Source organism: Anguilla anguilla, chromosome 2 (genome assembly GCF_013347855.1).
Source record: "Anguilla anguilla isolate fAngAng1 chromosome 2, fAngAng1.pri, whole genome shotgun sequence".
NCBI classification, from domain to species: Eukaryota; Metazoa; Chordata; class Actinopteri; order Anguilliformes; family Anguillidae; genus Anguilla; species Anguilla anguilla.
In genome coordinates, this window is record NC_049202.1 from 31829939 (window position 1) to 31902027 (window position 72089).

The 72089-nt window shown below is 39.9% G+C and overlaps 1 protein-coding gene across 4 annotated transcripts; it reads left to right on the top strand.

Annotated features, from left to right (window-relative positions):
• The first annotated feature begins 11070 nt into the window (after positions 1 to 11070).
• On the top strand, positions 11071 to 59307 carry LOC118221872 (regulator of G-protein signaling 17-like). 4 transcript variants are annotated; one of them, XM_035407300.1, is made up of 6 exons: positions 11082 to 11257; positions 15780 to 16031; positions 33553 to 33683; positions 38466 to 38540; positions 46994 to 47225; positions 56329 to 59307. In XM_035407300.1, the coding sequence occupies exons 3-6, from the start codon at positions 33577 to 33579 to the stop codon at positions 56515 to 56517; spliced, it is 603 nt and encodes a 200-aa protein (XP_035263191.1). In that variant the 5' UTR covers positions 11082 to 11257; positions 15780 to 16031; positions 33553 to 33576; the 3' UTR covers positions 56518 to 59307. The 4 variants fall into 4 exon arrangements, with proteins under 4 accessions (XP_035263189.1, XP_035263191.1, XP_035263190.1 ...); XM_035407299.1 differs by lacking the exons at positions 11082 to 11257; positions 15780 to 16031 and adding an exon at positions 31717 to 32514; XM_035407301.1 differs by lacking the exons at positions 11082 to 11257; positions 15780 to 16031; positions 38466 to 38540 and adding an exon at positions 31717 to 32514.
• Positions 59308 to 72089: the final 12782 nt, after the last annotated feature.

Genomic DNA, 72089 nt, shown 5'->3' on the forward strand with positions numbered 1-72089 from the left:
ACCAATGTGAATTACGCAGAACTACCGCATACCTCACATTACATTACATTACAGGCATTTAGCAGACGCTCTTATCCAGAGCGACGTACAACAAGTGCATTGGTTCATGATGTAGAGGTACAAAAGAAACAAGTGAAGTAAGGATCGTAGTGCCAGAAGTGACCACATCGATCAGGACTCCAACCCTGTAGAGTAATCTGTTCAGCAAACAAGAATCCTACCAAGTACAAACTGGCACTGGAATCACATTTGCCTAATCAGACAAAAACAACAATCCTGCCAAATAAACTAACGTAATCATATTATCCTAACTAGGTACAGTGAGCTAAACTATAGGCTCTGGAGGGGTGGGGAGAGGTGCAGCCTGAAGAGATGAGTCTTCAGTCTGCGTTTGAAGGTGGTAAGATTCTCTGCTGTTCTGACCGCCACGGGGAGGTCATTCCACCAGCGAGGGGCCAGGACAGACAGCAGATGGGAGCGGGAAGTACAGACGCGAAGAGGGGGAGGTGCCAAGCGTCCAGAGGTGGCAGAACGGAGAGGTCTGGCTGGTGTGTAGGGTCTGATGATCCTCTGGATGTACCCTGGTGCTGACCCCTTAGCTGCCTGGTATGCAAGCACCAAGGTCTTAAATTTGATGCGAGCCATAACAGGCAGCCAGTGGAGGTCAGTGAGCAGGGGGGTGACATGGGAATGTCTGGGGAGGTTGTAGACCAGACGTGCTGCAGCATTCTGGATGAGCTGCAGGGGTCTGATGGCGGATGCTGGCAGACCAGCCAGTAGTGAGTTGCAGTAGTCCAGGCGGGACAGGACCATCCCTTGAACCAGGAGCTGGGTTGCGTAGGTGGTGAGGAAGGGGCGGATTCTCCGGATGTTGTACAGGAAGAACCTGCACGTTCGACTCACCGCCGTGATGTTCTGGGAGAGGGACAGTCTGTTGTCCATCACCACTCCAAGGTTTTTTGCGGTGGGTGATGATGACACCACGGTGTCCCCTAGGGAAATAGAAAAGTCAAGAAGGTTAGAGGATGGAGCAGGGATGAAGATCATCTCTGTCTTACCTGGGTTCAGCTTAAGATGGTGGTTATCCATCCAGCTCTGGATGTCCCTCAGGCAAGCAGAGATGCGAGCAGAGACCTGAGTGTCAGAGGGGGGGAAGGAGAGAAAGAGTTGGGTGTCATCGGCATAACAATGATAGGACAACCCATGGGCAGAGATTACAGGACCAAGAGATTGGGTGTACAGGGAGAATAGGAGGGGACCAAGGACAGAGCCCTGGGGAACTCCTGTGGCAAGGGGGTGAGGTGCTGATACTGCACCAGCCCAGGTGACTTGGAAGGAGCGACCGGAGAGGTAGGACTCAATCCAGTCTAGTGCTGTGCCACAGATCCCCATAGCTGCCAGGGAGGACAGGAGGATGGGGTGATTGACTGTGTCAAAGGCAGCAGAAAGGTCTAGGAGGATCAGGACAGATGAATGGGAGGCTGCTTGTGCGGCGTGAAGCGGCTCACTGACCGAGAGGAGTGCGGTCTCTGTCGAGTGGCCAGGTCTGAAGCCGGACTGGTAGGGGTCTAGGAGGTTGTTCAGTGAGAGAGAGGAGAGTTGGTTAGAAGCAGCTCGTTCAATTGTTTTGGATAGGAAAGGGAGAAGGGAGACAGGACGGTAGTTCTGGATGACAGAGGGATCCAGAGTGGGCTTTTTCAGCAGTGGGGTGATGTGGGCCAGCTTGAAAGAAGAGGGGAAACATCCAGAAGACAAGGAGGAGTTCACGAGTATCAAACGTTTTGAGTCAATTACTATGGGCTAACAAAGAAAATCCGGAATAAAATATTCAGTAACCGAATTAATCCGTTTGAATGTTTTGGTATGTAATATGCTGTCCCAGCACGAATGCTTAGCATTTTATAAAACGAATACTAAAGCAAGAAAAGAACAGAAGAGCACACGTTATAATTCCAAGACGTTGGCAGGCTATAACCAAAACTAGGCTACTGCGCCGCATAACATACAAGTTTGATTTTAAGTTATGAAAATAAATCGTTTTGCGGCTGGAGATTTTTAAACATGGCGGCTGAAAGTAAAAAAAAAATAACACTGCAAGTAGTCGACCAATCAGAAATTTTCAGTGCTTGCGCCCCACCCCAAAGGTTCCTGTACTTTTGGAAAGTACTACCCCCCGAGCAGGAACCTTTTTGGGGGTAAAATAAAGCCCCCGGAACTAAATTTAGACCCTAATTCCTGCGGTGGAAACGCACTGAGTTCCTCAAAAGGTTCCTAGTTCCGGGGTAAAGTTCCATCGCTGGAAACGCGGTAATAGTCTAAATAAATCCTCTCCGGTAGTTCGCCTTCAAATTCTAACAATATTGAGCCACTTTCCTGTTCTTTACCCTCCCGATAACTTTTCATTCGCCTCGCCCCGAATACTCCCTCCACCTCCAAGAAACAGTCAGCATCTACCGATACTGGAACCCCACTGATCACCCCTTTCCGCAGCGCTTTCCCTCATTAAAAAACAGACAACTTTTGTCGAACCAAATATTTTAGCTTTAAGCGCTTTATCCCTGAATCCTTTTGACTGGCACTCAATGATTATAATTCCCCCCTGGTTACCCTCACTGCCCTAACTTCCCCAATCTCCTTCTTCACTAATCTCCCTATTTCATGGATGCCATTAAAAACGCCATTTGCTTCCCATCCAGAACAGGGCTTAACATCCACCTTCATTCCTACTACAAATTTCTCATCCTTATTTTCATTTTCTATTCCTTTTTTCCTTTTCTTATTTCCACCTTCTACCACTTCACATTCCATTTCATCCCTCCAAGAAGGAGTGACCGAGTCGGCTGCAACTCTTAAAAATTACCGTTCTAGCAAACTTCTACAGCAAGTAGGCTACAGCCTGAATCACAAACTTCGAACAAGCGCAAACAGCACCTGAGCCAGGGAGACAAAAGACTTAAATAGACTCAAAACCAACAAGACACAGGAGGGCACAATTAACAATCAAGCCAGGACTGGGTGGGAACAACGAGACACAAGCAGAAACAATAATAAAATAATTGAAAGCAATAATACAATTAACCAACAGGGGAACGAGCAGGAACACAAAACAGAAGTGCCGCCATCTGGCGGCCCAACAAGGAAAGACAGAGACAGAAACATGACAATGTCGCCCCCCAGAAAGAGTTACAGTTGAGGCCAAAAGTTTACATACACCTAGGCTAAAGATATTCAAACTCAGTTTTTCACAACTCCGCATATTTCATGTTGCCATACATTTCAAGTCAATTAGGGCATCTACTTTGTTCACATCAGAGGTAATTTTAAAACAATCTATTAGAGACAGATTTATTTCAGCTTTAATTCACTATATCAAAATTCTAATGGGTCAAAAGTCAAAAGTACACCAAGTTGACTGTCTCTTTAAACAGTCTGGAAGATTCCAGAAATTGATGTAATGACTTTTTGAAGCTTCTGACAGGCCAATTGTCATAATTAGGGGTCAATTGGGAGTTAATTGGCACCTGTGTCTGTATTTAAGGGCCTACCTTTAGAGTCACTGCATTTTTGCCCTTGATACCATGGGAAAATCCAATCAACTCAGCCAAGACCTCAGAAAAAAAAAATGTACCTCCACAAGTCGGGTTCCTCCTTAGGAGCAATTTCCAAACAACTGACGGTACCATGAGCATCTGTACAAACAATTGTATGCAAATATAAAAATCTTGGGACCACACAGACACTGCATCGTTCAGGAAGGAGGCATAAATGTGTCATTTCTGTCTTTTTGTTTCTATTTTTTTCCTTTTTGGGCCGCCAGTTGGTGGCACTTCTCAGTTTTTGTATTTCTGTTCATTCCCTCATTGGTTTCCCGTGTTAATTGTATTATTGTTTTCCATTATTTGTCTCGTTATTTAATCATCGTCCCCACCTGCCTCTCGTTATCCCTTCCCTCTTGTTTGATTATGTATTGAGTTCACCGGTGTCTTGTCTATTTAAGTTCTTTGTCCCCTTAACTCGGGTGCTGGTTCCTTGTGTTTGTTTCCGACTGTATGTATGTGCCCGCTTTTGTCCTGCTTGCGTTTCATGTGTGTTTCTGCCTGCATTCCCGCTTGTGTTCTGCTTGTATGTATCTGCTTGCTTGTGTTTATGTTTCTGACTGTTTCTGCTTGTGAGTTTCCACCTGTTTGAGTGTTCCGCCTGCCCGTATTTCTGACCTGCCTGGGTTCCGCTCTGCCTGTGTTCTGTTCTGTGTTTTTTTTTTTTGGTTTTTGAGTTTGTGGTTTTGCCCCTCGTGGCCCCTTTGTTTGTTCCTGAGTTTTGTATTAAATTCTTTGTGTATATTTACCCTTTTAGTTTTGTGAGTTTTTTTCCCACTCTGCATTTGGGTCCATTTCCCAGAAAACCTTGACAAAATGAACTCCCAGGGCTGAAAAAACTTTGGTCAGAGAGGTTAATCGGAACCCCAAGACAACAACAAATGAACTGGTGAAGGAGTTGGAGGCATCAGGTACCAAAGTATCTACATCCATCATTAAAAGAATCCTACATCTCCATGGCCTGAAAGGCTGTCATGCATGAAAGAAGCCTCTACAACAGGAACAGCATAAAAAACCAGAATGACGTTTGCAGGTGATCACCAAGATGTAGACCTAGCCTTTTGGAGGAGTGTTCTCTGGTCAGATGAAACAAAAATTGAACTGCTTGGCCAAAATGATCAGTGCTATGTATGGAGGGGAAAGGGTGAGGTTTTTAATCTGAAGAACACCATCCCAACTGTGAAGCATTGGGGTGGCAGCATCATGCTGTGGGGGTGTTTTTCTGGAAAAGGGACTGGTGCACTTCAGAAAATAGATGGCATCATGAGGAAGGAGGATTATCCAGAAATACTGAAGCAACACCTCAAGACATCAGCTAGAATGTTGGTCGCAAACTTGGTCGCAACTGGATCTTCCAGCTGGACAATGATCCTAAGCATACCTCCAAAGTTGTAACAAAATGGCTTGAAGACATTGGAAAGTATTGGAGTGGCTATCACAAAGCCCTGACTTGAATTCCATAGAAAATCTGTGGACTGAACTGAAAAAAACTCAAAAGGAGGCCCACACCTGAGTTACACCAGTTCTGTCAGGACGAATGGGAAAAATTCCAGCAAAGTATTGTGAAGCTTGTGGAAGACTACCACAAGTGTTTGACTCAAGTTGAGCAATTAAAAGGCAATGCCACCAAATACTAAAAGTGTATGGAAACATTTGACCCACTGAAAATCCAATGTGGTGTAAGGGTGGGGAAGTGTTAATGACCACACGCAGTGAATTCAAAAGGGGGTTTCTTGAAGTTAACCACCAAAGTGGAAACCACTAGATTTCAGTAAGAGACTTAAGCAGCGGGTAACGAAAATAAATGACTCAACTCCTAAGGGAGAATATCCCAACACAAAGTTTTGTTCTCCTGCTGAGACATTTACTAAGGCATAAGGAGTGAGTAGAATTTTAGTAAAGACTGCAGTGCACTCTGGAGAAAAGCAAAAGAAAAGATGCCTCGTAACGAGGAAGGCAAAAAAGGCATATTAAGGAAAATAAGGAATACAGCTAAGTGACTAGTAGGACCGAAGTCTTACTACTAGTCAAATCAAAAAGCTATATTCAAAATCCGATACCTTTTTCCTTAACACACTTTACTCTGAGAGCTTTTCACTGTTACCGGCTTTCGTGTAACGTGAGTAGACACTAAAGCGAAAAACAGATCTCACGTGAGCGTATATACGCTCTCTCAATCAGGTGTAAACAATCGGTCGTAATCAAAAGCAATCACGGAGCGCCCTCAGGCAGTCCTAAAGACTACCACACTCAGTTCCCTAAATAAGCACTCAGTTTCCTCATCAGGGATACTGAGTAGCCGATTAGCACCAAAAGGTGTCGATTAGCACAAACCAGGATGCCGAGTCGCAAGTGGAATATGGAACCATGACATACAGTACATAAAAGCTGAAATGAATCTGTCTCTAAGCTATTCTTTTGAAATGACGTCTTATGGAAATAAAGTAGATACCCTAATTGACTTAACACAGGAAATGTATGGTAACATTAAATGTGTGGAGTTGTGAAAAATTGAGTTTGAATGTTTTAGCCTAGGTGTATGTAAAATTTTGGCCTCAACTGTATCGGTCTCTTGCCAGGTTACATTGAACCTGGGCCAATGTGCAGCAGCCTGCCCCTTCTCTCCAAACTACAGACATATTCAAAGAACTATAGTCTCTTTAACTTCTCAACTTTCCCTCCCAAATGTGAACATGACGCAAATTAAGAACTCTATATCCATGCCATTACTGGCATGTGTATTATATACGTTCAATACAACAAACATATCAGCTTCATTGTCACACACTTTTTAAATCAAATCAAATTTTAATAGAAGTAAAATTTATGAAGCGAATCAATATGCTTATGAGTACAAAAGTGGATCTCAAGAGAAAAATCTCCAGCAGAAAAAGTAACCAAGTTGTCAAAGTTGGATGGCTTTATAAAAAGCAGTCACCAACATGTCACTCAACTGTGGCAAAAGATCTGAGTGACCACTAACTACAGTTGGCTACTACTGTCAGTGGGGATATTCAATAACATTCCCAGCTCAACTGCTGTCATTCTGGAGACATTTCAGAGCTGAGATCTCTCAACACACCCCAGTCTCCCAATGTTTATACGCAGTGGAACACCTTCCGGTAGCTGTCGTCTACCTTCGGTGATGAGGTGTGTACTACAATGCAGTTGTTCATGACATTTTCACATTTGTAACAATGGAGCGCTCATTTTCTAAATTAAAATTAATCAAGAACCATGTGAGGAGCAATAGGGCAGGAGAGACTCAATGAACTAGCTATACCCAGATAGCACACATACGTCTTGCCGATGTCGGCCCAATGGCAAGTAGGTTATAGCTGTGGCTATTCGAACTCCTAGGGATTCAAAATCCAAAGACGGCGCATGTCTCCTATTCACCGTAATTACAAAAAAACACCCATTCGTAAAACTGAAATACAAATACCACACTGTAGATAAGACCTTGGCAAAGATATACATGTAAGAATCTTGTTGTTCAAACAAGTTTTCCAGGTGACTTGGCCACCAGAAATAATACAATAGCAGCACGTTATAGCTGGCCATGGAATTCTATCTGCAGGGGATTTGGATTCCAGAAGGTTGCGCATGTCTCCTTTTCACTGTAATTACAAAAAACACCCATTCGTAAAACTCAAATGCTTTATACTACAATGTAGATACGACCTTGACGAAGAAATACATATTAAAACATCATTGTTCAATCAAGGTTTAGCTGTCTAGACATGCCAGAAAACATTTTATAGGGCCTCTTCATCGGCATTATTTGGACGAATCGGAATTGAACAGTCAGGATGATGTCAAGACAGGGATTGGATACAATTTGAATGACATTTCATTTCAGCAAAACAAAATCCTTTCTGGGGTTATTTTGAATAAGATAGCGACCGCTGTTTTTTTTTTTTTTTTGGTGCCACTTCGCTTCTGAAATGGCTGTAGAAGTTTCTCAGGACGCTGGCAGTTGTAATGTTTTTAGGACACCTAAATATACGAACGTATCAATAACTAATAACCAATTAATATTTTGAACATTTCACAGTTTTTCTTGTGGTGAAATGATTAATAATGCCTTCAATGTGATTAGATTTATATAATGACCCCATTCATTTTGGTGAAGCGTTAAGTGCAGGCACAAATGCTCAAACAGAATCCAGTTTGCATAAAAATTTCACCTTACTTTAAGGCCTAGGGAAAAATCGGCACTTGGTGCATTCTATTTGCTTATAATAGTGTCCTCTCCTTCATGAGCACTGGACTCAAAAAAAAAAAAAAAGACTGGGTAGGTGAAAGCAAGTAAAGTAGTATCGCTACCATGTTGCATTGAACTATCCAGTCTCTTTTCAGGTCAGTGCTCATAGAGGAGAGGACATAAGCAAATGTGTTACTGACTATTTGGCTAGCTAGCTAAGTTAGCTAAATGACCACGTTGTTGTGCACATCAATGTCATCAAGCTAACGTTATTAATAAACAAGTGAAGTCGTTATTCAATGGCGATTAATAAGTCATGTGACGTTACAATGTATCGAACGTTACATTCATGCTACTAGTTTAACGTTACCTACACACTGCTTAAGTTAATATAAAAAGAATGTACTTACCGACGAGATGAAGTGATAACGCAGTTTGTAATGAGGTTAGTTAGCCTACTAAATAAGAAATGGTGGCTTGCTAGGTAACGTTAGCTTGTGATAGTTGGAAGCGTCAAGTGTCGAACGTCACTCTATGCACAATGAGGGTAAAGAACACTGATCTCAGACCTGCTGTTTTCCTATAGTGCGTTCACGTTTTAACCAACAGTCGCAGGTGAGCTTTCCAACCGAGCCGCCCCACTGTAACTGCAGTTAAAAAACAGCCGGGCTGTAATACACTGGCGGAAACCCTGGTAAAGGGTTGGTTGATCTAGTGGGACATAATTCCCTGATCTACAGGAAAATATTAAAAACCCCACACAATAAAAATAGTTTTATTAGTTACACATAAAAAGAAAATGCATGTTTAACCAGTTGTATTCAACTGAGATTTTATTTGGGTGTTTTTGTCATCCTGAAAGCAACAAAGTTCTTATGCTGTCCACCTTATGACCAAACAGTGTGCCTATCAAAGTACTGTCAATTACAGGTGACTATCCATTACAGGCATTTGGCAGATGCTCTTATCCAGAGCGACGTATCCATTAAAGAAAAGACACATTGTGTTAGAAATGACAAACTGTTTTATCAAATTTGTTCGCAATTTGGCAAAAATTGACAACTTTATCCAGTGTTTTAATGCACACTTAAAATGTTAACTGTTTAAATGTTTTCCTCAGAATTCTTACCTCACTGATTACATCTTGTGTGTCCAATTTCTCTCTGAGACCTTTCTATCACTCTCAAAGCCCTAACTTTGTATAAAGCAAAAAATACATTCAGTGATCCCACACCTGTATCAAGATTCATAGATGCTTCACAACACCTAATGTTTTGGTCTAATATTCATGATATATGCATTTTAAATGCATATAAATTTTCCATCCATTTAGATTTTGTCATTTTTATGTAAGCCAAACAATAGACTTAATGTGATGCGTATTTATAAATAAAACATGAATGAAATAAATAATAATCAAATTTGCAAAATCATTATAAATAAAGCCAGTGTGTTTTAAATACATTCTTTCTATGCAATTATTATGAATAAATTATGTGTTTTAAATACATAATTATAATATAATTGTTTCAGAATTAGCCATATACAAACCATTCTCATATTTAACTTAATGAATCTAGTTTGTTTGAGGTTATTTAAAATAAAGCCAAGTTGATGTGCTTTTTAATTCCAATGAATGCCTTGAATAATTTTTCTGAGTGAATGTTACTTCATAATTTGGTCATTTTCTGGATAAGTACTTTTGACATCTCTATTCCAATGTTTTTTATTTTGCAATTTTGCAATCCTACTTCATCAAAAATAGTGATGGAGGGCCACTCATCACTATTTTTTAATCAAACTGAGGCAGTACCTAACATGCATGTCCTTTTAAACAACCACAGCCAGGATGTTTCCTATCTACATTCTATAATTTAGATAATTTAATATAAATGAGCTGATTTGACGTTTAGAATACACTACAATAGCTTCAGTCTGCTATATTAACATGCGCAGAACACATCTATATTTGTGTTTGTTATCTGATTAGTTACCTAGCTAGCTAATCCTTTATCTTTTGGCAATTTGAGAAAAACCTACCCATGCACTGGCTAAATATTGCACAACCCTAACACTGGGTAATTAAAACCTGTCCAACTGGGTAATAGGACCATGTGTTTTTTCCTGCATTTGTGAACCTGACCTGGGGTGCACTCTAATTGCAGTAATTGGTGGAAGACAGTTCAATGAACATGACCAATTATAAAATTAAGGACCATACGAATAGCTTTTTGGCCCAGGTGCTAATTTCTAAACCAGGTGGTAAATCGTATCTGAAATTGGCCAGCAATAAACACCTGATTCACCTAATCAAAGTCTAGGTCTTGGGACATCCATGTGGTAGCCAGTTAAGCCAACATTTTCTGAAGTACTGAAAACACGCGTACTCTGCTAGTTAGACTTCCAATATTGTTAGGACTAGCTAATTTAATGTCTTTCCTTATTTGTGTCCTTCACTGGGAAATACAGCAAAATTGAAAGATATTAGCCTTTATGATCACAGCAACTATTGGTAGAACAGTATAAAATAAAACAATACCAGAATTCATTTGAAATATAACACAAATTGAGGCCCCAAACTGAATTCCGTGTTCTATAGTTTAAATAGTTTCTTGACCTTGCTGTACGTATTTTATTGCTATAATGGTGTAGCATGGCATGTGTTAATTAATTTGTCTGTGTTTGTCACATAAAGATGTAGTAGAGGATAACGGACGTTTCATCCGGGACTTTTGTTTGCATTAAACTACATAAAATACAGACGACAATATGTTAATAAATGTTGACCTTCGTGGTCCTGTTATGTAATTCATAACACAAAGTCCATCAATTAGCCTAATTACATAATCTAGACTGAAAAAACATACTAGGCCTATATGTATTCGTTAAAATGTATTTCTGCGTCAGAGTAGGCCTCATAGCTATATACTTCGATATATATATCACTCATTGCGGAAGGAAGGCGTATTTTTTCAAATTCATCCCATCCTTTTAAATCCCAAGACAGCGATCCATCATGCATTGTAAGGAGTCTGGTGTTAAATTTAATCCGTTTATGATTTATCACGTCAATGCCGACTATAAGGGGATAATTTATTTGACAGAGCACTACAAAGTTGCTAGTCAGGAATATCATGCGTAAAAACTGTTATAACCTTCGTAGCAAATACTGCTCTGTGTTTTGGGTTGTTGTATTTAGAACACGTTATGTTAAAAAAAAAATACTGCAATCCCCATATTTAACCTCGGTCTTCTGGCAAGCGTGAGCAACGCTGACAGCACGCCTGCGCAGTGCGTCTCCACTGGCTCGGTGCTGAAGTTGGGCGGATGGAGGAAAAAGCACCGCTGATGGAAAAGAAGCGGCGGCATGCCATTTTACTGTTATGAAACAAATGGAAACTCAAACACTTTTAAATTAACCACAGTTTCAGATTTTCTTCTAAAATAAAAAAGGGTAAGACAATATGCATTTCTGTGATTTGCATGCGATGATGTCCCACTTGCTCTCCGTCGTCAAGGAAGATATTTAAATACAGAATAAAGTCGTTTTGCTTCACGATTCTTGTCCTAAGTCAGGTGCTTTCTTTGGATTTTGAATGGATGGTTCACGTAATATGTATGTGTCGTTTTCTAGCGGATTTATTGTCATACCGGTGATAGTGATTTTGCCAGTTAGAAATCTTGATATCTTGCTAACTGAGCTACTTATGATTATTCGAATTTCGTTGTTGAGACCGTTGAAAATTTAAGGGAGTGCGAAGTGCTAAAAGAAAAAAAGACATATTTGTCTGAAAGGCAACACTTCCTCCAGTATAACCTACTGGTTGAAGAGCCGGCCCACTTGCTTGCTGCTAAGTTCTTTTCTAAACCACAATGTGCAATCAGACAGCCTCCTAATATTTTAAATTATGTGCACAACCGGTCAGAGGCGAAAAATCTACAACAGGCTACTCCAAAGATTCACCTTCATTCACCATCCCTGTTTGCTTATATATCATTATTTTTTAATCAGTAGGACAGTACAAATTGCAAATGAGGATTTGTCTCCTCCTGACCATGTGTTGAAGACAGCAGTTCATGATAATATGTGCATTTAATAAAGATGGCTGTTTTTTTTTCTTCCCGATTTTGAAGCATCAGGGCAGTTGTTACTTGTGTTGTCACATACAAACTGGTTGTCACTGAATTGTCACCTGTGTGGTTTTTTTTGTATGTTGAAATTTAAGTCAGCCTTGCAATAATTTCATGAGCCCTAAAATGATTTATTAAGAAAGTGCTCACACCCTAGTCACAATATAGCATTTAATCTTTCACATTCTAATTACTGTATTTACACTACTGGACTGACTGTATTTGCATATTTGTTATTACAGAGATACGACTTTATTAGCTGTTAAGCTATATCCTCAACCATTTCCCCCAATATCTATTTATTCAGTTATCCTACTCTGTGTTAAAACAGTCATGCCACTTTTGTAGTGAACTGGATTGCATATAATGCATTCATGGAATTATTTTCTTTATTTTCAATTTCACTATTAGACTAACAACTATTTGCTGCTGTGTCCAGAATGATCTTAAAGTGTGATTTTAAAGCTGGTATTTTATGCATAATCCTATTGATTATGCCGTTTTTCCCCCAACTGTAAAATGCTAATAATGACTGTAATTAATGATGTCAGAAATGATCCCGGAAAGCTTAATCAGATATAAGCTGAAAAGCTGCATATGATATAGTTAAATAAGCAGTGAAAACAACTGGGCCAGTGTCAAAATATGGGGAAGCGGCAAACTGAAATAAATCCTGATTTAATCATTTCAAAATTTAATTTTGATTGTAAGGTTTGCATGCAATTGAAGCAAATAATTTTTTTTAAAAACTCCATAAAGATTCTATTTTTAAAAAATCAATTCATATATATGAAGATTGAATGAGGCTGCCCTTTGGCAGTAGGCCAAAACAAAAACATTGGTTTAAATCACAGTCGCTTTACTGTAAGACACATTCACATGATGCCAAAACTATTGCTGGCATATGTTCACATTTTTCTGTGGCCAATAATGACTGCTGATGATCAATGGTACAGTAGCTGGACGCTACCTGTCAGACCATTATAACATTCATAAATTTACACAAATTAAAATATACAATACAGAAGATTTGACTGCCCAAATCAAGCAATCATTGACTTTTGGAACCACGTCAGTTACATACATCCCCTGTACAGACCTACATTTTGGTTGGTGTTCAAAGGAGTGTTTAAATGAGTTCAGTTATAAGTCCACTGTAGTAGCACTGTTCATCTGAGCTCATATTTCTGTACTAATACAAGGAATGAGTACACCATCTTTTCAGAATTCTTTTCAAGGAAATGGGCCATCCAGGCATTACATATACTCATATACTATAGCAATGTCTATCTGCTGCCATAATCCACATCCAGGTTCATATATTGTATCAAAGCAAGTAATAATGATAATGCCTTGCATTTATATAATGCTTTTCTCACACTCAAGGCACTTTACAGTGATGAGAGGGAGCTCAATCACCACCAATGTGTAACCTCAGTGTTTTTTAGCCAATTCAACTGGAGGATGATTAGGTGGTAGGTTGAGAGAGCAAGGTTAGGAATTAAGCCAGGACATTTGGTAACCCCTTACTCTTTGCGATAAATGTCATGCAGTTGTTAAAGACCACAGTGAAGACTGCGTCTACACTTTGGTTTAATGTCCCATCCCATAAACAGGAAATTACAATTCTGCTATGGCAATGTTTTGGTCTGTGCATGTGAGTAAGAAAATCAGCTGCTATAGAGTATGGTGTAGGTGTCACAATTAACCATTTTGAACCTGTTACTTTATTGTTCACTCTTTCCATCTAATTAGGCATGAAACAATTGAGAAACTGCTAGCTAGTTAAGTAAGTCCTCAAATTTTGATCAATTCATATTTTCTATTCTGTACATAGTATAAAATACTGTATTATCTTCTAGAAGCCATGTTTTTATCCATCCATTCTTAATACCCCCTAGTGTTTTTGTTTTTCAGTTCCATATAATCTCTAGTCAACAACATGACTCATACAGTGATGTGAAAAAAGTACACCCTCTAAACTAAACTTCACCTAGTTCTAACAGTACAAAATAATAAATCAAATTTCATGTGACAAAGAACACATATCAAATTTTAATTTTGAGTTATTTTCAACCAAATCAAGCCAACATGCAGAAGTTTTCTATGAGAAAATAAGTATACCACATGATTCAGTGGCTCGTAGAACACCCTTTCGCAGCAATAACCTGAAGTAATGCTTCTTATAATCTGTTACAGGCCTAAATGTTATCACCCAAAAGGGTGTAGTGTAACATAAAACGAAATATAATCTTTTTTACTAATGCAGTAGTATGTCTTCACTGTATTAGTGCTGTTTATACAACTAAGCATTTATCTTAGCCAGGAAAAATGACTAACAGTTTCATCAAACCCAGCAACAAAAAGCATGTCTCAGCGATGTAATTTGATATCAGCGTTCAAAAATGCCAAGTTACTCACACATACAAAGCACTATATATTAGTCATTAATTCAAACTGGCAAAATCTGCCAGTTTGCCATTAAAAGTATTGATATCACAATTACTAGTTACAAGAAGCAATATTGGCTATCTTACCTCATACAACTTATACAAACTGTTTGCAAAAGCAATGTGACCTAATGTTTCCGAAATTGTTTCAAGTAACTTGGCCCGGTGTGTACAAGCATACAGTACATTAATGAGGTAAACTCATTAACAGTTTAAATGTTTTATTTTTAGTTAGCCAGAAAGCCAAAGTAATGAGTTAAAGGTTTGCTTGAGTCCGAGGAGGGATTTTTAAACCAGGGTCTGTCAGTCGTCTAAAAAGTTCAAAAGGCAAACACGCTACTCAGAGAGCTACAAGGAAAGTATATGTTGGGGCCACAAGGTTTTGTTCCTTTAAACATGTGCACTTGTATATATGTCCATTTTGTGTAACGTTTTTATTGGCTAATGTACTTAAATGTCCAATAGGGAGACATATTTTGTGGGCCTGAAGCATTCGTGATGATGTAATAAGGCAATAAAAAGAAGAAGAAAGAAAAAAATGTAAAATTCGTCAAGTTTGGGGCTTTATTGTGTACGTGTAAAGTTGTTTGTGAATTCTGTCTGTTGAAATGGGAGTCAGAAGGTACAGAAATTAATGTTTTTAAGGGCTGTGGTCATTGTGGTTATTTCTGTAGGGAACCCTGAAAAGTGCCAAACTCTTTTCTGTGCTGTATAGGAATGGGGCATGCCACCCCACCGTGCCGTAACTTGGCAGTGGCTTGGCATTTATTAATCACAATACAAGATGGCAAAATAGCCCATTAGTGAATTTCAACATAGTCCAAAACTTAAGCATTTTCAGCGTAGATAAAGTCACAGCTAGCGATATTATAGGGGAGGCCCAGGGCACATTGGAGAATTAGCAAATATAAGCACTGGGCACAAAGGTGGACATTTAGTTAATTGTTGAATTTGTTTCAACATCTAAACTTACCAAAAAAACAGAACAGGAAGAAAACATTTTTCATGGCGATACCGGCTACATTCCTGCATTCCTGTCTCAAAAATGCCTTAATATCCAACTTTCATTAACATTGTGTCAGAATTGTAGAAAAGTTGTTAGATAGAATGCTTGCTATCAACATAAAACTTACTTATCTAGTACTATTATACTGTACTTTTATCTGCTTGTTGTTTTACTTGTACTACCTGCTGTATATTTACTATCTGCACTTTCCCTACTGATTATGCTCACCTTCTCGTTCTTCTCACTGTTTTGGTGTGAACACTGCATGATGCACTATGGATAGTTATATAGCTGCATGAGAATGTGACAGCTCTATGGTTTAGCTATTTTTTTTTTAAAGGATCTTGAGCAAAAAAAGACAAAACCATCTTGGGTGCTTTATCTTTCAGATGTGATGCCAGGATCCCCTCCTGTATAATGGATGGCCTGCCCATTGACCATTAAGTTCTGCTGAAAATCAGGTGGAGACTACCACGCCCCTTTTCCTCATCTGTCATTGTTGCACCCAGTCAGGGATGATGGGAAATGTACCCAGTGGAGACACCTCTGGTCTGCTGCTTTGTCTCTGTCCTTTGCAAGTCCATTCCTTAGCACCATGATTTTCCTTCTTGACCCTTCCAGACATACCTGCTAATTTTTTGGTAAGTTGAAATATCTTGTCATGTTCCATATGTATTAATGATTCTGAATATATTAATTTAAGTCTGTAACTGATCAGAGTTAGTCAATGATCATTAAATAAATCTGAACAATGTATCCATATGGTTTGTAGAATGCAGAATATTGGGGGTATTTAGACAGCTAAACACATCAAAATGCAAATGACAGAACCATATGTCTTGCATGTGTAGTGACGTTTAGTCAGGTTTGTTCAGAACAATGGAATTCAACAACCAATCAGAATTGTGTACATCTATAGAGCCCAACTTAGTGAAATAACAGACATGACAGTGGTTTGGAAATAAAGGATATATATTTATTGGTTATGATAATGAATATGTGAATATGCTAATTGAAAAACATAATTTGCATAATAATGTGGAATAATATAATACGATTCTAATCAGAGGAAATGATAATTCTATGATGGCTAACCATAGAGGTTAACAGCACTACCATTCAACAAAGGTTGATTTGTTGTTATGGGTTAGTGACACGCTACTGTGTATTATGTGGTTAGTTCCTTTAATCAGTATCAAAAAATTACATTATAACAATGTAAAACAACAATGTCATGGAATTTTGCTATTCCAGACCAACACAGGCATAAAAAACAAAACACAACAAACAGCAGTAATCTAATCTAATACAATCAATATTACAAAGTTTCTCGTTGTCCTATGGTTTGATGTAAGTGTTAAAAATACTTAACGGCAATAAAAAAGGAGGCCTGTCCTTAATTCCGTTAGGTGATGCATCAGATCATCAACTGGTCCCAAGGTCCATGGGAAACTTGGACTTGGGAAACTTCTTCCTTGAAGTCAGGGTCACAACAATTCCAGTCAAGATGACTTGGGATGTGCACAAATTTTCCACTTGGGTCCAACCGCAAGGGAAATACGGAGGTAGATACTTTTACTCAGAACAGCTGTCGATGGGAAATAAACCAGCTTGATTTAGTTTGTGGAAGGCAGCAGGCCAACTCAGGCAGGTCTCCAGCAAGGTGCGAGTTGAGAGTTGCTGTGAAGTCTGGAAATGTCCTTAAGGAGATGCGTCTGGTTGGTAAGACAATGCCTTATCTCGGAGCGAAGTAGTCAAGTTTTTGATGAGTTTTTTTGCTCACAAAGTCACTGAAGTGATGGAATCCCACGTGTGATCACTAACGTGATTGGTGTATTATTTTGGTGCAAAAACATTTGATTGGCTTGTAGTATTGGAGCGGTCAATAAAACCTGGACAGATAAACCATTGATTACTGCTTTAATGCTTAAGCAAGAATGTTAAATCAGACTCCCCATTTCCTCATAAATTGGGTGTTCCTGCCCCAAGCTGCAGCTTTAATTGATCAAGCGGTGAGTTTATTGCAGGGTCACAAGAGGAAGGGAACAGGCACTTAATTATGCCTTGGTTGACCAGAAAAAGTTAATGGAGAATGTGACTCAGCAGAGGGTCAGTCCTGTGGTCAAGGAGCCAGAGGCCCCAAACATTCCTGTATATAGTAATATTTTTACACATGCATGGGGTTCTGATGCACTGTGCTATTATATATATATATATATATATATATATATATATACACATACAGTATATAACAATATTTAACTCAATGTGTATATCAGGGCTCAATATTATCGGGTAAGCACTAGATATTATATAAAAATGGAAATACACCAGCCAAATGGAAGAAGTTGTCCTATTTTATGACTCACAACATTAATAAACATAATGCTGTTCATTTCTGTCATCTTGTCAGCCTAAAGTTACAATAGCAGAGCTGTTTGTCTTCCACCTATTACATCACACATTACAGTAATTTTCTGGTGTGACTTTAGCTGTTTCTGTCAGGAGTGATCAATTTGTTAAATTTGTAGCCATGCTAACAACAATTTCAGCTTCATTTAATGAGAAACCTCTAGACTAGAAATATCTTTGGGAATGTCATTATGTGGGGCTTACCCTTCAAATTTTTCCCAACTTGCCTGATTGGGCAAGTAGACTGAAGGTTTCTACAGTCCCACATCGATTGTTTGTTTTAAAAGCATCTAGAAATAAATAAATACATAGCCATGTGTACAGTAGCACTGTGTATGCCTATAAATTCATTAAAAAATTTTACTTAGACACATTATTACCGCTTGCATTTCCTCGTTTGTGTGTGTGTGTCTTCTCATGGATTATTACCGCTTGCATTTCCTCGTTTGTGTGTGTGTGTCTTCTCTGTGGCTTGTCACCTTGTCGTAGTGGAGAAGCTTGAGTGGTCCTGAGATCCAGAGAGCGATGCCGTCTGGAGCTATGCTCCTGGTAGGGTCACCCATGGCAGTAAGGTCGAGGTGGGAGGTCCCTGACAAAGAGCAATCCAACCAAGACCTCAACGGTGGAACAGGTGGAGGATGATGGCTTACTTTAGGGGAGCATCACAAAGGCTGGGAAGGCGGATGAAGGCTGCAGCAGAAAAGGGCCCCCAGTCATCTTGGACTCCATACCACTGGATCCTGACCCAGATCTGTCAAGGACCGTGTGGTGGCTGTCCGTGCACCAGTCTCCCCACATTAAACAAAGTCACGCACAGGCGTCCTCCATAAAGGGAATCCACCCTAACATCCCGGATTAGGTCCTATGGCAACCAGCAAGTGGCGACGGGGGCAGGATTGTGAGATCTGGAAGCCCCTAGTCATGAGCCGGCACATTAGGCGGTGGGTGCTAGATTCAGTCGCTAGGCTCTTGGAACGAGGCAGAAAGAGCCCTTTGGCAGCTGCACCCACAACTGAGCAGCCCTCTTTAGGATCCACTCTGCTTACCCCACCTGGGGAAGGGGCTAGTAAAGGTGCCCTAAAAATAGCCTGCCTCAAAACTCCCGACTGGATTACCGCTTCCAGAGGGACCACCACATGCGGTCGAAAACACAGAATTATGAACTTTGGAGCCTGGCATGTGCGCACGCTGATGGATAGTGCAACCAGTAACAAACCGGAGAGGAGAACCGCAATCATTGCTAGAGAACTGAGAAGATGCCGGATTGACCTAGCTGCCCTTTCTGTAACCCGACCAGCAGACGAAGGACAACTGAAGGAGGAGAAGGGTGGCTGCACTTTCTTCTGGAAAGGAAAAACTGCTGATGAGCCCAGGATCCATGGTGTTGGATTTGCCACCAGGAACCAGCTCATCAGTCACCTCTCTGAACTTCCTGTGGGGATCAGTGAACCAGAGATCAGGGGACCAGAGATTGTCTGGTGCTTGCTAACAACCAGATGGCAACAGTTCTGAGTGCCTATGCCCCTACTTTAGACTCTGAAGAGGAAATAAGAGACCTTCTATGCCTGCTTAATTGCGACATTGCCAAGAATCCCCAGGGAGGATAAGATTATTCTCCTAGGAGACTTCAACGCCCGGGTTGGCTGGGACCAACACCTCTGGAAGGGCACTATAGGAAAGGAAGGCATCGGGAACATCAACAACAATGGAGTTCTGCTTCTCAGCAAATGTGCTCAGTACAACCTCATCATCACTAACACACTTTTTCGCCAGAAAAACAAACTTAAGGAATCTTGGAGACACCCCCGCTCCAAACACTGACATCTCATTGACTATGTCATTGTACGAGCCAGGGACCACCGTGACGTGAACATCACAAGGGCCATGATCGATGCAGATGACTGCTGGACAGATCATCGCCTCATTCACTCTACGATGTCCATCAAACTCAAGAGGAAGAGGAGAGTTCAAAAGAAGCAGATTCGGCCAAGACTGAACCTTGAAAGTCTGGATGAAACTGCCATCCAGCAGGCCTCTCTTGCGGAAAGCCTCCAACATGAATACCCTGATGACATCGGAGCGCACTGGAGCCTGCTCAAATCCACCACCCTTGATACCTGTGAAACCACCCTTGGGTACATGTCCAGAAAACACCAGGATTGGTTTGATGAGAACGACACAGAGATAGAACAGCTCATCTCCAAGAAAAGGAAAGCCTTTCGGGCCTGGAAAAATGATGTAACCTGCAATGCCAAAAGAGTGGCTTACTCCAAAGCCAAGGTGGACATCCAGTGCCAGGTAAGGGAACGTAAGAACTCTTGGTGGACAGAAAAGGCTCTGGAAATCCAGACATTGGCGGACTCGGGTAACACCAGAAGCTTTTTCAGCGCTACTAAGGCCGTCTATGGTCCAAGCTACCGCGGCTTAAACCCCCTGCGCTCAAAGGACAAGCAGGAGCTGCTGAAGGACAACGAGTCCATTAACGCCCGATGGAAGGAGCACTGCCAGGAACTCCTCAACTGTGACAGCACAACTGAACCAGACATTACCGGCAGCCACATCCCCCAGAGTCACATCAGAGAAGACATGGGGGAACCTCCTACCATGACAGAGGTGCAAGTTGTTATCAGGAGCCTTAAGAACAACAAGGCCGCCGGTCCAGATGGGATCCCAGCTGAGATCTTGAAGGAAGGTGGACCAGAGCTCCTGTACCACATCCACACCCTACTCCTCAAGGTCTGGGAAAAAGAAGAACTTCCCTCAGAGCTCAGAGATGTTCTGATAGTGACCATATTCAACAAAGGGGACAAGGCTGAATGTGGAAACTACAGGGGCATATCGCTCCTGTCAACAACAGGCAAAATCCTTGCTCATGTCCTCGCAAACTGACTGCTACCACTGTCTGAGGAAGTACTCCCAGATTTCACAGTGTGGCTTCCGTCCATCCAGAGGTACAGCAGACATGATATTCACAGCACGCCAACTCCAGGAAAAATGCCGTGAACAAAGGCAGCCTTTATACATGGCCTTCATAGACCTGACAAAAGTGTTTGACACGTAGACCGCCAGGCTCTGTGGAGCATACTATCAAGGCACGGCTGCCATGATAAGTACATCAGAATATTGAGGCTTCTACATGATGGCATGTCAGTCACAGTGCTCAGCAACAGCGGCTCTGAGTCCGAGCCCTTCACTGTGGAAGTGCGGGTCAAACAGGGATGCATCATCGCACCCACGCTGTTTGCCATCTTTTCTGTCTGCCATACTCTGCCTCATTAGCGAAGAGCTGCCACAGGGTATCCCAATCCTGTATAGAACTGATGGCAGGCTCTTCAACCTTAATAGCTTCAAGGCTAAGAGCAAAACAAGCAGTGCCACCATCATGGAGCTTCAGTACGCGGACGACAACGCCACTGCAGCACACTCTGCAGAAGACCTCCAGGTCATCCTGAATGCCTTTGCCAAGGCATACAGAGCCCTGGGCCTAGCCTTAAACATCAAGAAGACCCAGGTCCTACATCAACCTCCACCCAACCAGCCATCTACCCAGCCCACCATGAAGGTGGACAAAACCACTCTTGAAAATGTTGGTCACTTCCCCTACCTTGGCAGCCTTCTTTCCTCAAAAGCTGATATCGACTCTGAGGTCAACCATCGCCTGAGTTGTGCCAGTGGAGCTTACACCAGACTCAGGAAAACAGTCTTTGAAGACTGAGACCTAAAGGCTCAAACAAAACTCCGGGTTTACAGAGCCGTTGTCCTCCCCACCCTGCTGTATGGAGCCGAGTCATGGACCGCCTACAGCAGGCACCTGAGAGCCCTGGAACAACACCACCAAAGATCCTTACGAAAGATTCTGAGGATCAGCTGGGAGGACAGATGCACCAACATCAGCGTACTGGAGGAAGCCAACATGACCAGCATCACCACCACAATAATGCAGCACCAACTCCAATGGACAGGCTGTGTCATCCGCGTGTCCAACACACGTCTCCCCAAACAGATCCTGTACTCCCAGCTGAAGGAAGGTCAGCGAGCCCCCGGCGGGCAATAGAAATGTTTCAAGGACAATATCAAGACCAGTCTGAAGAAATTCCATATCACAACGAGCAACTGGGAGCACGTTGCACTGGACAGGCGCTCCTGGAAGAAATCCATGCAGGAAGGAGCTGCACGCCATGAAATGGAACTCTGCCGTGCTGCAGAGACAAAGCGACAGCACTGCAAGGAGAGAGAGAGTAAGGCTAAACCACAACTTTTCCCTGCCCACACTGCACCAAAGTATGTGGATCGCGGATCGGCCTCCACAGCCATCTGAAGACCCACAAGTAGACGACCCAATGGAGAGGTCATACTCGCCTCGAGTGACTGCTGATGATGATGGGTGTTGTGTGTGTCTGTGTTACTCAGAAATGTGACTGAATGATTTTGAGAGGTTTACATCCTCTTTGCCCTGTGCCCTGTGTGTCATCAAACTTCTGAATAGCAGGCCCCTCTAAGTACATATACATTCATTAAGTAAGAATGGCGAAGTAGCTAGTCTACTGACAATCTGTTTTGATTCTTTTCATTGAACTGAAAGCTTGTTCTTTGGCTGCAGTGGACATATGAAGGACCGACACAGCCTCAATGACCATCAGTTCTTGTACTGCTCTCTGCGATCAGGATCCACCAAGAATCAGTTGATGCCTTTCTTTGCTGCAACTGTGGTAGGAATTTAATCAGCACTTTTTCAGATGGCCATTCCATAATTCTGGCTCTCTCTTCCTACCACCAACTTCTAAGACAGTACAATGATCAGTCACACACTTAACCCCTTTGCGCAAGAACCCTAGTGGCCAGCATCCTGAGATTGCTCAACTCAGACATTCGATGATCTTGCAACCAAACTGTGAATGGAAACCACAAACTGTGTTCAAGCTCTATTAGTAGAAGATACATGACAATTACACCAACTACATGGTTTCTAAGTGCCACTATTATCATGTCCATTTAACAAGCATACTAAACTGTATAAGAACTAGAAGGGAAAAATGGTCATGTGGTTCAATTCAAATCTGTTCAGTTCGATACTTCCGCGAGGCATCACTGCAAGATGGTGCCACGGCCCGGAAATAGGATTATATGATGAAGCTGCCATGTATTTCCTATGAGAGTTGTAGCAATTCAACGAACTTGCTCCGGTGCGAATTAGACTCCATAACCTCACATTGAGGTAGTCAATAGAAGCAGGCAATAACATTATACATTTTTCCTGGAGCGGAAACTTTTTTTGGCTGAACAGAACAGAGAAATGACTAAATATCATTATTCCGATTGCGTTGACTATTCCAATTAGCTAGCTTTGTTAGTCAATGCAATGTTGTATTGTTAAATTAGCGGTTTATTATAAATAAATGCTAGCTGCAAATTCCTCGGCAGCCATTACACTGTGCAAAAGAGACAAGCTGATCACGTTCACGTGTCATGTCACGTTGGCCAATCTATGGAATTTACTATGGGCCGTGATAAAAGCGCTGTTTTAAGAAGGAAGTTTCCCTTCTAGTTCTTATGTAGTTCATTGATCGCCTCCCTGCAGACTCATCTGCAACTATACCCCCAAGCATTACAAACTGGACATTACATTACATTTATTTGGCAGACACTTTTATCCAAAGCGACGTACATGTGCATAGCTAAGGCTATTGGAACAACTATAAAACACAGGTCCGATAAGGTACAAGACTCATTTTTTACAGTTATTCATAGCCATGAACACATTACGCTAATATCTCTCACGTCATTACTGGTAAGTTTTAAATGATCTAGTTAACCAGCTAGCTAACTATATAAATAAATAAGACTTAACAGCTGCAGCCATGTGTATGTTCTTTAAACAACATCCCTGTAAGTTAGCTAACTAGTGTTGGGAATCTTCTCCCATGTGGAACCAAGTTGAGAAGGGTGAAGTAACACACTGAGGACCACTTTCTAATGAAAAGATTTGAATACGATGCACAAAGGGAGACTCGCCACAGTGCCACAACAAGCGTTCCGTAGGAATCGCAACGAGACAGTCACAAGTGAGGGTTTAAGTATACTGTTGAGAGGTGTGGTTGTTGCCATGCGTAAACGTTCCCAGGAAGGAATACACATTCCAACAGACTTCCCGGAGTCACCCAAACAGCCTGCTGCCGGTGACACCCCTTTGATCTGTGGCTATTGTATATCCTTACAAACAGTGATTGCCATTTGCCTCTAACAATGGGAAGCAGTTACAGAGTGTGAGGTTGGGAAGTCACAGAGTGTGAGTGTGTGTGAGTGTGGAAATGTGTGTTCAAATGAGGTTAAGACCCTGGGAGGAACTGAATTGTATCATTCCCCCATTTTGTATTGGTGGTGGGGTAGCATCCCAACCACCACTAATTAAACTTTGATCCTTACACCATTTGCTAGGGAATTGGTCAGATTACAGTCAGTTAGATCATAATGCACTTTGTTACTTAAATTACACAATTTACAATACATAGAACAACTAAAACAAAGGTAATAATGCTGAGTCCCCAGTTACCCTGGGATATTACCACGCAAAGCCACCCTGAAGGGACACTAATTACTACCTTTTAGCCATTGAGTCACAGTTATTGCCTTTTAGCTGCAGTGTGATATTAGGGTTCAACACCCAGCTATCAAGTGCTGGAACAGAGGTGTTAGTGGTGACATCAGGAGTGACTAGAATAGAGCTGATAGTGGTAGGAGTGTCAGTTGGATTAGTGCAGTAGGAGGTGTTAGGCATTGCACAAAGCTTTTTGGCCACAGTACAAATGTCCAAACCCGACCCACACCAAGTGGTAGCATTGGTTCTCACTGCTATTGCTCCAGGCGATTCCGGCAATCACACATGACCATTGCATGGGAAAGTGAGCGGGTGTATAGGCTGTGCCTTCAGTATAGGTTTCTGCCCTCCTCGAATTGGCACCCCATCCCAAATGGTCTCACCCTCGTGCAGACACCGACTACTGACAGGGACCCCTCCCCGGCCGTTACCCAGGGAGCCGGCACTGCTGACCACCCTCAACCTGGTACATGTGACGCGAGCAGGTCACCTCGTCAAAGCTGCCACCTCCATGCGGAATGCCATGCCAGTTCTATACTATTTTCAAGCAAATGCTGGAGAAAAACAGTGATTACCTCCCTAGTATCATGCATCGCAAAAGTAATAATGAGAGTAGTTTGGTTAGAAAGTAGTCCTCCTTTTGTCACCAATATTGTGCCTGTTGCTAACAAGTATCAGCCCAATCTCAATTATTGATTTTATAACCAAAAAATGGCATTCGCTGTGGACCCAGTGGCTCCCTCCCATCAATGAATGTAATATCCCTGTTTCCTAATTGTAACTAATATATATATATAATTTTGTTACAAAAATAGCCTAACCTGAGCAGTTTTACACATGATTAACGATTATGGGAGAGTGTATGATTGATACAGCTACTAGGGCAGGCAGAGGTTCTCTTTCAGATAACAATAAAAATTTAGGTCCACTATTCAATTTAGGGCATGTGCCAGGCTTCTCTGGAGGGCTGCATGTGCCTCATCATTTAGCTGAAGGGCATATCCGTATATGGCCTTCCGAGTGGGACAACCATCTTCCTCCAGTCCTGCAGCAGTTTTATCCTAAATAATGTGAAACTTTTCCAATACTTTAATTGCCTCCTCTCACCCTATTCCTGTATCAACCCACACTCTCAGACTATATACAACATTATAATACAATGACAAAAATGTTCAACATTACAACATAATGACAAAAATAATAGCTGTGAGGCCATCCCAGGTCCAACTGCAGCCTGCAGGGTTGGTGCACATCCCTGTACTGTGGAAATGGGTGTCTAAATGGAGACACGCAGAGAGAGATAGCCCCCAGGGGCTAGAAGTATAGATGGGGATTATTGTGCCCCATGTTGGGTCTCACCCTTGTATTTTCTTTATTATTTTATGCGGAACCATACCGCAGTTGGTAGCAGCTGATGGAATCGTGAGCATGTGTGGTCCGGACCAAATTTGGATAAAATGTCTCCTGATATGTTTTCAGCAGGATCTGGTCTAGATTCAACCGGCCATGTTTCCTCTATGTCCTCAGCCAGGTCAGGTCCAGTTTTGCAATCCTGTGAAAACACACTTAGGACAAAAGTCTGCAATATTCAACAAAATGGTCAGCCATACATGTTATTCACTGTTACCCATACACAAATCACCGAGTCCTCATGGTTCGACCTGTAAGAATTTCAAAGGTGAAAGTAAATGTTAATTACTCGGTCCTGCTTTCACGGAGAGGAGCACCGCTGGTGGCTGCGTCACCCAGTCTGATCCTAAAATGAAGAACAATTTCTTAGTTTTTTTCACCACTCCCCCATTTTGTATTGGGGGCTCCTGCGCTAGTCAGGAGTCTCCTATTCACTCACAAGCTCAAATGTCAGAAGTCATTTTAAAGTCCTTATGCTTACATCCTCAATTCTCCATATACGAGTACTTTTAAACACGTTTCTCCCCCTTCCCTACTTGCAATTTCCCTGTAAATCTCACTGGCTTTCCAGTGCCTAGCTTCCTCCCGTGTTTGAGCAAGATCCTCAGCGTCTCCCACAGTACTGCAGTAAAGGCAGTATACTACCTTGCATCAAAACCCTTCTCTTCTGTTCAATACTTCCGTCTTTTACTTCCATCTTTCGCACATATTCAAACCCTTGAATGCGACATACTATTTCCTCCATCTCTGGCGTCTCACACAGCCTCAGTTGCCCTCGGTAACCCCACAGATCACCCCACAGGTACATTTGCGGTATAACTAAATAATTGGAAACCTGCAGTGTATATTTTATTATGCCATTTGATTAAACGTGCAGCGCATGCCAATAGGTCACTGCAGTCTCTCAGAGCATAGCCAATTTCTCCAGCTTTGTTTCTGCCACATCACTATTGTGCTTTCGTAGCACAACACAACACACATAGCTGCTTCTTTCTTTTTTTCCCTGCAATTATTGCAGCTGCTCCACCACTTACTCATAGCCTGAGCTAAGGTTAAATCAGTTTGTGCTTACAAAGGGAAAGGCGGATTAGCCTTAATTACACCACTATATCTAGGTACAATCGCTTCCATAGCAGCTTTTCTAATCTCTTTGCTTAACATCTGTAGATTATCCATTATGAACAACATGCAGCTATTACAAAGGTATAAAATACTCGTCTGTAGCTACATCTAGCACTCTATCATATTAAAGGGAAAAAATAGGAGACATTCCTATGTGTGTTACTATTTTATCATTAATTCTTTTTAACCTTACTCCATTCTTTCAGGCTTATATAGTGTCCGCAGTCCTTAGGCTATTAGACCGTAACCTCAATCAGTTTATGATACTATTTACGATAATTCTCTTATGTTCTGTATATGATATATCGTGCACACAGTATATAACAACTAAATCACATAGGCCTAACACAACAATACGTTATTCTGCAGACATTCAAGCACTTCACCGCACGCACATAACATTTCCAAACACAAGACACAAATTGAGCTCAGCCCATAGCAAACAGGCCTAGAGCAACAATACCACATTTTCTGCAGACATTCACGCACTTCAACTAACGCACATAAAGTTTGCAGACACAAGACACAAATTGAGCTCAGAACAAGCAAACCGAGCACTTTCTCACGAATTCACTCACATTGGCGAACAATCAAGGTTCTCTTATTGCACACACTTTGGCACACAGCCCAGTTTTTCACAACTCACAGACTAGTTACTAAAACAATCTTCCTTTTCACAAAACATGCCCGAAACGTACGTTCAACAACTATGTGGCGCAAAACATGAAGCCTAATGTTATCTTCTTTGTGGAGTTTGAAAGCAGAGGGAAGATAGCCAAGATTCTTGCTTACTCATTTTACCAAACTAACGTCACTTTTAAGTAGTTAAATTACGTTATACACTCACATTCTTGGTTATGCAAACATGACAAGTATACAGTAAAATGTCCAATGTTAATTCAACAATAACAGTGTTAATTCAATTCTAACAGATAACATTTGGTCCTCATTGGGAATTAACACTGGACATTATACTGTGTACCTTACACCTTTCCAACTTGTCAATCACTATACTGCTGTAAAATCACAAAAAACTGGAAACAGTCAAGCTATCTTCATTTTTGCATAGGTTATATTAATATGGATGTTGTCATTTACTGAGTAAATGTGAAAAGCAGTATACTTCTGACACAAAACAACACCATAAGTATGTTTTGATATGATCTGCAGACAGTTGCATTAACTGTGTTTTCTTATTAAAAGTAATGTTAAAACTGTTGATATTATTGTCCTGGTTTGTTGCACCGTATTTTTTATTGAGGGTTCTCTCAAATGTAGCTTATTTAAAGTTGTCGGTCTGTTGACGTTATGTCAATGGTCCAATCTGTTGTTGAAGGTGCACAGCAATATTAAACAATAAAGTGTGTCATGTCATAGCTGTTACTATATTGTGTATTACAGCGTGGACTGCTGTATTGACGAATCACCATGAAATACCAGACCTATCAGTTTTGTACGTTTTTTAAAGGTATCAACAGTAGCCAGCTGTAATGGAGGGGGGGTGTCGGAGAACCAGAAGCGACTAATACAGGGGAACGAAAAGCTAACGCTACAGGAAGCGTTAACCACAAAGTCCCGAAGGACAAAGGAAAGGGAACACCAGAAACTAAAACACAAAATAAGATCCTTAGGAGAGCAACTCCCGCACACACAGGATCATAAACCAAAAGAAAACGCGGAGTAAAAAACGACTCTGAAGGACAACCTTGTCCAGCCGTAAAACTGGCTCGAGAAACCAAAAACTACCTGTGAAAACCAGGGCAAAAAAGAAAGGGACCAGTGGTACAGAGGCGAAGCTCTGGTACCAAACCCAAAACTGGTCTTAAAAAAAATAAAGACAACTGAGTAGCAAAATTACTCAGCGAAAAGAAAAAGCCTGAGACGCAGCTCAGAAAGACCCAAACAAAATACAATACCAGGGACAACGTCCCAATACCCAACGGCTCACACAAGCTCAAAATAAAAGTAAAAATACCCTAAGGCGTCAGAATGCGCTCACTGCGCTAAGAGACTGATCGCCTTTAAAAAAGGACATAGAATCACCCACGAGCACCTATACCTTACCGGCTTAGTGGGGAAAAAAGGGGTTTAACACAGAAGCGCTGATTGCTGTTCTGTTAGCGCTTATAAAGGCACCTCCCTAGGTGAAAATAATAGGAAATCAGACACCTGAAACAAATTAAGAGATTCCCAGACGCCGGGTGCCTTCTAGTGGCAGCCCAAGGCCACTGCACCCCAGACCCATGACACCAGCATATGAATGTAGAATGGTGATCAGACCGTTTGACTACCACAGGTATGCAGTGCCAGTTATCACTTCTTAATACACACCTTCCAGCCAAAGATGAATCAAGACCTTGGTATAATTGATTTTATTGCCCGTCTTTGTTGAATGCTGGATTCTGATTGTTCACTTCAGGCATTTTATGGTCAAGTATTTCTGAATAATGATGCTGCTGTGGGGAACAGACCACTTAAAACTCTTTTCATATGATTGCAGAGAGAAATGTCACAGTAGTCAATTGAACTGTTTCATTGTCTCTAAGAAAATCAGTACATCTTCCGTTATGAAATCCATGTGGCTCTCCTTTTGTGGCATTTCCTAAACATATGTATTTAACATTCTGATATAATTTGAATATCAATATTGCATAAGGAAATAAATATATAAACATTTACTTACTTAAGTGGCCATGAATGGTCAGATTGACCTTCATATATCTTGCTTGTATGCTTCATCATATACGTGTAACATTTTTGTGAAATGACAAGGTTGCCAATGCCATACATGTGTTGCCTTGTAAATCTCATTGTTATTACAGTTACAGTATTACTCTGTGACGTGTGTTAGCTATACAGTATATTCAGTAAGTTTGTAAAAACTCATGCAAAGATTTACAATGATGAAGCGGAAATTGACTGCAAGCAAACTCCAGGTGCTTGCAATGTCACAAGAAGAGAGTGAGACTGAATCACATGCTGGGGAGGAAATTAATGTTAATGATGACATTGATGTCAGCTTTTGCATTGTAAGTAAATAAATATGGCCTGGGTGAACAAAAAGTGTTATATGCGCAATTATTTACATTAAATGCAATGTTTTACACTTAAAGTAATATAGAATGTAGGTAGTTCTAGTGTTAACTTGCTTTGTATCTTACTCCAGTTCTCCCATTAGCTAATACTCCTGAATTGCTCTCTAATGTCTACAAGAATGCAGCTTTAGTTTTTTTGAACTAATAAAATCACATCATATCAGTATTTCAAATTATTGATCGATTTCTTTTGTAAGGTAACTAGCGATGTAATATGGAGGATAATCCACCCCGAGGTCATCAGCTATCGAAAAATAAAGACTTAGGGGGGTTCTTTGCCTCCATGCAGCTTTAATCACAAGCGCAGGAAGAATAGAACTGGCTACACATGCTGACCGTATTCTCCTTTTATACCCCAACTTTCAGCCTATAATACAAATATACTAGCCTGTCGCTCTGGAAGTGCAGTGGGGTGCTGCAGGTCTTCTGCACAGTGATGAGGTGGCAGACCTTGGCGAAGAGCTGGCTCTCAAAGTTTTTTCTCTAGTGGAAGTGCAGCTCTTGAGGTACCCTGAACCGGAAAAACATCAGACACTCCGCCATCAACAACGCTTCTTGTGAGAGAACCATGTATGCCCCTGGTCACTTTGTGAAGTAGTCCATGGCCACCAGCATGGAGCCTGTGCAGAGTCTTGTTTGCCCTAAAATGGCTTACCCCATGGACATGCTGCAGCGCTCTGGACTGGAGGCACCACGGCACTATGAGCTGCTGCGAGTCCCACCACCTGTATAGCAGGTCCAGGTGCAGCATCAAGCAGGCCCTCAAAGCCTACATGAGCTGGGCAGGCTGCATCTCCTTTAATGTGAAAGTGGCACTGACTGCCACTACTCATTCAGGGGCAGTTTCAGGTTCAGGGGTGGTCTCGGGTTCGGAGGCAGTTTCCTGTGCTCACCTCCAGCCTTCCCTCTGTTCAGCGCATTTGCACTGGCTAATGGCACAAGCCGGCAGAAATTGAGTTTTTTTGCCATCACTGTAAACTCCTTTCTCAGTTAGTAACAGCAAAGAAAAATGAATTTTCTTCTGAACTGCATGATGTCATGTGGCTGACGTCTTCACTCTGTAGTCCAGCAGCTAAATTTGTTCAGAGATCGAGTCAGGGGAGGACATTTCAAACACAGCTGGTCAATTATGGGCACCTACGGCCCAGACCAGAGTAGGTCCCCGGTGTGTGATAAGACATGCCATGCTTCAGAACCTATGAGGCTTTAATGAAATAATGATAAATATAATGGTATATGGTATGTAGTATTATTAGCATTTGAATTATGGTTGTACAATGTTGTAGCAGTTCAGAGGAAATTTATAGAAAAACCTTTCTAGTCTATTTTCTTATTGATCTAACATGAACGATTACTATTTTTCTGTTCTATGGTTCTAAAATTAAACTTTATTAAAGCATAGCCAACATATACATTCATGTAATATATATTTTTTTTCTCAAAATATACACCTGACCACCGCAACAAAACTTATCAGAGAGGGCATTAGCATGTGCAGGTAGTGATCAAAACTGTATTCTTTCTGAAAATTCTTGTGGTTTTGTAATGGTGTGAGTCAATTTCCTGGCACACCAATCTCCCTTATTGCACTTTTAATTGTCCAACTGAATATTAAATAAAGTATTTTTATGTATTACACCTGCCGTTGGGGTTGGGGGGGGGGGGGGGGGGGGGGGGGCTCTAACACTCTTTAAGGGCATTAGTTGGGCTCTGCATAGAGAACATGGGAATGGTCAGATAAAGTCTTTTCAGTCAATCTAACCATGCCTTTAATGTATGGTTTGATAAGTCTGCTGAAGAGGATGGAGAGCATTCTTAGAGCACACTCTGGGCAGTCTAGAATCAACAGTTAATCGAGGGAAAATTTAGGCAGATACTGCTATGGTATTGTACTTTGCCAATTACTTCACACTTTCTTACAGCTAACAGCAAATACAGCTACCAATCAAACATGGTGTACAAAGGTCAGATGCACACCAGTCCATTCACTGGTCATATGCAAAATAATGCAACTTGACGGCGCATTGACTGTATGAGACCAGTTCTGCAACATTTCTCATTTCTCTTTACCTCTATGTAAACTGATAAGGACATCAATTTAAATAAAATATATTATTAATTTCAATTTCAAATACTTATTCATAAATGTTACATTTCTTACTTATTTCTATTCATTTAATATGCTCTTGTTTATTTGTGTGTCCTGTAAACCTCTGGACACTGCTGGATTTGCATTTCTTTGAGGCTTTGTCAACATGCTCTGGCTGCAACAAAAGGGTTTGTCATCATGTTTTGCATCAATGTGCGTGTTTCTTTTCCATTTCTTCATGGGAGGAACTGTGACGTTTTGCATATCATGCTCAGCTTATGTGCAGCAATTGCCAGTGGAGCAATGATGCATAGAGCAACGAAGAAAACAAAACTGGTTTCACGCTGAAATGCTGGGACAGAGTTAAAGCCTACTGTAGATATCAAATAATGACTTTTCAGGTAAGGAGATCGACATGTGTGCTTTTAAATAATATAACTTTGTGCTGGAATTTTGAATAGTTCAAGTCAAGTCCTAATTTACACACTTGTCCTTTGGCAGAGGAAATGAGTTGTAATTTAAAGGGAATAATGTAGTTTATCATATTTGCACTGGGAAGAGTACAGAAGAGGAAAGGTGGAAAGGGTTGAAACAGGAGAATATAAGTGCCAGATCAAGATGACTGGGAGAAGTTTTGTTATCAGGTATATTCTCCAACATGCCTTCATTTTGAAATAAATATACATTAGAGATGTTTATGTTTTAAGTTATGCGGTGTAGGGAAATTATGTAATAAAGAATACAGCTGTGTAGTGAATGTACTTTCCCTGACTGTGTATCCTTCTTTTACACAGTGTTGGTAAATACAATGCATGTTAAACACAACCATAGTACTATGCAGAGCACAACTGAAAGCATCAGTAGCCACAAATATAGAACTTAAATGTATTAAGAAATATCTCCAGAATATCAAGGGAGATGTAATTCTGCTTTTCAATTCATTCAAATTAACTGGAATTTAAAGAGCAGCACCATTTTGTAAAATCTGTTTATTAAGAAGCTTTGCAGATGTCATTTGTAAACCCGCGATATGATAAAGCACAACTTTATACTCATAAGACCATACTGAAACTAAAGATGGTCATACAATTAAACCTTTTCCACATTAGCCTTCATCATTTGGTGTTACAACCATGTATTTCACCTAACTACAACCCACTGTGGCTACAAGATTACAGGAGTAAGTTTTTGTTAATTGCTCTCTCTCTCTCTCTCTCTCTCTCTCTCTCTCTCTCTCTCTCTCTCTCTCTCTCTCTCTCTCTCCCTCCCTCCCTCCCTCCCTCCCTCCCTCCCTCCCTCCCTCTCTATGGGAGTTACTATTCATGTATACTGTACAACATTTGAAATGTTGTAATATTTTGTTACGAATGACACTGGGAAAATGCAGGCCTTGTCTATTCGTAAGTTTGACCAGAAAAAATTTCTCCCTCTGCATTCAGCCCCGAAGTTCAAACCGAGTTGAAATGAGAAAGCGGCAGCAGTCACACACTGAAGGACCCCTTCAGGCACCTGGCCACCCAAGGCCCAATACCTGCTGCTTGTGCTGGAGTGGCTGCTGCAAATGCCCCTGGTATGTAACCCGGCCTGTCTGTGCAGCCAGGCCATATTTCACTGCAACTGGTAGATGTGACTTACTCTCGCTCACTCTTTATTGAATGATTGATTGGTTGATTTGAAACATGGCAATTTTAAATACTTCCAACAAGGTCATGTACGACACAATGTGCATCTGAACAGTGGTTGTCATTTATATTACAGGATTAGTTTACCAAAAAATCCATTTTTAACATTTTTTTTATCACTCCACAATATGTGGATGAATAAATACATACACTCTCTAATATTTTCTAGATATCGTATTTGTAAGTTTCCAACACGATTCCAGAAAATGTCTCATTACCCTTTACGTTAGTAAAGAGTGAGGGATGTGAATGGGCATTCTGCCTTTATCTTTACTGTGGTAAATTTTATACAAGATGAACAGTGATCCATTGTTTTAGTTTCCTTGTTGTCTCATTTGCCCGGACAGCACTTCAGGATTTTTTAATTACTGGGGGCAATAATAATAGAAGTACAGAATTGCTTATGCAAAATTTTACAGGACATTCCAGATCAAACATTTGTTTTTAGCATGATTAATTCTTATACCTGCAGAAATACATATACCTTTATATTCTTAATGTAATAAGGTCAAATGACATCTTTAATTTTTTCCTTTAGGAGATTCTATATCAAATCACTTGAAAATAATTTTTTGACAAACACCGAATAAGTACAATACGTATCCTCAACAAAACTTTTTTTTTTTTTTAAATTAGCCTATTAGTGTTTGCTTAGATTCATTTGGAACAGTCAGCTATTTTTCTTCCAGATGTTTTTTGTAGAGTTTTGTTGGGGTTTAAAATGTTCAGATGAATTATATACTAAAATTATATTTTTGATGTACATGTGTTTCTCAGATGACTCTCCCTCTCTTATTTTCTCAGAAGTAATAAAATTAACCTTATTTACCTTATTGAATCTAGCAGGGGGTAACAAATGATTTGATGGCTAGTAATTTGAATGCATAATGTGAGCATAAATTATGTAAATGCTAAGATTCCTGGTTTGAAGCTCTTTGAAAATATAAAACATGGCTATATTTGGAGGTAATCCAGCTCAGCTATCAAAGAAATAAACATGAAAGTTTTTCAACTGTTCCTGACAACGACAGAGGAATTTTCATTTTCAAATAATTGTTAAATTTTGTCAGTTGCGATCTCCACCTATATATTTTCCATGTAATAAAACCAAATAGTTTCAGTTAAAAGTGGAAACCAATGTGGAACTCCAAAAATTGAGATTTCAACGATCAGAACTCCCATTATCTATATACACATTAAGGTTTTTACTTAATGATTTCCATTAAATTTCACAGATTGCCTTGAAATCTCAGATCACAAGGAACACTCTTTGTGCTGCGTATAGCCACGCAGGGTCTCTGACTATTTGAGTTTCCTCCAGAGGGCAATAAATCCATAAAAATTTCAAAGAAGAGAAGACTTTCTGGGAAACCCCAGGATGTTTACCTTGATGTTTGTGAAGGAGGGAGGAGGAGGACAGAGAATACACAGATACATTCCTATGGTCACACAAAGTATATTGCTTGTTTCTCAAAGGTGATAATCTGACACCTATCCAACAGTGGTTTCTACACTTACTGCATATATGCTGGCACACGGAGTTGCTGAAAGAAAGCTGGAATGTGTAGCATAAACACCTTTATTGATTACTTCCTGTGCATCGTGAAAAAAATGAGCCATGAACATTCATTGCCTGAAATGATAATTAATACAATTTTTTGTTCTTGTTGTGAGATGGTTGATATCTTTGAATACATACATACTTAGTGTGACTGCAATATAGTTTGTTGTGTATATACAATTAAACATGCTTCAGATTAAGGTTTCAAAAGTATAGCACTTTCTGTTGAATTAACTTTTTGTGGTAGTGGAGAGTCCTTTTCAAGTCCCCGATCTCTTGGGATGTTCTGACCTGCTTGAAACTGAAGCACACTGAACATACTGCACAAAGATTGCTTTCAGGAGACACTAATCAGATGGATCGCCATGTTACAAGACTACAACGCAGAAGCGTCACTAGGGGGATGTGGGGGGTGCGGACCGCACTGGGTGACATCAGAGGGGAATGACACCGAAATGACTGGCAATAAATTTTTTGTGTAGTGTTGTGTAGCGACGAGTTGAAACAGCTATTTTCTCCGAAGCAGCGGGTGATTTAATTATCGGTATTAATGTGACGAGAAGCGCTTTGAATGCATAACACGCATAACACACAATTCCTTGAATGCATGACACACAATGCCTTGTGCCCACACCCGCCACCCACCCCATCCTCCCCCGGTCAACAACATCCCACAGCACCCCCCCCCCCCCACAACATCGGGTGACACCAATGGTTAACCGTACCAACCCTAGTGATGCCACTGCTGCACTGATCTAGTGTATACCTAGTTTTTGTGGTTTCCAAGACAATGGCAATACGTAGCTGTTTCCATGACCACCTTGCTGAGATTGGGGCCATGGCTACCCTTTGGGAGCAAGGGCCACTTATACATATTGGGCTTCTATAATTTAGTTTGACCTGACAGAGTCGTTGAAAACATCCTAAAAAATGTCACTGGTTAAACTAAACAAGCCTTGCTATTTTTTTGTTTACATTCCTGATGCCGGGTTTCAAAATGTCAGGTTTATTGTCCTGCAAAAAAGATATATCTCTACTCCTCATCAAAAATAATATGCAAAAATGCAAAGTGAATGCCTTTAAGAAAATAATTCATTATCACATTACTTCTTTATGCTAAATTGTTTTGTTATGAATTGTCATACTAGACATTACATAAAATAATTTTCTCCATCTCATATGCTCCAAATACTCGAAGTATGGAAATGCTGAGTTAGTTTTTCAAATACATTAAATATTGTAGAAGTTAGCTATGATGACATTGGTTGTTTTCTCTTTGAGTAGGTTATATTTCATTAATTGTATTAATCTAGGGGATTGTAAAATTGGAGACAGGCAAAGACGAGGGACAAGACAAATTACTGTATGTTATTTTCAGTCTTTGTAATAATATGGTCAGATCTTTCAGAGAATGTTTGAGTTAATCCAAAAAATTGTTTAACTGAATTGCATGTACTCAAAAATCAATACATGCATTTTTATTGGAAATAGGGATAGGGAAACCATGGCAGCTTCTCTAGAGACAGGACACACTTACTCAGATAGATGGCAAGATATATCAGTTCATTACAGGACTGATCCATTACTGATCCTGGGATTTACCTTTTGTGCTGGAAACACTCTTTACACCTCCTGTTGAACCATTAATCCAGGTCTATTCAAAATGGCCCCAACTAAAAACAGCATTTCTCCTCATTATTCAAGCCGCAAAGCAAGCTAATGAAATCCACACCTTCTCTTCTCTTGGACCCCTGTATGTATGAGATGGAGACCAGATGATTCTGGTGTGACCTTGTGGCCAAACCAATCATTCTTACCAAAGGTGTTTTCACCTCTTTGCATTAATCGGTCCTTTAACTTAGCGATATCCTCCAGCCCATTCAAAGTGTAGAGGATGGGAGGAAACGCCTTTTATTTTTTGCAAGCTCTCAGACATCACATATATTTCTACAAATTTTGGATGAACGCCAGAGCGTAGTCATGTGGAAAAGAAGACTGGTGGGCTGGTGTGTGATTTCTCGCACCATGGGGGTTTTGCCACCCTGCATTGTTCACATATTAATTTTGGGAATTAATTCTCAACCTTTTGTAGCCCTCTGGTGGTCCTCCAGAACTATCAGAACTAGAGCTGCTTCAGTAACATTTCAGAAACAGTGATGTTGTAGACTAGTGTTCCACGGTATACCGAAACTTCGGTACTTTTTCAGTTTGGTATTAGAATTTTCCGACGTTCGGTACTTTTAGGTCAAATGCAAAAGCCAGGGAAATGTGTGTCCCGCATTACTGATTGAGAGGATGAAAGGTGTAATTTGTCTGGATCTTCGCTAGATGGCAGTAGCAACTAAGGTAGCCAAGTCAGGTGATGTGCACTTGTGCATTCATCCTCGTTGATACAGTGCAAGCTTCGATTTAGTTGACTTCAGTAGCGATAGGTGTTCTAATTTGGAAATATTTTATTATAGGAAGATGCTATATTGTCATTAAAATATGTTGTTTTTAGATATATTTTAAAGTGAAAGTTTTAAAGATTCTTTAGTATACAGTTGTTTAATTTTTGAAATATATTTAATATATTTTTCTATTGTTTAGTGTTCTAACACTATAGGCCTATGCTTATTAATATGTTGAACAGGCTTCAACTTAAAGGTTGTTAATAAACCAGGTTGTTAATAAACCATGAATTCGAAAATGAGGTCAACCCATGTGGACATTACATTTCTAATCTATCAAGGTAATTTCAGCATCGTTAGGTACCGAGTATCGAATCAGTATCGTTTGAGTTTTGAGTATCATTTCAGTATCGAGTATCATGATACTAAACCTGCTATCGGTATCAAAGTCAAAATTTTGGTATCGTGACAACACTATTGTGGACACGGGGGAACATGTTTAACAGCATGATTGCTAATATTAAAATTTCTGAGGGTAGGCATGCCAATAATTTTGGGTACTAAACTGGAGATAATCCACAATGATAATAGTGCCCCATTATATGAGGAATCACATTTGTTTTCAGTGTTTAGAATTTGAAGTATTTGTTGGCACATCTTTTTGCCTTCCACATACAGTCTGCCTGTCAATCACAGAGTTGTGTTGGTTTCTCTGTCAGGAATGAAGACAGGGTGGGTCGCACTGAACAGCAGACGTGTACTAAAATGGACAGTATTGAAGCGACAAACGAGCAGTAAGTATACATAAGTAGTCAAGTGTCAGAAATATTTAATACAACTGAGAATTTCACTGTCATAAGAATGAGAATATCTCTGAAAGGTTGATTGGCTCTGCAGTGAGTCATTGGCAGAAAAAATATTTTGTATTTTCTTTTCAATAATTATTTCAGCCTCTTCAGTAGGTTGTGATTGCATGGTTCCGTGTTTCTGTTTTTGTTTTTCCTTTTTGCGCCGCCAGATGGCGGTACTTCAGTTTTGTATTTCTGTTCGTTCCCTCATTGGTTTCTCCTGTGTCAATTGTATTATTGTTTTCTATTATTCAATCATTGTTTCTGTTCATGTCTTGTTATCCAATCCCTCTCTTGTTTTATTATGTATTGAGTTCACCTGTGTCTGGTTTATTTAAGTCCTTTGTTTCCCTGACTCGGGTGCTGGTTCCTTGTGTTTCTGACTCTGTGTTTCCGCCTGTGTGTTTCTGCCTGCGCTCCTGCCTGTTACTGCCCTGCCGGAGTTCTGTTTCCGTTTTTTTGGACTTTGTTAAATTCCGCATTGTTCTGAAGTTTTGTTGTATTTTTTGAGACTTGCACTGTGTGGCCTTGTTTTTGGTTTCCTGGGTTTTGTTCATATTAACCCCTTGGAGCACAAGCCAAATCTGTACAATCCTTGCCCATTTAGGGGGTACCATATTTAAAGCTTTATAACTTCAGATGTGAACACCACATAAACTTGAAAAATGGCTTAAATGAAGCAAGACATTTGTACCACTTACAATACTAGCCTAGAAATGCAATTGTCTAGGCAAAAAATCAAAAATGAATTCGCTCTTTTTTAGTTCGCAATGAAATACTGAGAGATTGCATATATACAGCAAGTTAAACTATACACAAGTTCATAAAATCTAAGGGTAGATATGTAGAACTACTAAAGATCTATGAAAAACTAAGCAGTATACCCAGCATCTGTAACAGTTCGGGGGGTGGGACCCAGGCGCAGAGTGGGAAAAAACACAGAACTCAAAAAGTTTATACAACAAGACTTTACTAAAAATAAAAAGCAAAACAACCAAAGAGCCACGAGGGGCATAAGACGAAAACTAAAAAAATACAAGAACAGAACTACACCAGTACGAAAAACAAACGGCAGAAACGCACAGAAACACACAAGCGGAAACAAAGTAAAAAACACAAACCGGTCAAAAACATAGGCGGGAACAAAACAGATCTCAGGAACAAACACAGGAACAAGAAAATGAAAAAATCCAAAAACACCAGAACACCAGGGCATAGGCACGAACACATGGATTACGAACAAACAATCAGAACGAACCACAAGGATCCAGCACCTGAGTCAAGGGAGGAGGAAACTTAAATAGAACAGACACTGACGAGACACAGGAGGGCACCATGAACAATCAGGCCACAGAGAGGGAAGGGAAAACGAGACAAGCAGCAACCAATAATAGAACAATTGAAAACAATCAAACAATTAACACAGGGGGAGCAGGACACAAAACAGAAGTGCCGCCATCTGGCGGCCCAACAGGGAAAACGCAGACAGAAACACAGGACCATGACAGCATCTCCAAATCTATCCAAAATGTCTAAATTATGCATTGCTGTAAATCACAACATATTCCCGTATTTCACTACAAATCAACTGTTTTTACTCAAGAAACTCACTGTTGCATCATTTTCAAGCGGGAATTACAAGCTTTCCATCAGTACAGTGGTCTAAAATAGCTAGGGGTCCAGAAACATCCAAAATCTCTCCAAAAAGGAATATAATACTTTTTTGTCCATTGTAAGCATATAAATGAGCCCCTTATGAAGATTTAAGATGAAATATTGATATCAGATTTACAAATAATGCAAAAATATTGTCACACAATGTTGTACATTACCTAAATGTGTAATAATTAACTCTTGTATGTATTTCTATACTCTGTACTCTCGTATGTTTTCTTGTATGGGGATGGGACGATATGAAAACAATTTTCAACCGTCCACCATGTTTTGGCAATGTCCAAACACTCTCGTCATCACGGTTACATGCATCACAAAAACTACTAGACTACCAACGAACGCTTACATTACAGTGTGAAATATCCTCATTATAAAATACCATTAACCTATTTATATAAGACACTCAATTAAAAAAATAACGTATATAACTGAAATATTTTGAGCAGTAATACTTACAATGATGAAATCTTATCTGTTTTCAGTAGATATAGACAGAGACAGTAAATCAATGATAGGCTATAGTTCGATCCGCTTCTGTCTTACACCAGAAAACGATGTCAGCTTGGTCTATCAGCAAACGTATGGCTTAGCTATGCCCAGAAGTCCTCAATAATAATAGCATTTTCCAAGAAATTACGAAAATCGTTGACAACGTTTCGGTGCAGGGTCATTTACTGCTACCATAGAGTGAATGCGATCATAACAACACTTTCTATTACGCTGGCCTATAAAACGCTATTCCAAAAGCAATATTAGACATGTTATTCATCGTTAGAAAGCTTATACTCTCACCTACTGAATAAATGAATTGTCAATCAAGCCAGACTGTACTAAAAAGGGCAACAACGCCGTGAACAACACATGTGGTATTACGCACAGCTATTTTGGAAGGTACCCAGGCATCCCAAATGCGCGTATATTTCACAAACGGATTGTACAAGACAATATATGACCACTCAGTCTCGTAAAACCAACGGTAAGGTTGTATATTTATTCAATATTTAGTCCCAGACATTGTCTGTAGAATGACATGGTATCTTTAAAAAAACCTTTTTCTCGTTTATTTAGTTATTCAGTGAGCAGGTTTTCACTGCTGTATTGGCATATCATAGGGCTATTGTTGGGTTTATATTGTTGCTATGACAGAATACGATTTTTTAGTGGTGAAAGAATATTTTTATGAACACCAAGATAGACAATATTGCCCATTATGTCATGGGTGGGGGATGTAGTTGCAGATGAGACTGCAGGGAGGGCTTGTGTGTTAAATGAACGACCAGAGCGACAATGGTGGTGCTGCAAAACTGCCTATTGGGCACAGTTGTCGTGCATTGACTACTAATGAAACTAAAACAACGCGTTTCTGTTTTTAACTCATACTTTGGTTGCAGTAGTACTGAATGTCTGAGTTTAGTAATCTCCGCATGCCGGCATGCCGACCACTAGGGGCTTTGCGCTAAGAGGTTAGTAAAATCTCAGTTTGAATTTACCTTTTGGAGTTTTTTACTCTGCGTTTGGGTCCTACCTACCCGTTACCTGACACTTTTTCACCAACTTCTCAAATGACTTCATTACTAATGAGGTCAGTGCCACTGGCCTGAAGTCATTGAGGACCTTGGGTGATGTTTTTTTTGCTACTAGTACAATAATAGCCTGTTTCCACAGTATGGACACTTTCTGCAGGTTCAAAGACAATTTAAAAATGTAGTGTAAAATACCACAGAGTTGTTCAGCACAAGAATGCAAGACCTGCCCACTAATGCAATCAAGTCCAGACTTTTCCTAACTTTAGTTAGTTTGAAAATGTTTCTAACACTCTCAGCATCAAACTCAATCTGAGTAGTAGCAGTGACCCTCTTTTGGGTCTCCCTGATCTCAGCGCTAAAGTCGTGGTTATCAAATCGTAGAGAAAAACCATTTATTCCATCTGCCAGCTCTTTATTAGTTTTAAAACCGTGAATATTCATCACGTTTTTGGATTTGTTCCCTTTGTCCTGCAACCCAGGTTTTCATTCCGTTCCAAGCCAATCTCAGATTATTTGAACCAAGCTCACCCTCAATTTTCTCCTTATACTTTAATTTGGCCTTTGCAATCTCTGACCTGACCTCACTGCTTTCTCTTATTGCAACATAGTTACCTTGCTGGAAAGCATCATGCTTCTTGGCCAATAAACCATTTCAATGACTTATTAACCCACGGCTTATAGGATAAATTTTCACTGATTTGTAAGGAATCACAAGGTCCTCACAGTAGGTAATATAGCTGCAAACCACCTCTGTCAGTTCATCAATGTTGTCACACGAGTTCTGAAACACAGACCAGTTAGTGCAGTCAAAACAGCCCTTTAAACGCTCACTGCTGTCATCAGTCCACACTTTCACTTGACGCACATGCGCCTTCTCTCTCTTCAGTACCGTCTTATAGATCGGCATGAGCTGAACAATGTTATCGTCCGAATGTCCAAGCGGGGGTTTTGCTACGGCCTTATACGCGCCTTAACTGAGCAATAACATAAGTCCAAGATTTTGTTACTGCAAGTAGGACAGGTGACATACTGGTGAAAACTGTTCAGTGATTTTTTTAAGTTAGTGATTAAAATCTCTGAGAATCAGGTTGGGCGCATCGGGGGAAAGCAGCTGTAGATTATGGCTCATCGAAGAAATTTGGTCAGCTGCCTTAATTGCATTGGCTTTTGGATGATTGTACACAACTGTCACAAAAATCTGAGGGAATTCTCTTGGTAAATAAAATGGTCTTACTGACACCGACAAGTTCAACATCAGGCAGACAAAGTCTCTCCCATACAGTAATGTTGCTGCACCATCGTTGATTAACGTACAGGCAGACCCCGCCCCCCTGAGATTTCCCTGTTACACCACTGTCTCTGTCAAGTCGGAGGGGTGTGCCAAAACCCCGAATTGCCAAATCCGAGTTCACCTCTGAGTCAGTCAGTCAGGTCTCTGTAAAAGCCAAGAGACAGGCATCTCTGTACCCATGGAGATAGTTTACACTCGCCTGCAGTTCATCTGTTTTATTCCTTAGGGACTGTACCTTACCGAGGATGATTGAAGGCAGGGGAACCTTGTGTATTTGTTGCTTTTTAGATCTCAGGCGGACCCCGCCCCTCTTCCCCCACTTACTGATCCGGCCTGTTTGTTTATCATTTTGATTGTTGTTTTGTCTCTTAACATCGACTGCATCACTGCTCTGTAGTAGTAGTGGATAGATGGATTTATCCACCAGATGCGGCTGGTTCCATCGTAGCAGGAACTCGCGTGAGTAGTAGATTTGACTTGCTTGAACGAGACGCGTTTCATCCAGGCTTTGCGTGAAGTTGAGAAAAGTCAGTAAAAGTAGTAGGAAAAATATATCCATTGTTGATCAATCTCACGAAAAAGTCACAAAACATTAGACAATAGACAAGAAAAGACTCACTTGAGACTATGATAAAACAAATAAATGCAGTAACACCGCATGAGACACAAACACGTGCTGCTGGTCGCTACAAGAGCAGTGCCCCGATGTGGAGACATAGCGTCTTTCTTATCCCTCTCAACCAGGACAGAGGGAGATTTGTATGAGTTATAGAAATTTCTGTTTACGTAGGCAAATGGTGGAACCATCAAAGTTACAGTACACACATTGGTTATACTTGCATTGATATTAAAATGAGCAAACATTCCAATTTACCCATGGTTTACCAGGGATTATAGCTCTGCTAGAACACTGTATTGACCAATGAGCATCCAGGACTGGAACTATCCATTTTATAAAGCAGCATTATGTTAAGCATAAGTAACATGATACAATATATGATCACAGTATCTATCCAAAAACACTGAAGGATACCAAATGTTGACATCTAGAATCAACATAGTTAAGGACTTGCACATAATAGCTGTGGAAGATGGGTATTTGTGGCTATAAGTGTGTAATTGGTACTTGAAGCTATTATTATTATGAGCCCACACAGCTTTGCTGCTTGAGCACAATTTTTTTTTTTTTCATAAAAATAAGTACCATTATTCTTCCCAAAAACAGAATGACAGCAAAATTTGTAAATTGTACAGCTGTGAAACTTGGCAGGTATGTTCCGATGCCCCCCCCCCACTACTCAGATTAGCCTGGTGGTAGCACTGTAACATCCCCTGCCCCTCCTCCCCGCCCCCCAATTCCTCGGCTCATGTCAAACAAAATGTATATTCATGATTCAATTTGCAACTGCCAAAATTTTCTTTCGTTTTGAATTTTTTGCTAAACCTACTTTCAGAAATTAGTCGTAGACCATTAAGCTGAGTGTCACCAAATTAAGCTAGAAAGAATCTTTGGATGTATGCAAGTTGGCGCCTCTGCCAATAGGTGGCCCTACGAGAATCAACAAATGCCTATAACTCTACAAGCGTTTGACCAATCAGGCTGACATTCTGTATCCTATATCTGTGTGTAAGACCCCACTAGTGGTTCTAAGGAATAAAATATATATCTTTAAACATGGCTACCATCACCCTATCAGATATCAGCAGCCATTTGACAGGCTTAGCAATGGCCGGTCATCATGAATCTTGGTTAGTATACTTCAAATTTGGGATCAGTCAGCCATTGGGGGGGGGGTATAGTAAATTTTCAAAGAGCATATTATTGGTTATGGTCAATGGAAAGTCCTACATCTTACATCAGTAAATCTTGCTCTTTCAGATGAGCAACCATTTTTTTACCCGTCATTTAGAATTTTTGACATTACCAACTTTTTTGAGCTAGTCCTAGGTTATTAAGATGACTATCACCAAGTTGTTTTCAAAAGAATGTTGAACTTTCAGAATAATATGGCCATGGTATACAAGTCAATAGTTGTGGGCGTGTCCATTTTTGAATAAAACGGCTGTAATTCATGAATGCTTTGTCAGATAATCATGAAGCTTGGCAGACATGCACAGTGAATGCCTCTGAGGTGATCTTTAGCCAATAGGTGGTGCTGTAAGAGACAAGTAAATAAAAATGCCTCTAACTCAATTGCTTAACCAATCAAGTTGAATCTTTGCATCCTTTGTCTTTGTGTCAGTTTGCCATTGGATGTACAATGATAAAGTCATATCCAAAAAAATATGGTGGACATCAGCCAACCAGTTGTCAGTGGGCATGTGATAGGCTTAGCGATGGCTGGCCACATGAAACTTGTATGTATGTCGACCTCTAAGCTAGGGAATACCATGTCAAATTTTGGGACATGCAGAGACTGAATATATTTGGATCTTTCATCCAGTATATGTCCTTACAGCTTAAAAATGTGTCAGTGCTGCATGCTGCTTAGACCCTGTTAATTATCACTTTTGGTTATTATTAACTTGCAGCCAGTTGAAGCAAGAGCAGGACTGCTGCAGCTCAATATGGTCCATAAGATCATATATGGTAGGGCTCCAAAGTATTTTACGAATTATTTTATGAAGGTGGGGGAGGGACATGGCCATAACACTAGAGCATGTATTGCTAACCTGAGCCTTAGTAGGTTCAAGACTAAGATGGGCAGGGTCTCTTTTTTGTACTTTGAGTGAAATAAATTGCCACTTTCAATTAAAATCAACAGTAACCCATTCACCTTCAAAACAATGATCAAAGAAAAGCTGTTGGAAAATATCCCCATATAAGTGACTGGCTTACTATTTGTATTAGGCTCATTTTGTTTATATAGCACTGTGAATCAAAATGGGCGTAAATTGTATGCGATGTAAAAAAAAGTAGTTATAGTATGATTATGTATTTTAGACTGTAGTAAAAGTTATAGTACGATTATGTTTTTTTGACTGTGGTAAGAATCTTTGTATGTCGTGTTGTTCTTTTGAAGCCTGATATTATGTTGCTATGGCTGATGGAACATCAAGGACCACGATGGAAATAAGTCTAGGACTTTTTCGTGTTATCCTTGACAATTTCTTCACATGCAAGTCTTTTGATACATGTGTTTTAATTTTGTCAAAATAAACTAAACTATTATTATTATTATTATTATTCACAGTGCACATCTAGCATGGTTACACAATTGACATGATCAAATGTATGCAACAGAATATCACAAATTATTTGTAATTCTATAAAACACATTAGCCATTTTAACCGTTGAAGGTCTTCTGCAACTGAAATATCCATTAAGGAGGGAGGTCAGTTTGACCTCCAACGATCAAAAAATTGCCTCTTTTCTGTTTTATATCTTCTCATGTAACTGGGTATTGCTTATGTATTTTTTTCTGTTGGGCACAAATTTTCAATGTGTCACAATGTAATCATGTTAGATACCTCAAGACCTCAAGACTCACTGATATCAAGAAAGTAATAACAGATAAGGACGTATAGCCTATTTATGTAATGCATTACCTCTGAAATATGTTATTAAATGCTATTACAAAGGCTTTGCATTTTTATGTACTTCATGTCTCAGGTACACTTTGCCAAGTCGGGGCAAGTAAAAATTTAGTTTGTACAATTTGCTTTCTTACCAACTGGGCAAATGTGACAAAACCTGTTGTTGAATTTCCAAAGAAAGGATTTTAATTCTTTAAATTGGTGTCAAGACGTTTAGTTACTGTTGTGGTTGTAGTTGCTGTCATGTTTTTCCTGATACAGTAAGTAATTCTACAATAGTCTTGGCACATCTCATTTGCAGACCAAAAATGTGTCAGGTTTCCTTGAAGGGAAGAAATACTGTGAGTCAGAATGGGTTTTGTGTCCTCAGGCATCCCACATTGGAAGAGGTCATAGCGTGGTCACGCAGCTTTGAGAAAATGATGTATACCCAAGAAGGCAGGGCGATCTTCGGGGAATTCCTGCGCTCTGAGTACAGTGAAGAGAACCTGCTTTTCTGGCTGGCCTGTGAAGACTTGAAGCAGGAGAAGAACCTGCCTGTGATCAGTGAGAAGGCCAGAATCATTTATGAGGATTATGTTTCCATACTTTCTCCAAAAGAGGTATACTATTGCATCTTCATTAAACTGTTGTACAATATATTACGTTGTGGTCCACAGCTCATCTCTGGCAGCTTCATAAAAGGTGCAATGTGCAAGTTTTCACTCTAGTGGCAGTGAATGCAACATATATGAATATTCAAATTAAAATACAACAGACGTGACTGCCATATTGGGAAAACAAACCAATTATGCAACCTGACAGCTGGTTGAAATCACAAAAAAAGGCTAGGAGACCAAAATAGTAATATAACTTGCTTCGAAATTCAGAAATAATAATTATTTTCCATCCAGGTAACGTTAGACATGTTCAACTGTTAGACAGCTATCATTATTATAATATTCATTCTCCAATATAATTTTCATAGTTTGGTTAAAAAAACCAATGGGCTCTCTAACTAGAGTGCTAGCACAATATTAAGAAAATTAGCAAAAGATCTTTCAGAAAAAGGAGAACATTTTCTTGTGCAACACAGCCGAAGTCTGGTTAATAGCTACAAATGCAGTATAAATCAGTATAATAATTTAAGTAAATAATTGGTCAGTTCATAATAATAATAATAATAATAATAATAATAATAATTGTCAGTTATTGTAGACTTACAAGTGGTCTGTTCATTGCCATTTCAGTCGTCAAGGCAGGGAATTTTTGCTTTCATTTAAGAATAGAAACATGAGAGGAACCTTTTGAAAACACATTTTATAGCTTTGTACATGTACTCTATCCATGTGTGTACTTTTAGTTTATGATTATCTGAGCATTTCTTTCTCTCAGATACTGAGAAGGCTGGTGACTGTATTGTCTGTCATTGTGATTGTACTAGTTACTGAACATAAGATAGGCAATACGATTTGAGACTGGAAATAAGATTTGACAGGCTTTTTTGGCATGCCTAAGTTTGTCATCGCATTGAGGTCATTTTATTTCTGAGCAATGATCTGGTCTGAACAGAGCCGTTTAAAAGGAAAACTGAAAGCACAATTTTGTTAAATTTCTCCCATTGAATTTCATTCTTTGTTAGCTGAAGTTGTCACAGTAATTGATCAATTTGCCTTTGAAAAAGCTGCATATTGCATCTTTACGCTCACTCTTACAAAAAACAGTTTTGAGAAAAGTAATGATTTCAATGTGAGACTAAAGCTTAGTAATTACACTATTAATAATGGGTCAACTAATGGTTGTGTACCTAATGATGATGTGTTAAATGTACCTCATTTGTCAGGCTTTTAACATACACCGTGGGTTTGCATGATGTTTGAAAAAGTCGATTTATTGTTTTAATCCGGCTAAAACTTGACTAACATACCTAGATAATGCGGGTGGGGGTCGATTTACTACGGCATATATATGCTTCAATAGGCCACAAATTATATCCCTCTCTATGTAGTTGTCGTCGGGCTGTTCTTGCTGACACAGTCTGATCACGTCCTGCATTGACATAAGGGAGGGTTACTCTTTTGTATTTCCTTACATATAGCACTAATACACAAGCATCACGGTCATCGAATGTGCGCTTTTCTCCGCAATTTCCGACCATATTTACTTTCACATAGATATAAATGCAGGTGTCAGGGCCATCTGGGTAGTGTAGAGGTAAAAGCACTCGCCTACCACCGCAGAGACCTGGGTAAAATCCCCGGCAGCGGTATTTCCGGCTTTGTCAGACGTTCCTACGTACACAGTTGGCAGTGTTCGCGGGTGGGAAGCCAGTGAGAGTATGAGTCCTGATTATTGCATTAGCGACTCCTACTGGTTGGTCAGGGCACCGAGCGCACAGAGGGGATTTGGGGGAGATATACGCTCTCCCAAATGAAACTCCCCGCTGTCAGGGGAAAAGAAGTGTGAATGTATCGGAGGAGGCATGTGGTAGTCTACACCCTCCTCAGACCAACAGAGGATAGCATCGACCAGGACTGTGATACACACAGGGAATTGGTATAACAACAAAAATTGGAGGAAAATGGGATAAAAATGGCAAAATAAAATAAATGCAGGTGTCACTTTAGTCACTATTCCCATTGAAACACTGGCCAGTTGAACAGTATAAATGACTGAAGCTCCTGCCATTTGTGCACCAATAATGAACCATCTTTCAAAGTCACTTAAGCCGCGTTTCCACCAAAAGTACCCGGAACTTTTAGCCCCAGGAACTACTTTTCAAGGAACTAAAAGGTTCCTTCAGCCCATGGTTGTCTGCGTTTCCACCGCAGTCTAAAGTCCCGTGAAGATTAGGCAAATTAGCCCACTGACGTATGAAAAAGCGACGTTGTCGTCGGTCCATCTGTCCTATGATTTCTTCTGTAACCCCATACTACCACCGAAGTAGCCTACATTATTTTCTAATAACCGGGACAGTCCGGAGGGGTTTATTCCACTTATATACAACGGGCTACCAACAATGACTGTATATGGTTACTTTTGTATTTATTGATTTTTATCGATTTAATCACCTGGAATTGAAATATTCTTCTGCAGCCGTTTGGGCATATTTTACCGTTGTCAAGCAAAACTGTCGTTGGTAGTTGAACTTGGACCGTTATGCAACAAATAGGATATAACAGGCCAATAGTCAGATTGTAACGGTTTTATATATCCTCTCAAACACATTCGTTATGTTTTTATGCGAACATTCACTTTCATGTCTTGACATCCGAGGCGACAGAATGCATTCACATTTCCAATATAACTGGCAACAACAGCAGAAAACATGCACACGTTGTAAAAAATTTGCTGTTTGATTACTTTCTCATCGTCAATTCCATATAGGCTAATCGCAAAATGACAAGAATAGAACGAAAACTCAGACTTGCGTGAAAATTTAAATTAGCAGTGGTACAGCCACCGTTTGCTTTCCTTCGAAGTTACTGCTAGCCGAGCAGCGAAGTGTGCCCTCCAGATGCGAACCATGCACCATAAATTAGTCCATAGTCTTCCTGGTCTTTTTGCGGAATTGAAGAATGGCAGAGTAAAATTACGGCAGTCTGAAAAAGCTAAAGGGAGGATTACTAGAATTAACCTGTTATTTTACCCTGACAAAAAGTGCGGAAGGTGATTTCCAGTTTGCTTTTACTGTATCACCAATGTGAATTATGCAGAACTACCGCATACCTCACATAACTGTATCAAACGTTTTAAGTCAATTACAATGGGCTAACAAAGAAAATCCGGAAGAAAATATTCAGCAACCAAATTAATCCGTTTGAATGTTTTGGTACGTAATATGCTGTCCCAGCACGAATGCTTAGCATTTTATAAAACGAATACTAAAGCAAGAAAAGAACAGAAGAGCACACGTTATAATTCCAAGACGTTGGCAGGCTATAACCAAAACTAGGCTACTGCGCCGCATAACATACAAGTTTGATTTGAAGTTATTATGAAAATAAATCGGTTTGTGGCTGCATATTTTTAAACGTGGTGGTTGAAAATGAAACACTGCATGTAGTCGACCAATCAGAAATTTTCAGCGCTTGCGCCCCACCCCAAAGGTTCCGGTACTTTTGGAAAGTACTACCCCCCGAGCAGGAACTTTTTTAGGGGTAAAATAAAGCCCCCGGAACTAAATTTAGACCCTAGTTCCTGCGGTGGAAACGGACTGAGTTCCTCAAAAGTTTCTTAGTTCCGGGGTAAAGTTCCTGCCGTGGAAACGCGGCTTTAGATTTTTCCCTCTTGTGATCTTGATCCAAAATCGAGGTCAGCTGGGACTGCACAGCATTTTCATACATGCCACTGAGCATGATAGGATGTGAATTGCTTGATTGTATAATGTGCAAGTTAATGGATCTGAAAAAGTTCAATTCTCCACTCTTAATCCCCCCTCCCATCCCTCAACATGCACTCATGAATTATTCACAAAACTTCTAAACTCATCCTTCAAAAAAAATATTGCCTTCTCACTCATGGAAGCAAAACACCATGCAGGAGGATGAGCTGACAATTAGGCAATTATCTGACAATTATCAGGAAGCACAGATAACAAGAGACTAACCAAAATTTTATATACATAAATGTTTAGGCGTCCATGTTACACCCAGTTATCAAATTGAACAGCGCTATCAAGAAACTGTATAAGCAAGTCAAACAAACGATTCGCTCTTTTCCCCAGCTCAATCGACCCAGCTGGACGAAACGGGTGATACAAATCCAGTGATTAGGGAACCAATCAGTGAGCGCTACCCTTTACCTCTATTTTGGCTTCCCCAATCCTATCTACCTAATAAAAAAATAAATAAAAAAGAGATCCTATCTAACCCAATAAACTAAGCTAGTGTTCAGTGGTTTTCTGTGCTCGGGGCGACTTTGAACGCTAAACTCGTGAGCACTGTCAGCAGACCAATTGGCTAGCCCCAAAGCATATCCCCACTCATATTAGCCACCAATAACAATAAAGGAAAAACAATAATGTGACAAGTCCCTTGGACGAGCCCGACGCCTAAGCTAACTGGGGTAAAAAGGAAAACTTAAAGCTCCAAATGGTAAACACACGACTTGAGTGCCAACTCACCGTCATCAGCTGCCAGCAAGGGAAAGAGAGAGAAACGCCCACTCGTTCATGAAGAAGGACGAGTTACTTGTCTCCCCTCAGACCCAAAACTAATAGAAACAAACCATAAGGTGTGGCTAGCAGTCTGCGCAGTGTGCCATCCACAAAGGGCACAAATGCAAGCATTACTAATACAAAGCCACACACTCAGCGGGCTAACAGGCATTCCACGTGTCAAACCAAGTAACCAAGCAGACAACAAAGGACAATGTGAATATGCAAAGCCACAAACCAAAAGGATCCAGAATATCCCGGACGAGCCCCCATTTAAGTTACGGTTGCCCTCAAGGACCCACAAATGCAACAAAGCTGACACCAAGGTTTCCCAAAAATAACCAATAATTCTATTTTACAAAACCATACGAAATAACAAAATAACTACAAAACATAAACGGTGAAATCAGGACACGGCCATGGTTCAAAGGTGAGGAGAAAAAGCCCCTCCTGAGAAGCTGACTCCAGGCTTCTTAAAATGGGCACCGCCACAGGTGGTCTCAATTACCTGAAACAAAAGAAAAAAACACAGGCCTCCAAACAACCAGCGCCCCCACCTGAGGTGGAGGGGCGTAACAGATATTTGCACTGAAGTATGTATTATTAGAAACTTGCCTAGTTTTATACAGTAGCCTATTCTCTGAGGTAGCTTGTTACATTTACATCGATATGAACAAAGTGCTTACAATGGTCTGTGAAGTAAAAACAACTAATGTTAGCTACACACACTTATACTGTACTAGTAGGCTACATTATTTCCAGCATCAAGTTGGCAAAGCTATGTCAAATGTGGTAACGTTATGTCAATTATATAAATTAATTCAAAGCTGTTGAATGTTATTTAAGTCCAAGAGCTGTTGTAAGCTAAATTTTGACACCAGATGTTCATGTTCTCTCTCCAAGAGAATCTCTGCTTGAAACTTGTTCATTAAAGATTTTAGCTATTTTAGGCTGAAACATTTTCAACACTTTTTGGTAGTAGAAATGTTTTTGTTGATATGTTAACATTCATCCACCATCCAGATAAAATTTGACCTAGCATGCGGTGCCATATTTTTACTGCAATATTAGTGCCTAATTCCAAACACTTTAAATAAACCAGTACAGTAATAAGTCTAATTCATTTTTCTGAACCAATGCAATGACTCATATATTGTTGTACGTCGCTCTGGATAAGAGCGTCTGCCAAATGCCTGTAATGTAATGTAATGTAATTAAAACAGACCATATTCAGCTTTATTGAAACAGCAGCAGTTATTTGCTTATTATTTAATGTTTATGTTTATTTGTTTCTATTCTTATATTAATTAATCTGAAATTAGCTGGCTAACATTAACTAATTAGCTGGCTAACATTAACTAACTAGCTTGTCAAGCACAATGGATGGAAAAAGAAAATTAACACTTTCGAGCAGTTCATACCTTTAAAACATTTTATAATTCCAGGCTTGTCTTAGTTCATTTAAAAAATGTTTTTAGCATACAGGTTTTCATTTTATTTTAAGGCTGCCAAAATGCATCCATTCTTGGTTTTGTAATAGTTGAATAAATACATGTTGTACTTTATACTTTCAGAAGTCATCAGAATAATCTAATTTGGAGTGATTTTTGAAAAATGTCTCATGCCCCCCCTCGAGAACAGCAAATGCCATCTCTTGTTTTGTCGTTTTACAATTCAACTGCTGGGTGTACCCAATAAAGTGGCCAGTGAGTTAGTGCTGTGTCGTTCACGAACAATTTGTTCAAACGAACAAATCTTTTGCGTGAACAAACTGAACTGAATCATTTCCTGAAATGATCCGTTCGTTTCTCAGTCAGTTCAGTGATTCAAGTCATTCGTTCGCAGAAGGAATGGGGTGTGTTCAAGACAGCAAATACACAGCTGATTCAGGTTGCTAACATTTAGCTGCAATGATTAAACAACATTGGTCTTGGACTGCAATCCAGATATATGACATTATCTAGATTGATATTATATGCATAGGGCGCTATCTGAACACAATTTAATCTGATTTCACAAACAGCCGCATCATGTACAATTTACAAAGCGAAGCTCTCCACCAAAGGTGGGTCGTGGTTTGCATAGCTAAGCTGATAAACCTAGCTGATGTAGTTTTCTGGAGTAAGTCCGAAGAGGAGAATGACAGCATTGATTCTCTGTCTCTGTCTGGATCTACTGAACACAGATAACATTTCATCGTCACTATGTAAGTCTAAGTATTACTGCCCAAAATTAAGTGTCTTTAAATAGGTTCGTGGTATTTTATAATGAGGATATTTCACACTAACGTAAGCGTTCGTTGGTAGTAGTGTTTGTGTTTCATGCACCGGATATGACGTGAAAGCTGGAACATCGCCAAAACGTGCTGGACAGATGAATATTGTTTTAATGTCATCCCGTCCCCATACAAGAAAACATTACGTACTGTAGAGTACAGAAAAACATACAAGAGTTAATGATTACACATTTAAGTAATGCACCACGTTTCATCTTAAACATTCATAAGGGGCTCATTCATATGCTTTATAATGGATAAAAAGCATTTTATTCATTTTTGGAGAGATTTTGGATTTGGTTCTGGACCCCTAGATATTTTAGACCACTGTACTGATGGAAAGCTTGTAATTCCCACTTGAAAATGATGCAACAGTGAGTTTCTTGAGTCAAAACAGTTGATTTGTAGTGAAAAAAAATGATTATGTTGTGATTTACAGAAATGCATAATTTAGACATTTTGAATAGATTTGGAGACAGTGGATACACTGCTTACTTTTTGCTTTATAGATCTTCAGTAGTTCTACATATTCACCCTCTTATATTTTACGTACTTGTGGTCAAGGAGTTTTTGATCCAGGACATATATAGTTTAACCTGTACATATGGAATCTCTCAGTATTTCATTGCAAACTATAAAAAAGAGAAATTTATTTTTTAGTTTTTTTGCCTAGACAATTGCTGTGGCACTTTAGTTTATATTCAACATTTAGAAGAAATAATCTAAGTTACTACTGTAAATGGTACAAATGTCTTGCTTAATTTAAGCCTTTTTACAAGTCTCTGTGATGCTCACATCTGGAGGTATAAAGCTTTAAATAGGGTACCCCCTAAATGGGCAAGGATTGGCCAGATTTGGCATGTGCACAAAGGGGTTAATTGGTAGTGAACATGCATGGCTGAATTCTATTTTATCAGTGTCTAACCTTACAAAATACAAAAGATGGAACTGTACAAATGGCTGTTGAACACCCTGACAACAGAAAAAAGAGGAAATACAGTGAAAGGCCACTAATTATAAATTGCAAAAAGATTGCAAAAAAGATTGCATGCGTAAAGTAAACTGGCAAGTAGCTTATCAAGAAGTCTGAGTTGTCATCCCCCCTATGCAAAGACCTGTACGGGCATTTAGGCTACTGCCTGTTAGAGGCAGCACATCGGTTGTTTAAAATCGCCAGCGTAGGCTACCCTTGCCCATAATCCAAATTCAACCCCTAGCCCCTAGTAGTTCCCTTGAAGTGCCCTCAGTATTATAACTCCCTGACATCACATTGAGGGCCACTCACAAAGATTGTACAAAGAATTCTGGGATACCCCCTGCAGTATGAAGCCTCCATTGTTGTTGGCTCAGTCATTTCTGTTGTCTATAACAGAAATATTTCATAATATTTTAAAATTGTATTTGTATTTTAATGTATTTTTAAAAGGCTCCAAACCCAAATGTATTTGGTTTCCTAGGAAAGTATTTATTTAAAGGAATGTATTTTTTAAGTACTATTTGGGAATGTATTTGGTTTTCCATTAAAATAATTTAAAAAAAATCAAGTACAAAGTATTTAATGTGTAAATGTATTTGAAAATACTTCAAATATGTATTTAACTACATTTTCAAATACAAATACGTATTTGTATTTAAACCAGGTCTGTTAACAATATAATAATTCCTTACATTTACATAGCACTTGTCTCAAAACTCAAAGCACTTCTTACAGTGAAGAGGGGGAAACTCACCTCAGCCACCACCAATGTTTGGCACCTATCTGTGTGATGTGCAGCAGCCATTTTGCGCCAGAACGTTCACCGCGCATCAAATTTTAGAGCCTGCCTTTGGCTCCATCTTCTCTATAAGTGGCCAGATAAGCTAGTTACTACGACTTAAAAATAAATAAATAAATGAATCACAAATCCAGAATCATAGTCCAGTTCCAGTGCAGGGGCTGACCATTAGTCTGCCCCAAAAAAAAGGTCTCTGCCCAAACGCAACAAGCAGTCTCTTTCATGCTCTTTCTTTCCATTTGCCCTCTACACTTTCCCACCCTGGTATTCATCCTGAGAGGTCTGGTGTGGTTTATTGCCAGGCCATTGCCCAACTGCCTTCAGGTGTGCACAGTTTCTCCTTTGCAGTTGTGTGCAATGCCCCATGTTGACCAGAGGATGGAGCCAGCAAGCAGAGACAAATCGCCCCTCAAATGGCAGTCTCCTAGTCTTGGCAGTCCTATGTTATAATCAAGATACTTATTGCTGTAGTATTTCAGGGGAACATACTGATTCTCACTAATATTTTTCTCTGACAGGTCAGCCTTGATTCGCGAGTCCGAGAAAACATCAATAAGCACCTGGCAGAGCCCAGCAGTGAGCTCTATCAGGAGGCCCAGTTACAGATCTACACCCTGATGCAGAGAGACTCCTTTCCCCGCTTTCTCAACTCCTCCATTTATAGGAAGCTCGTGGACAGCAAGAGCAGTACACATTTGGAAACTTGAACAAATTTTTCATCTTCAAAAAAACTTATATATATCCTTTTTGTAAACCAATGTTAAATGCCCTTTCCTACTGGTAAACTTAATTAGAAACCTCTCAGACAACTCTGAAAAGAAGAAATGGAAGAAAGGAATACCTCTATATCTTTCTTCTATGAGCCTGGCTTTAAAAATGAGTTCTATTTTTCACTTTATTTATATTATCAAAGTCAAAGACCTTGACTGTGATGAGTTTTGTTTTCTAACATTGATTTTGCATGCAAGAAGGTTTCAGAAATTCTGTTTTCTGGCAGAAATTACAATGGGTTGCAAGGAATTATGGGAAATTATGTTTGAGCATATGTATGGTTGTATTGTTAGCACTGGCTTATCAAGTGCACAATTTGAATGGGATTTAGTGTCGGATGTTTTTCCTTATTTTCAACCTATCAATTTAGAATACAACAGCAAAGCAAGGGCTAGAATTACAAAGTAGTTGGAGAGAGCATGTATATTACGAAAATAATTTTATATTGTAAAAATCCCTACAGCCTTTATTTAAGAAAAGGGAATAAGAGCTGTTCCAAGTTCTCTATGATTCCTTCCTGTGATTTCTTGCCCAGAGCAAAACATTTAAAGCACAGGAGCATGAGGGCTTAGGATTTTAAAAAATCCAATCTGTGTTTAGTATTATGAATTAAATCTCAAATGTATTTTAGACAGTCCATGGCAACTGGTTTCCATACTTGTTTTTTGTTTTTTCTAGTGTAGATATGTTAACAAAGAGATAGGATTAGCAACAACATAATTAAATTGCCTTGTTTTTTTAAAGGTAAGAATCAGATTCAGGTGGCAGAGCAGTTCATTTATTCACAGTTAACAGGACATGATGAGATGGTGGAGGTAACATAGTTTCATTGGTTAGTTTTATGTACTGCTTTGGTAGTTTTTTTTTTAAATGTATGCTTACTGTGTAAAGTAAAAAAAAATGTTTAGTAATGCTTTTGGCTATGGAATGTACACTTAACCTGCAAGCAGGACATTCTATAAGTGCAATGGGCTTTCATTTTGAATTGGAAGCCAAATTCTGAATTCAATATGCTATGAAAAGGAACTTGAAGTTTGTGTCACAGCTGATGTTTAACATTCGGGGAAAGGAATATTTTGTTCTCAGTGATAACAAAGCAGAAGGCATCAGAAAATGCTAGTGCACAAATGTCTATGCAAGCACCTACAAACACACATTGTGGTATTTTTAACTGATCATGTCCTTTGGCCTTCCCCCATTTTATGTCCCCTGAGCGGAGGACATTGTAAATTCATGATCGGTGATGGCAGAAGTTGATTAGGATTGTTTAAGGATTTGGCCAGTAATGAGGTCTGCAACACAGGACTACAGTACATTCGCCAAGCTTGCAATGCACAAAATACAGCCTCAGGTAAGCCTGATTACAGTAACGTTGTACTGTAATTTGAATGGAGGTATGCTGTGTTCCATACCCTATATTACTAAAGTTGCCTGATCAGCAACATGCAAACAGATTTTAACAGCAGACTTTGTGTTGCCCAAGCTAACTAGCTACATTCATTTGTGACTAACTAAAGATTGGGGTTGGCCAGTTTATGGAAAAGAATAACTGAACTGTATATGTATGTGAACGGGCGGTGCAGGTTAGTGTTAAAACTACCTGTTAAGATATTTATACTATGGTGTATGTTTGGGAATTTATTTTATTTTTATGGATGTAATTGTAAACTAGGTGACATAGCCCACAAATTACTTTAGCTCATCACATGATTTCTTGCTGGATTGTAGCCACTGGACCTGAAATGTGTTCTTTATGCACTCAGGACCAGTGACAAGTGAAATTGACATGTTTTTGGTGGTCATTCATCTACAGTATACCTGCCATTTCCAGTGCTAATGTAAAACCTTTGCATGTGTAAAGTATTCATCTTAAAAATGAAAAATTTGAATAATTATATGAAACCGGTTCCCAATATCCACAGTAGTGCTATTGAAACAGCATTTGTCTATCTCTTTTATTAAGACAAACTGTTCTCACCTTAGTTTCATTTTCAAATTCACTATATTGTGTTGTATAGTTATATGAATATGGACTGTGAAACTGCAAACTACTGAACATTGTTACGCAACATGCTATATTCCTTTCATTTGAGGTTCAGTACATGGTTAGTTTTAATGTCAATGCTATGTAGTGGTAGCTGAGGCTAAATTCAGAAGGGGAATGGTAGCCTAGGATCATCCAATAATGTGTGTAATTGCATGCATTTGGCCAACACTGACTATGAGTAAATACATTACTATAATAGTGGATTGCAGATATACAGTTTAATTGCCTGCTTAATATGAAGTTATTGATCCTTCAAAAAAAAAAAATTCAGATTACATCCATTTGAATTGTGTCATGATTTATGAACTGCTAAATATTTTGCCAGTTATAAATAAACCTAACATGGTGTAAACCTATTGAATGGAGAGGCTGATACATCAAATTAAATCTTGGTGCATTGCCACAAAGTTTACTAGGAAATTGTAGACAGTCACTGAGGGATATGACTGGAAACGGAAACCAGTCATTTTAACCAAATAACTGACTACAAAGAGTGTGACAATCTGGAGAGAGCAAAGTTCATGGCCACACAGGCTTACTACAGTATATGCTTTTTAATGGGATAAAGTGTCACAGATTTTCATATTGCATTCCCTTGTTTGCATATCCTATTCTCTCTATTGTTTTCATTTGTTTCATTTCATTTGGTGTCCTTTTGTTTCAACTTTCTGCTCAATAACAAAATGTACAGATAGTCAAATGTTACATAGCACTGTATCTGTTAGAATGGATAAATTGGAATGAAAGATCTTGACAGAGGTTTTATTGACATTATTTTTTTAAATACTGTATGGTATCTTTTGTAACCAGAGAAATGCTGGCCTTACTTTGTAACACAAGGTATGTCATTATACTTTACATATGATTTAGTACTACCTCCCATATTAGCACATCTAATACACGTCTAGTTGTTGTGAACAGCTTATATATAGAATTACTTGAAGCCCAACACTGTAAACAAAATGTGCATAGAGAACAATCCTATGTGCCGTGATATGATTTCAAGAGAAACTGACTCTTGTTCTTTGCGAAATTGTGTTCTGCTGGAAAAAAAATATTTAGTAATAGGTTTAAAGAATTCAGGAAATGTACTGTCTAAGGGCTAGCTTCATTTTGCCTATGCAAATATTTTTTTGAAAGGAACAGTTTGGAGAGCTTTCTGCCTCTACTGCAAAGAAAATGGTTCACAATGCCCTTTGCTGATTTAATCAAGTTAAGGAAGTTTTCACATTCATTTTATTTGTATCTACAATTATATATATCAAGAGTATGTGAAATAGTGTATACTATATAGAGAATATAGTGTATGCATATGTGATGTTTAAAGCATTTTTGAAGTTTGGCTTTTAATAAATGTATATCTTTCTGAATTGTGGCTGTGTTATGAAATCTTGGTAAGACAGCAGGTCTCTGTAAATGTAAAATATTCCTCTAGAACAGATGTTTACAGATAACTAATTGTTTCTTCAATTGTGTAGTATTCATTTATTACAACTGTAAGGATATACTTAATGTACGATAACTTTATGCAGAGCAGAACCTGAAAGGCTTAAAAAGTGTAGCCGCTGTGAATGTACTGAGGATAATGTGTTTTAAGGGCTATGTGAGACACTTTAACAAAGATGTTTTAAGTTCAACACAAATACCAAACACACACTGGGTTGCCTGTTCTGTTCAATTCTGTTACACACTCACACTGCAGTCCCCCGTCCCCCCCAAAGAAGTGGGACAACTTCAAACTTCTCATATACGGTATTGTACTTAATTAGAAGATTTACTGAATATAGCAGAATTCTGAGTGCCCACTTTCCATTTGACTCTGGATTTTATATTATGCCAAAAATGTGGAATCACATTTTCTCAAGGGATGAGTGCATCTGAGCACCTGGTGCAGTGACATTTTCATCCAGGGTGGTTTGCACTTTGTATTATGTTTTTCATTTTTGTAGTCATCTTCTACGCTTGTCTGTCTGACATATTTCATCATGTGGAAAGGGTAACTCAAACGTTGCACCTGCCATGCTTTCAGAAATGGGGCTTCTTATGATTTCTTGTGCATAGACTTATTGCAGGGCAGTTATTAATAAAATTGCACATTTGTTCATACTTTTCTAAAAATGGTTTAGAATGTAAACAATTACAAATGTAATGCCAGGATAGCTTATACAAGCTTTTAACTTTTTTGTTCACTATTATGATTTTGTCATTTAGCAGATGCTTTTATGTGAGGGAGTGGGGAATTAGGGAGACCAAACGCGACTGAGCAGGATACTTTAAGCTATCCACCTGGGCGGAATAACCACTAAATCTCGTTAAAGACAAAAGGATAGGGGAAAAGTAGACAAAAAGAAAAACAATACTCCTATGGGAGACTATCCCAAAGAAAAAGCTTTAATGACCTGAGTACAGAGTGAAGAAACTAAGGCTTAAGGAGTATTGGGATGGCAGGTATGCCATCCCGCCAAGTTACGCCTTGGCAGGGGCATGTCCCATACCTATACAGCACCGAGAGTTTGGCACTTTTCAGGGTTCCCCACAGGAATAACCACAACAGCCACAGACACTCAGCCCTTAAAAACATTAAATTCTGTACATTCTGACCCCATTTCAACAGACAGATTTCATAAACAACTTCACATGTCCACACAATAAAGCCCCAAACTAAGGGGGTTTTGCATTTATTCCTTCTACTCTTTCTTCTTTATCTTCTTCTCATTCTTGTTTTTCCTGCCGCCTATCCCACTAACAACATGTCTCCCCATTGGACATTTTATGGACACCAGCCAAATCCTCACCCTCACGACCCAATCAAAACGTACACACGCAAAATACCCATACCTTTTTACTCTGAAACATTTCCAGTTCTAGCAGCTAATCTGCCTGTGGCCTAGTGGGTCAGGCTACAGTCTTGGGAACATGGGGTCGTTGGTTCAAGCCCAGCTAGGGACACGTTTCTTTAACCTGCTTTTACCCTCAATAATAATTGTCTGCTACTTCTCAATTATTGCTTTTGCACCATATCTACCCGCCGTTCACCGAACTTATACACTGCATTATGATGTACCGTCTGCACGTTCAGTTATTAACCGGCTACAATATTGAAAAGCCACATGGATTCAATGGGAGCTCTTCTGTGCTTACTGGCCTGTGTTCTTTAAAACCACGGACAGGTTTGCTAATGATATTTCACGCATTGCATAGCTATGTCATGGTGCTGCATTAACAAAGTCACAGACTGGTAACCCTCCGGTTGAAGGATTGAATCCCGCCTCGCCCTCAGGCAGATAATTTCCTCTTTTACACTAACATTTTCTTACGCTTTTATATTTTCTTTACTAAAACTCACTCACGGCCACTCATGCATTTCATGACAGCAAATGTATTCCTTTTATTAAAAAGTTACACCAGTTCACCGCTGTGCCATTTCTACTAACTATATTTCTTCACTTGGCTACCTTACAAAACCTTCTTATCAGCAAACGCCACGTTTCTACATTCATGTTACCTTGCCCTGTTCTCTATCTAGCCACATACAAACAATTACTGCGTATGTAGCTACGTTCTGCAACTCCCCATTAAAACATTACATTTAAAATCATGACTCACATATAAGTATAACTACTAGTACTGAACATGAGAAAAGCACATTAGTGCAATAGACTTCACACGTTACTTAACCCTCCACTTTAACAGCTAATGCTTTACACCGACTGTTATATACACCATTCCATAAGGAAACTAAGCTCGCTCATGGCCACTTTATTTACCCCGCACTATAGTCTGTCATCATGTAAACCTTCACCTACATGCCCATTCTGCTAAAAACATATTGTTTCAACTACGCAATTTCATCATTTCATCCTCATTTCTCTCATGCTGTTGTTGTTTTCTCATATGCAAAGCCTACTGGGACATATGCGTCTGCTCCTATTCTCCAGTATCAAGTTTTCCGGTTCTAGCTTAGCAAAACAGCGAACAGGATTCCCACCTGCAGATAAGCCTATCAAAATGCCTTATAAACCTTACAAACACTAAAAGTGCATCTCCACGAAATAACAGACAACGGAGCAGGACAGCAGGGTACACAAGTTGCGACCTAGGCAGCTCTAATTCTACGGGCTTGCTGATTCTTTTCTCAATCAAGGCTTGTTGGATGGCCGTCAAATCCGTGAGTACATACACTGGCCATATTTCACCTGCGTTTACACTTACACGCCACCGCACCCTTTGTCACAGCCACTGTTTTACATATATAGCAAACCGAAACTGCTAAACAGTACACGCCCATCAGACTGTACAAATTCACTCAAGGACAGCCATAATCCACAACCGTTTCTTACAGGGTCACTTCGCATTTCTCACTCTCATAATAAAACGCTTTGCAAAAAAATGATATCTCATAAAAAACACGTTTTCAACGTACAAAAATGCCAAGTTACTCAAAAGTATTGATATCAAAATAACGCCAAGTTACGGTACTACAAACAATATAGGCTATCTTGCCTCACCGAAATTAAATAAGATGTATTCCAAAGCAATGCTACCCAATATTTCCTCAGTTCTTTCAAGTCACTTGGCCCTGTGTTTTGTAATCATACCATTTTACAATGTCATGCAAACTTTGTGTAAGATCAAAGAGTCAAATATTTCGAATTGACTCATGGAACACATTGAAATTCATGTACAAAACTGCTGCTGAGTAACTACAGGAAGCATATTTCTCCAGAAAACATATGTTTACACTTGCTTCTGAACTGAATTTGAGTACATGTACAAGTGATTGTATATTTGTTACGTACAATAAATACTGCATGTAAAATACATATTGTACATACATACATAGAGAACTTCTTTATCCTCATGGGGACATTTCCCTCGCAGCATGTTACATTCACATTTACGAACAGACATTTATACCAAGAAACATTCACGCAACAGAAAGGCTGGGCAGCGAAATACATACATACCAATACAAATTGGACATATAGACGCCTATTCAATCAATCTTGACTGTGAGAAAGCCATTCACACATGTTTGGCCTGTCCATGTACTGCATGCTTATACACACAGGGCCAAGTGACTTGAAAGAACTGAGGAAATATTGGGTAGTATTGCTTTGGAATACATCTTATTTAATTTCGGTGAGGCAAGATAGCCTATATTGTTTGTAGTACCGTATTCGTTATTTAAGGACTTAAATAGACTCAAAACCAACAAGACACAGGAGGGCACAATTAACAATCAAACCAGAACAGGGTGGGAACAACGAGAGACAAGCAGAAACAATAATAAAATAATTGAAAGCAATAATACAATTAACCAACAGGGGAACGAGCAGGACACAAAACAGAAGTGCCGCCATCTGGCGGCCCAACAGGGAAAAACAGAGACAGAAACACAGAACCATGACACAAAGTTTTTCATGTTCTAGGCACTGTGCTGTAGCGGTAAAAAGGCCAACAGGATGCTGGGATATATAGCCAATAGTATTGAGTATAAATCCAAGGAATTTATACTTATCTTTAAAAAAGTACAATTGTTTGACTACTCTTGGAGTATTGTGTGCAGTTCTGGGGCCCGTACTGTAAGAAAGAAGAAAAGATTGAAAGAAGGGTAACAAAATTTATTCCTAGTATGAAAGACAAATCCAATGACGAAAGACTACAAGAGGTTCTTCAGGTTGAGTACTGTTAGTGGAATGAGGGGAACATAGATGGAAATTAGCAAAAGATAAATTCTGTACAGACATTAGGAAGAATTTTTTCACGCAGAGAGTAGTCAATGTGTGGAATAGCCTGCCAGGTCACACAGTAGGGGCAGAAACTCAGGGGATTTTTGAGAACAGGCTTGATACAGTGTTAGATCCAATTTAGTCAGGAAAATGGTGAGCATTGCTGAGCTGAATGGCCTGTTCTCGTCATCGGTATGTTATGTTATGTTCAATGTCCCAAACATATTTTAGAAGAAGAAATACAGGCAGAGGAGCATGACTTCGTCAAATGTACTCAAAGACAGAGACAAGACTCAAGAAGGCTACTATATAGTATTTTCAAGGTAAAAATTCACCATAGTATGTCTTTTAAGCCCTGGGCTGATTTGTTAACGCAACCCAGGTGTCTGTGCCTGTTTAACCAGTATTAATTGGGTCCCAGATTGCTGCAATTTCCTCTCCCAAAACGACCCCTGCCACACTCACATTTTCAGTAAATATGTAGTCACCTGAATTTCCCTGAAGGAGCTTCCTCTAACTTTTACAAGACATGTCTCGACTCAGTCAGACAGTAGGCGTGTGTCTTGACAATCTCTAACACGCACATATGCGGACACGTATGCACACACAGCCTCTGCTTTCTCAGGTGGTCCAAATGTCATATTATACATAGTAAAATTTACATACTCACAGATCCATTAACATTCAACAATTCATCAAACGGTACCACTTTTGTTTCCACAAAGAAACACTGCTTCATGCACTTACTTTTGTTTCACAACCAATAGTCACTCACTGCAAGAAATAGATTGCATGTGTATTATGAACAGGTTTACTTTCCAATTGAAGTCCTAAACTCAAAGTGCTCTCAAGGTGTTTTAGGGCTAGGGCTGGCTCTATTTTAATAAATTCCTGAGTGTTCAAAAAACAGTCTTGTTCAGTTATGCAATGACATTGATGGTACAGTTGTGGATGTATTCTGTTGGACTGATTTCCTGCTCTGGAACTTTTTTTATTAAAATGTGCTGCAGAGATCTTGGCTTTGACCTAAATCACCAGCCTTTGAAGTGGTAGCCTCCCTAGCTGACTGTCAGGCTCACTCACTCATTCATCCTTTGAGAGTGTTCGTGCTTGCGTTCTTAAAAAAGGGAATTTCCAGTTGTGCAACATACAAACTTGCTGTTCCTGATTCAGAATCCTCCTTCAGGTCAGATAAATCTACTAAGTGACACGAGATCAGAGACAGGATATATGGACCCGGGCGCAGAGGCAGACTTAGAGGCGAACATAGTGCAAAAGTGATTTTATTGTGGTTGTGCCTAAGTATTTACAAGTGCAAGTTAAACTAGAAATATTTACAAAGATATTTACAAGAGATATACAGAGAAACATAAAACAACAAACTGGAATGAACCACGGACTAAACACTAAGACAAAAGAATAAAACACTAGGATAAGTGTTACGGTTTGAAACCCATGTCTGCAGCCGCGGAGTTTACATTACATTACATTACAGGCATTTGGCAGACGCTCTTATCCAGAGCGACGTACAACAAAGTGTATAACCATAACCAGGAACAAGTATGACGAAACCCCTAGAGAGAAGTACCGGTCCAAGTACAGGGAACAACCGCATAGTTCAACCTGGACCCTGGTGGTTAAGCTGATTAACACTAACGACGAGAACGGCAACAACGCAATCTATGGAAAAATAAAAATAAATAAAAATACAAGTAGTCGTTAAGACTGGCGCATCAACTAAGTCACCTATTAAACAGCTGCCTAGTTACAACCCTAAGTTTAGTCATTTACAGGGGGGGAAGGGATGGGGAGAGGTGCAGCCTGAAGAGGTGGGTCTTCAGTCGTCGTTTGAAATGGGTCACAGTCTCAGCTGTTCTGACCTCCACAGGGAGGTCATTCCACCATCGTGGGGCCAGAACAGAGAGGAGACGTGTTCTGGAAGTGCAGGTGCGAAGAGGGGGAGGTGCTAGGCGTCCTGAGGTAGCAGAACGGAGGGATCTGGCTGGCATGTAGGGTTTGAATATCTTTTGAAGGTATGCTGGGGCTGATCCCTTGACTGCCTGGTATGCTAGAACCAATGTTTTGAATTTGATGCGAGCTATAACAGGCAGCCAGTGGAGGGTAGTGAGCAGGGGAGTTACGTGGGAGTGTCTGGGTAGGTTGAAGACCAGACGAGCCGCAGCATTCTGAATGTTTAAAAACACGGACACTTGAATTGTGTGCAGCCATTTTTTCGCAATTTTAACATCGGCGGCAAATGTTAAAAAAATGGTTGTGTATGGAAAGGCGCATACTAGACACCCGTACACAATATTTTTTTGAAACATTTGCCGGCGATGCTAAAATTGCGAAAGAATGGCTGCACACAATTCAAGTGTCCGTGTTTTTAAACTCTGCGGCTGCAGACACGGGTTTTAAACCATAACAATAAGGAAAACAAAATAGGAAACACACAAGTATAACAAGAACTAGCAGAAATCACAAACAGAGGACACAGAGCTAAGGAGTGCAAGACGGGACAAAAACTACAGGGAATTACGGCTTTGCTTAGGCAGAACCGTGACACTAAAGCCGGGCACCCACCGCACGCGTATCGACCGCGAGCGCACTACGCGCGTAACTGAAGCGTAGTTGAAGTACTGTTATTACAACGGCAGCGGGCGACGTCGTCTCCACCAGATGCGAACGCGTCGCAAACCGGCTGCGAAGCTCGCGCGACACAAGCGAACTGAAGCGTAGTTTTTCGCTTCTGTTCTATTTTTTCGGCTTGTCCACGCGTCACGATGGCCTGTTTATACACAGAAATATGCTCTAAAATGCTAGGTATACATGCTCTGATTTATATTTCATCCTTATATTACTGGGGGTGTGTCCCTAGTTACCTCCCAGATATTTTATAAGCAGCTAAAAAAATACAAGCCTTTTCGTTTTTGTATTGTCCTTGCAGAAAAAAAAAAAAAAAAAAACTGGAACCTGGGGAAAAGGCAAACTTAGTTTTGCTATCTTATTTTGCGGAGGGGGTGGGGTAAATTTGAAAATACACCACAGAAAGACGTAGCCTATTGAATGACGTAGAAGTGAATGCACCGAGCAGCGGTTTGTTAGCTCGAGTATTGGAAGGTAGTTTTTAACCAACTATTGCTCAGCCTATTTGACTTCTCCGATGTCTTCGTTCGCCGTGCTTTCAAAAAGGGCTTGTTAATAAAAATCAGATAATCCACAGAGCTTTAAAAAAATCAGATTATTTAGTGGTCTTGCCGATGAAAATGCACCTATTTTATAAATGAAGTTGTAAGCAAGCCTTTATTGCACTTGTACTTCAAAGCTTCCGGTGTTCATGGCGTTGTGGTGTTCATATCCCTTCAAGATTAAACTGTTACGCTATCTTTTTGATTATTAGCTGATTTTACTAAATCTGATCCTATAAATGTTTTGACGTGAATGACAAGACAGCATGGGAATTCCCAATGGTTGATTACGGATTATTTATTATTATTATGATCATTACATGTTCTTCATGAAATTGGCACGCTTGTTAACCAAGCAAACAAATTAATACAGTTTGAGATTGATTATTATGCAGGCTACGTTGCGATTTAAGCTTATGGTAATTCTTGAAAGCGTTTACTTTCTCACGTATTTACATGAGTTAACAAAATATTACCAAATTAACAAACTGAAAAAGGTCTCTCACCAAAGTATTCACTTAACCCATAATCAACAGTCGTGAACAAACGTGAAATACATGATGTAATCCCACTGCAGACTGCGAGAGCTACTATGAATATAGAGCTTTAAGCAAGCCTTTGCGCGACACAAACGGAACCAGTGGAGAAACGCTACGCGCCCCGCCGTGCTGCTTCGCCGTGCTGCTTACGCGCCGCTTACGCTACGCGTGCGGTGGGTGCCCGGCGTAAGACTGACCCTACTGATCCTCAACAAGGGCATACCATACGGCTGTGTGCTCAGTCCCCTCTTGTACTCCTTGTTCACTTACGACTGTGCTGCCAAGCACAGCTCCAATGTCATTATTAAGTCTGCTGACGACACAACCATCCTGGGCCTCATCATAAACAACGATGAGACGGCCTACAGAGAGGAGGTGAAGACACTAACCAGCTGGTGCCAGGACAACAAACTCTCTCTCAACGTCAGTAAAACTAAAGAGATGATTGTGGACTACAGGAGACAGCAGGGGGGTGGACACCTCCCCATCCACATTGGTGATGCTGAGGTTGAAAGGGTCAGAAGCTTTAAGTTCCTTGGTGTGCACATCACCGAGGACCTCTCCTGGTCACTACACAAGGACATCACGGTCAAGAAAACTTGTCAGCGCTCTATTTCCTGAGGAGACTGAGGAAGTTTGGCATGAAAGCCAGCATCCTCACAAACTTCTACAGGTGCACTATCGAGAGCTTGCTAATGGGCTGCACCATGGTCTGGTACGGGAACTGCTCTGCCCACAGCCACAAATCACTATAGAGAGCAGTGGAGGCGGCACAGCACATCATTGGCAACAGACTCCCGGCCATTCAGGTTATCTTCCACCAGCGGGGCCTGCGGAAGGCACACAGCATCATCAAGGATCACAGCCTCCCAGCACGCAGACTGTTCTCCTCGTTACCGTCTGGCAGACAATACAGGAGCATGGCCAGACTTAAGGACAGTTTTTACCACCAGGCCATCAGGCTTTGCAATTCACAAATCTAAGTATTCCACATTGCATATTTTCTTCCCTGCTCTGCTGTTATTGAGCCAGGACTATCAATTATGACTGCTGCTATTGAACCAGGACTGCTACATATCCAGTGTGCAATACTGTTGTATACACTTGTCACTTTTACTTTTATACATAAAGCCTCATTTTCATTTATGTATATAGTGTTATATTTTATCTATACCTCCCCCCATCTTATGACTAGTGCGCTCTTATTGCTGAGCTGGCCTGTTTTCTTGTCCAACACATTTAATTGTACCGTTGACCCTGTGTTAACCTACATATGACTAATAAAACTGAACTGAAACTGAAACCCTATCCCTAAAACAAGCAGCACCAGACCTGCGTCAACCCAGTTATTGTATTAAGGAATAGTTTGTGTCTCAGCCAGGACAAACATATACAAATAAATAAATAAATAAAATTATTACCCAGTTAAGTTAAATAAGCTAACCTGATGGATGAGTAGTCACATAAATCACATCACTTTTCAGTTTTTGTACAGTTTATGAACAAGAAAAGGCAGAACTATGATGCCCTTGTAATCAGAAAACAGGAAATACACCAGGAGACATTCCACTTAGAGTTTCTTGGCAGAAAAAAGGTGGACACTGTGGCACTGTCTAGGCTGAGTGGAAGGTCAAAGTTGAATAGTTGAAAAAAAAAAGTCCAGTAAATGAGAACTTAAAAGTTAGCTGTTGATTAGGGACCAAGGTGCCCTCTGAACCTTAATAGATTGGCACGTGGCCAAAAACATTAACCTGGTCGTATTTTTAAATACAAATACAGCTGTATCAGAGCAATCCAATTTACTGTAAGCATCAACTCGTTAAATTGTCCTTTCTGTGACCTGCCCCTTGTGAAGTATGCATCCACTTGCATTCTAGTAGTCTTCAGAATGACTTCTAGGAGGCTGACAAAAGTAATAGACAAGTTGACATGAAAAGCAATGGCGGGTAAAATGTGACGGGTGCTGTAGAAAAGGTCCGCAAGTCGCAAATCTTGAAATCGCGCTAGGAGGCAAAAAAGGTTTTTTAAATTTTTTTTTACTGTTTTCCTTTTTTTCATATTACGAAAGTTAAAGTGTTGAAGAAGTCACTCAATAGAATAAACAACATTTTTAGGGTCACTAAATACTTATAATTTGCAAAGTCGGCTTGTTTTAGTGATTCTTACAGCCGGGTTTTGGAGGCGTGATGGGGGTGCAGTTTAATTAGCATGTTTGATTTCGTTGGCTATTGTCACTTTGTTTCGGTCAAGCCACCGCCCATAAATAAAGCCGTGTGGTAGTAGCCTATGTTTGTTTACTGTGTGAGGTTGCTAAAATGGCGGATGCTCAATCAGTAGGTGAGAGTATAAGCTTTTCTAACGATGTATAACATGTCTAATTTTTCTTTTGGAATAGCGTTTTATAGGTTAGCCTAACCGAACATTTTCTTTCATTAGGGTAACCCCTAAATGGGCAAGGATTTACAGGTACTCTAGTGGGGGAGTGGTTGGGGTGGAGTTAACTAGCTATTGTTCCCACCCATTATCTCCCTGTGAGAAGTGTGAAAAGTTCAAGATCTTTCAAGGGGATTTTCTCTGCTACTTGATTTTGGGAGTACCAACAAGCAAATAAGCATATCTTCTTCAACTATTTTCAGATTTCAATGTATGACACATCATTTGAAAGCTTATAATCTGCACTTTTGTAATCTGTAAAAAACTGAAAAATGACCTTGCCCTACTTGCGGACCAAAACACCAGCACCTGTCACAAATGCAGTCTGGGCTTAGTAGCATAGTTGTAGCCTGGGGGAGAGAGCATGTTTAAGTTTATGTAGTCACCATTAGCCCCTTTTCCACTGCAGGGCCTAACGGTTCTGAGCACGGAGAGGAACGGTTCCAATTGTGTTTCCACCTGGAAACGGTTTGGCGCGGAACGATGACAAACCGTGCCCAGCACGATATTTTCGGCACGGTTAGACAACCGTGCTCAGTCCAGCAGAACCGTTCGGGTTGGCAGGCTTAATGACGTATTCACTGATTGGATTCACATTACGTCAGTTTTGTGACTCCGCATACGGTCTCTTCACGTCCTCTTCCGTAAGCTAGGTCAGTGGAGAAGCTAATATAAATAAAACTGCCAATCAAAAATCGTATTCCATCATAGCAACAAGATAAACCCGACAATAGCAATAAGATATACAGCAGTGAAAACGCTGCTCACTGAATAACGAAATAAACGGGACAAAGTTTTAAAAAACCATGTCATTCTACAGTCAATAGGCTATCTGGGACTAAATATTGAATAAATAGGCTACATAACCTTACCATTGGTTTTACGCGTAGAGATGTCCCTTTTGAGACCGAGTGGTCATATATTGTCTTGGACAGTCCTTTTATTAAATAGACCTTTTGCGCATTTTTGATGCCTGGGTAGGATACATTCAAAATAGCTGTAATACCACACGTATCGTTTACGGCGTTGTTGCCATTTTTAGTACAGTCTGGCTTGATTGACAATTCATTTATTCAGTAGGTGAGAGTATAAGCTTTCTAACGATGTAGCCTAATTTTTCTTTTGGAATAGTGTTTTAGCTATAGGTCAGCGTAATCGAAAATTTTCTTATCATCGCATTCACTTACGCATTAAGACGCTGCACCTAACAAAACGTTGTTAACGATTTTTCGTAATTTCTTGGAAAATACTATTATTATTGAGGACTTCTGGGCATAGCCCAGATAGACCTATCTGACATTGTTTTCTGGAGCAAAACAGAAGCGGATTGAACTCGTTGATTTACTGTCTCTGTCTGAACACAGACAAAATTTCATCATTGCTATGTAAGTATTATGATGACGAACCTGAAGTGTATAATACCCTTAAATAAAAGCAGAGAATTTGCACTTTAACCATGTGTGAACTGTTTGATAAAAAATCTAAAATTGTACAGAGCCAAATCAAGAAAATACTTTGCCCCAAACATTATGGAGCTCACTGTAATTGCAAAAATACAAGTTCTCTAAA

Excerpts from the sequence above, each read along its gene's own strand:
- LOC118221872 (XM_035407298.1), top strand. The coding sequence starts at position 19,687 with ATGATCGATGCAGATGACTGCTGGACAGATCATCGCCTCATTCACTCT.